Source organism: Bidens hawaiensis, unplaced genomic scaffold (genome assembly GCF_021521415.1).
Source record: "Bidens hawaiensis isolate Kalapana, Puna unplaced genomic scaffold, B.hawaiensis_p1.1 tig00000416_1, whole genome shotgun sequence".
NCBI classification, from domain to species: Eukaryota; Viridiplantae; Streptophyta; class Magnoliopsida; order Asterales; family Asteraceae; genus Bidens; species Bidens hawaiensis.
The window spans coordinates 5,732,766-5,804,854 of record NW_027491029.1 but is presented as its reverse complement, the minus strand read 5'-3'; the positions used below and the strand labels follow the sequence as shown (position 1 = coordinate 5,804,854).

The following is a 72,089-nucleotide window of genomic DNA, read 5'->3' as shown; positions in this document are numbered from 1 at the left end:
GAACCCTTTCTCAGCTTCACTTCTTAGACACTTTGAAAGCTCATTTTGCTGTCTTCCGGCCAACTTCCTGATATCATGATAGTCATACAAATTAAGTTTGGCCATCTTCTCCAGTTGCTCCCTTGAATAATCAGCAAAATCATCTCTAAATATAATGTCTCTCAGCTGTCTACTCCGCATAATTACTTTCAATGATTGAGAGACTGAGTCATAGTACAGAGTCATTGGTAGATCCACATCAGATTGTGGTCTTGTTTCTCTTTGTGTTCCTGGTCTACTTGACTCTCCTCTTCTTGTCGAGGCATGCAATTTTGAAGCAGAGGGCCTAGTTGGAATTGACTTCATTGGTTTTGTAGGCCCTGTGACTCCAAATGTTTTCTTGTACATTGCTGCAATCCTCTCAGCATGCAAATTGATCAACTCAGTAAGATTTTCATTACCCTCTCTGAACAACCTTGCAATTATTTCTATAATCCTTTCATCATGAAGTTGTCCAGCCGGTACAAATCGTCCTCCAATAAAACTCTTTGGGTTTACACCCTCCAGCAACACTTTTTCCTATTTATCCTTTTTTACAAAAAAGAGTTCTTTGAGTTATGCTCTACCCAAGTTGTCAAATACTTTTCATTCCTTTTATATTCACCATGATATTTCTCAAAATCTGTATCATCTCATCATTTTCCCATGGATCTGTGGGTTCATCCTTTGGTTCATCTTTGACTTCCACTAGGATTGGTGTATCATGAGCTGTTGACCCTTTTGATTTTTTTTTTCATTTTGGGCCCTTTGTTTCTCCCTTAGAGTCATGATATTTCTTTTCTTCACTGGGGGTTCATGTTGTTCTTCCCTTGATTGCATAGTAGAAGGCTCAGGCTGCACTCTTTTCAATTTTTCTTTCGTTTGCAACTTGTTATAGTGTGACTCAACAGCAGCCTTAGATAAGCCATCAACCATTCCAGGTTGCATTCCTTTATCCAAGAAATAACCACACTTACCTGCAAACTTCTTTCTCAATGATTCAATCTTTTCAGCCAGTTAAGCTTCCCTTGCAAATTTTTCTTTTTCATCTTTTGCAACAGCCTCTCTGGTGTTGTTGTATACTTCTCTAAGCTTCTCAAACTTGAAATGAGTCAAATCTTTTTCAGAGCAGCCATGACGTCTCAAATATTCTCTATACTTCTGACTGTCTCTGTTCTTTTTTTGAATTTGTTTCTTAACGATGTCCCTTTCTCTATCCAATTTTCTTTGCAGCTCATCATCGTTTAAAGAAACTAGATCTTCAAAACTAAATCCATGACTCATCAGCTTAATTACCAGAGGATTTTTCTTTTTGGCAACAATCAAGCTTTGTTGAATGTTTTCCCTTTGATCTTCTATCATTGTTACTTATGGGGACACAACATCAACATTTTCATCAACGTTAACCTAATCATTAACATCATCATCATCAGATGCATCATCCTCCTCTGTTGATTCATTCACAGCATCAATTTTTGGTTCATTAGGAGTTGGATTATCAGCAACTGGAATGTTTGGAACTCCTTGAACTACTTCCTCAGGCCTCAAAATTTGAAGACGAACCGGCCTAAGAGGACTTGCTTTCTCATATGGGGTCTCAACAAAGTATTGGTTCTTATCATCCCACTTTCCCTTTTTCACAGATTCAGCTTCACCAGCTTGATTATGAGCTTTCCTCTTCCTTGAATATATCTTTGGAAACCTTTTTACATTCTCATGAATTTTTGAGGCATTTTCCATCATTTCTTCAAAAGTCTCTTCAGTTTTCCTCTCAGGTTCCTTTTCAGGTTCGTTTTGAGGTTCTTTTTCAAGTTGATCCTTGGACTGACTAAACATACTCACAACAATGGCCAGTGAAGAATTCACTTCATCAACCTTTTTCAGATTAATCAAGGTCTCAATCACCTCTTGATCATCTTCCTCCTCCTGATCTAAAGTTTTTGCAACATTAGCCTGCTCAATAAATATCTCCTGCTCTGCCAGCTCTTCTGTAGTTAGCGTTCGGGCAATGTGTTCCCTCTCCCTTGTTTCATTCATTACTTGTTCTAGCCTTCTGGCAGCAGCAGCAACAACCTCATCTACTTCCTCTTCCTCATCAACATTTTCCCTTATAGGCTCATTTTCCTTCTCAGCAATGGCTTTGCCTTTGGCTAGCCTTCTTTTCTTATCACTCTCTATTTTATAAGGAAACACATAAATATCTTTCTCCAATTTATCTATTTCATCATCATGCTCTACCCTCTTGGAACTCTCTTCAAATGTTTCTGGTTCAGTTAGTATGAGTTCCTCAGTACCAGCACCTTCATCCATCAGAGCATCTGTTTGCACATCAGTTGCTGTCATCATATCTGTCATTACATCAGTTGCTATATCTGTTGCATTCAGAGGATCTATTGCAACATCAGTTGGTATATCAGTAGCAACATCAGTGGTAGCTGCATTCTCATCAATCATATTTTCAGCTTCATCTTCTACCCCCTTCTCAATTTTCATCACATCATCTTCATCTATTTCAACAATGTTTAATACTTCATTGTCTGCATCATAATTTTGCTCTTCACCCCAGACAAATCAGCTTCATAATCTTCTTCTAATATTCTTCTTTCACTGCTCTCCTCATTATCAGAAACATCATATGCATTTAAAATACAAGTTAAACCATCATTATCAGTTACCTTTACACTTGCATCTTCCATCACATCATTACTAGTACTAGCAGCATCAGTTGGCTCAATAATATTCTCCCCCTGTTTTGCGGCAGCTGAGGTCTTCTCAACCTCCTGCTCCAGGGTTTGAATTCGTGAATGGGCTAGGGCCAACTGAGCCTTTAACTCCACATTCTCTGTTCTCAACTCATCATTCTCATTCCTCAACTTTACTGCTTCAATTATCAAATCAAAGTTTCTCTTGTAAAGGTTTGAAATATGGGGAGGTGTAGTGAGTGGTGAGATGTGAAATGGCTCTGGTAAAGGATTTGAGGTTTGGGTTGTGGTTTAAGGTGGTGTTTGGTTTGTGGTTTGAGGTGGTGTTTGGGTTGGGGTTTGGTGTAAGGTTTCAGTTTGGTTTAGGGTTAAGATGGGTGTGTGAGTGGGTGGTGATTGGGTGGTTTGGTCATTTAGTGTTGGAGAGGAAGGTGGTGTTTGTGGTAGGGTTTGATATGTTTGAGCAATTGGTGATGGTCGGTAGCGTGGTGTTTGTGGTGGAGTGCCAAATGGTGTAGTTGTTGGTGTAGGTATGGGTTGAGACTCCCCCTGATCTTGTACTATATCATCAAAATTTCCTTCACCTCCTCCTTCATTACCATCATCATTATCAGCATCATCATTATCAGCATCATCACCTGAACCATCATCATCTCCTAAACCATTAGTGTCACTCTCATCATCCTCTTCATCATCATCATTCTCCTCATCCTCACTCTCCTCACCATGTCTTCCTCAAACAATATCTCATGCAAATGAGGAATTTCAATGTCATCAACCATCAGCCATGGTAAATCTTCATACACTTCATCAGGATTGAATCTGCTTGTGCTGCTTAGAGTTGCAATCCTTTTGTATGTATCTGGATCTTGTAACACATGAGTGACTCCAGTAACAGGAAATCCCTCCAACTCTTGATTGAAGATGATTTGTAAGAACCTGGGATAGGCTAAGAATTAACTTTGTTTGCCTTTTTCAAGTTGCTCACAAGTCCTTCGAAGATCAATATTGAGAAATTGAATGGATATTTAAACAGAACAGCAACTATGGTGTTTGCCAGATCCCGACTCATGAGAGTCCATGAGCCTTTTCGAGGGGCAAAACCCTGAATGATGTGGTGTATTAAATATCTGTATATGTTGGGAACATTCCCTTTTGGAATTGTCCGTCATGTACTGTCCCTTAATAACCCATCATCTGCCCGAATATCTTGAATAGTTGGACAGTTGTTAAGTGAATCGGATTTGGATTATCATCATTCAACTGCAAACATCTTCTAATAGGCCCTTCGTTTATTCGAATCTCTTGATTTGCTACTGTGGCTTCAATCCGCCTATCATTGATATCATCAAAAAGTCTCGTAGATTGCCAAAATTCAAGTGAATGAATTTTGTATATTATTGGGCACTCTGTCAAGGAGAAATATATGTTTGACCGTTGAAGCCATCTTATTATCATAGCGACTTCTTCAATATCCGGAGTGACTTGCAACAAGGCACACATGTTGTGCTTGTGCTCAACTATATATCTTGGTTGATCATCATCCGCCATATCTGAAAACATATAAGAATACATTCAAAGTAGAAATTAGTCCTAAAGTCCACAACTTTAAGCAGTTTCAAGTTAAAAGTTTGAAGAAGATTAAGAGAAATTTCATTAAGAACCTGATCTTCGACAAGTTTATAACCTACACAAGAAACAGAAATTTAGTAATCATGAATAATCAGAGCCCATTATCACCTAATAGTGGTCGGAAAACATTTAATTAAAGCATACCGAGTCGGATTGTGAGGGCTGATAAATTAGGGTTGGGATTATGATGAATACGATAAGTCGGTTTAGGTTTTTCAGAGAGCAATCAGTGGAAGGAGAGAGAGATAAGGAAAAATAATGTTGAAAAACTTCTCACATTCCCTTTTATATACCTTTTGAAAGTGGGGTTTAAATGCTTTTTGTCGTTTTGTGAATTAATAGCTGTCATACAACAAGCTTATCTATTGAAAGTTTTAACACTTAAAAACCTTGCTCGATAAAGTTCATTTACCAAACCTTGCCCAGAAATGTTCATTTTAGAATTGACAAGGCTTTCCCGGAACCTTCCACTTTTACAAAGCTTGTTCGATTTAGTCAATTAAGAATTATTAAAAGTAAATTTATGTAAAATGAAGAAAGCTTACTCAAAATACAAGATTGCATGAGAACTTTATCACAAGACAGATAATCAAGTATACAATATCAAGTAGGCAACCTTGCTAGGAATCAATTAGGATACCCAAATAAATTTCTCAAACATACTTCTAATTACTAACCATACCCGAATAACTCAACCTATCACAAACCTTACCCGAAAATAGTTCACAAACATTAAGTCATGTATACTTTGATTCAAAGTATGCCCAAAAACCTTCAAGAATACAAAGTGTGCTAGAAGTGGATTCTAAATACAAAGTGTACTCAGAAAGTCAAGTTTTGAAATTACTAAGTATATTAAGGGAACAATTGAAGATATCAAAATGTGCCCGAAATATAAAGTGTGCTCGGGAAACTAGGTTTGCTCGAAAGCACTTGTAATTTCAAAGAATCATAATCACAAATAATACATAGCTTGCTCGAAATGAGTTTAAACATTAAAACAAACACCTAAGTGTGCTATAGTCCAAAATCACCAAAGCTTGCTAGAATATCACATCTAGTCACAAAGCCTGCTAGATTGACTTAAAACAACCTATAAAACAGTTAAGTTTGCTAGAAGGTATAGAAATCAATAAAGCTTTCTAGTGAACAGTGCAATCAATCATATCAACTAGTTTGCTAGAAACAGATGTACTTTCAATCAAATCACTAAAGTATGCTCGAAAGTCCTAACTATATAAAAGCTTGCTAGTAAACATCATATACAAACATAGACAAGTATCAAGCCTGCTCGAAAAGTTAAGTTTCAAGTAAAATAGTGAACTCTACCCGAAAAATGTTAAATACTTCAAAGCATGCTCAAAGTTGACAAAGTTAGATAAAACATCTATGTATACTCGGAAAGGTTATAAAACATCAAAACTTACCCGAAAATACATATTCAACCTTTTTAAAGGTAAAATGCAACATTTTTTGACTTAAACACAATATCAGTTGTATTTATCAATAAAAATTATTGTTTAAGAGAAAATGGTGCATTTAGAGATCAAATTTCAGTCATGTTTCTTTTCAATACAATTTCTTTATTTTACTGAAAAGATCTCAGGAATGGGATCATATTGACTGAGTAACTTTCTCATTACTTCGTTCTCAGCAATACTATGACGGTATAGACAGCTTAACAGCAGGTCTAGACTTAGTATGAATTCCATCTCTTTGGTGATATGATTAAGTTTCAATTAATATGCATAATATTCAATGGATAACACATGTTGTTTTCTGATGCTCCATATCTATTCTCAAGGCTTATTTTTCTTTCTCCAGATCACCCCGAATTGACTCTGACCCCCGGATATATGGTCCAAATTTTAATGACATAACATTTTAAAATTCTTAGATATTTCTTTTCAAATTTACAAACATATGTGAGGTTGAACATTGGACTTACAAGCCACGCAAGTCGGACTTACAGGCCTTTCATTCGTAATGTTTAAAGGAATTATATGATTGCCTCCACCCCTGTAGTTCTAGAATTAATCCTCATGTTTGTATTTTCTTTATAAAAAACTGTTAACACAGATCAACTTTTGATTGATAAATAATTTAAAATAGTGTAGTTCATAGTTGTTATTTGTCCTTTTTAAATAAGATATTTCATTTTGGTGACCAAATACCAATGGGCTCGTGTATGACTGGATAATAACTTTTCTGCCTATCATTTGGAAAGATTTACCTTGGAACATGCATAGACAACAATGTAACTCCACATAAGACATAGCAGTTTCTTTATGTTTATATCACCTTAGATTATACACATCATGAGAAAGCAACCATACATGTTAATGACTGTACTAAGTGTCTTTTAGCCTATTAAATCCATATGATTGGCTAAGTAGTCAATGTACTATCATTTCCCATATTAACATAGTTTAAAATTCAGACACCCCAATATCTCTTATTTGACAGGTAAATGGCTGTCCTGTTTGACCACAAGTGGTCAACAGGACCAAACATATATATGAGAACAAGTCCTTTCAAAATAGAGTTATTAACATATATTTAAGTGAAGGAATAGAAAACAAGTTACAATTGCCCCAAATGCTTTCAGTCTTCAGGTTAATGGCTATCCTTTCAATCTATATAGATGATAGGACGAAACATACACAGGTGTATGTCCTTCTAACTGAGCAAATCACATAATTTTAAGCAAAAATAACTATTTGAGACTTCTCTTTGAAAATTCTTTTAAGATTCTTTAAAGCTTGAACTGAATAGTATTATCATATCTCAACTCCATTAACAACTTGCTCTGTGTTATCAAAAATAATTTTGTTCAAAAGTTTTTCTTTGCATTTTCAATTTAGCATAACATTTTGACATTAAAACACATTTTGACACAATAACAAGCAAAACATAATCAAATCATGATCATCAATTACATCATTAAACAAAGCAGACTTCACATCATGCATAGTCTAATTTATCCTAACAGCATCATCAGATCAGATTACTCACATATTCAAACATTTAATCATGACATCAGACAAGCATATATCAATTATGAAAATTCAAAAAATACTTATCTTGACATCCAAACAGTTAACTGATAAACAAACATAAGCATCAAATACACCTAATTTGCACAGATAGTCACTTAAGCACATATTAGTTAACATCAAAAGGTATCATAATCAAACATATTCACACAACATTCAAGATGACATTCAAAATATAGTCAACTTGTACCACAAGCACACATCATTAATCAGATTTCATCAGAGTTGATCATGCCCAGGGCTTTCAGAAGAAAGTTGAACCTGGTTCTATCAAGTGGTGTGATGAATAGGTCAGCCAAATTCTCACTTGTGTCAACCTTTTTCATCTCTATTAGACCTTTTTCATTACAATCCCTAATGAAATGATGTCTGATTTCAATGTGCTTGGTTTTAGAATGTTGTATTGGATTCTTCACAGTAAAGTATGTAGTAGTATTATCGATGAAATAGGAGTGTTCAAGAAATTCAGACCATAATCCAGCATTTGATTCTGAATCCAAAGAACCTGTGCACAGCAGGCAGATGCAGCAATGTATTCAGCTTCAACAGTTGAGATTGACACTGTTGTTTGCTTCTTGCACTGCCAAGACACTAGCCTGTCTCCCAAGAATTGACATCCACCTGAGGTTGACTTCCGGCTGTGTAGGCAATCAGATCAAATGACTGGTTCTTTGGATACTAAATACCCAAATCAGGTCTGCCCTTCAAATACCTAAAGATTCTCTTGACTGTATTCATGTGAGAAACCTTAGGACTTGACTGGAACCTTGCACAGACACACACAGCAAACATGATGTCAGGTCTTGTAGTAGTCTAGTACATCGGGGAACCAATTTTGGCTCTATATTCATGCTCATCCACAGGCTCACCCTTTTCATCAGCTATCATCTTTTCTTTTGTGCCCATTGGAGTTGAAGCTGTTTTGAATTCATGGCATTTGAACTGGTTCAAAATGTCCTGCACATATTTAGTCTGGTAGATGAAAATCCCATCAGTTTTCTGTTGAACTTGCAGTCCAAGAAAGAAGTTCATTTCTCAAATAGAGCTCATACTGTATTTAGATTTCATCACCTCTTCAAACTCCATACACATATGTTCATTGGTTGACCCAAAAATAGTGTCATCCACATAGACTTGCAGCAACAACAAATATCTTCCTTTCTTCTTGTAAAACAGGGTCTTGTCAATGGCCCCCCTTTGGAAACCATGTTCGAGCAAATGATTTGACAACTCGTCATACCAAGCTCTTCGAGCATGATGCAATCCATACAAGGCTTTGTTTAACTTATACACCCTGTTAGGATACACTAGGTCCTCAAAACCTGGTGGTTGAGTTACATACACCTCTTCTTCAATCTTTCCATTTAGGAATGCAGATTTGACATCAAGTTGGAATACCCTGATATTCTTTGAGGCAGCATAAGCTAAAAAGATTCTTATGGCTTCAAGTCTTGCAACAGGTGCAAAGACTTCCTCAAAATCAATCCCTTCTTATTGCAGGCATCCAAGTGCAAAAAATCTGGCTTTATTTTTAATCACAATACCCTCTCATCTCTCTTATTTCTGAAACCCATTTAGTTCCAATTGCATATCTGTTTCTTGGCCTGTCCACAAGCTCCCAAATATGTAGATCTCTTAACTGTGCCAAATCCTCTTGCATTGCTTCTACCCAACTGTTGTCCTTTAGAGCTTGAAAAATGTTCCTTGGTTCTATCTGGGATAGAAAGCAGGAGTACAAACAAATGTTTGTAGATTCAGAATGACTTCTTGTAACTCTTTCATATATATCTCAATGACGTTTTCAGAAGGATGATTCTTTTCAACGTAAGGGGTTTGAACTATCACATCTGCAGACACAGTAATGTCAAGATTTGATTCATTGAGATATGGTTCATCAATTATCAAATCGGTTGTTTCAATATCAGCTTCAGGTGCTTCCTCATTGTTCTGCCTTGATGTAGATGCACCATTGTTTCCCAAATTCAATCTTTCAAACAAATCTTGAAACCTTGATGTTGAAACTGTCTCTTCTTCACCAGGTTGGTTGCTTGGATCTTCCCCATTTTGAACTTGATCATTCTGCACTTCCTGATTGTTTTGATTATCATCTGCTTGATCATGTTCTTGTCTTTGATTGTTTTTCTTGATTATTATCTTGAACTTGCTCAACATTTGCACTTGAGGGATCCTTTATAAATGAATATTCAGTTTCTTTACTTGCAACCTTCTTCCACAACTTTTCCAAGTCCAATGTTTTCTTACTTTTATCTCAATCACACTGGTCTTGTAGAATGAATAATCAAAGTCTTCAGGATATATCTAGAATGACTTGATCAATTTTTCAAGGTCAAACAGCCATGCTGCACCATCAACTGTGTTGAACTGCTTTCATTAAATATAATGTCAGATAATTCGATGACACTCAAATGGTCTTTCACATATACCCTGTAGGCTTTTGAGTGTGTAGAGTAACAAACAAAGAAGCAATCCAAGGATTTAGCTTGAAACTTGTACAAATAATCCTTGGTGTTCAAGAGTGAACATTTGCATCCAAAAGGTTTGAGAAACTTGATGTAGGGTTTTCTATTAAAGAAGATTTCATAAGGAGTCTTGTTGTGCTTTTTGTTGATAAGTACCCTGTTCTGAACATAGCAGGCTGTGTTAATGGCTTCTGCCCAAAAAGTGACAGGAAGATAAGCATCAGCCAACATGGTTCTTGCAGCCTCAATGAGTGTCCTGTTTCTTCTCTCTGCAACACCATTCTGTTCAGGAATTCTAGGAGTTGAGAATTGTTGAAGTATTCCCTTTTCTGTACAAAATTCTTCTATAACTCCATTTTTGAACTTAGTACCATTATCACTTCTCGTCATTTTAACCCTTTTATCCAGTTGGTTTTCAATCCTTGTTACACAACCCTTAATCAACTCTGCAGTCTCATCCTTTGTACTCAGGAAATAAACCCAAGTATATCTTGAGAAATCGTCAATGATCACGAGACAATATCATTTCTTTCCTATGCTTGGGACACTCACAGGATAAAAGAGATCCATGTGAAGCAATTCAAGCACTTGATCAGTTGAGTTGATGAGTTTGTCTTATGAGAAGACTTGTGATGCTTGCCTTTTTGGCATGCAATACAATTATCATCAAATCTGAACTCTCTTGTAGGTAAGCCAATTACATGCTCACCCTTTACAAGTTTGTTCATGTTCTTCAGATTTACATGACACAATTTGCTATGCCACAATTTTGATTCATTTTCAGTGACTTTGGAAACAAAACATGTACCACCCCTTGAAACAGCTTCTTTCATGTTAAGCTCATATAAGTTGCCATTCCTTGAGGCCATCATCATGATCATATCAGGTGGGATCACAAATTCAGGTCTTAAAATGAAACAATGTGAGTCATCAAAACCAACTTTATAACCCTTATCACACATATGTGATATGTTCAACTGGTTATATTGTAGTCCCTCAACATAGAACACATTGTCAAATGAGACTTTCCCGTTTGTCAAAATTCCATTTCCAACTATCTTTCCTCCATTCTCATCACTGCCAAATGCCACCGGACCTTCAAACTTCTCTTCATAGTTAACAAGTGACCTCTTGTCACAAGTCATGTGCCTAGAACATCCAGTATCCATGTACCATACTTCATTCAGTGGAGTGGACTGTTCCTGCACAAATTAAAGAAGTTGATTAGTTGAGTGATGAAGTGCAAGCCATCTCAACTTGCAAATCATCATATTCATTTTCAGTAGCAGCGTTGGGTGTGAGTGTTATGGGTTCAGGATCTTCATGAGTAACTTCAGTGTTATCTGAATTGTCTGTTTCATAACCACACTCTCTTGGAGTTTTCACAAATGAAGTTATTCTCTGGCATTCTCCTAGTGCACTGTCACATTCTTGAACAACATAGTCTTTCTTTTATGAGTAATCTCTTACATCAGCAATCTTCTCTCACCTTAGCATCAACCTTAGGTTTCCAAAGAAATCCTTGAGGTTCATAACCATGTTTCAAATGAAACTTTTCATCACCAGTTAGTTCAGTTGGTTTCTTTCTAGAAATGACACCTTTGATTCTTGTATTTTCACTGCTTGGTGAACCTTGGTAATCATCTGACTTAACTGATTTTGTGTCTTGTTTGGGGATAATTCTCAAGGGTTGAAAATTCTTCTTGACAGCCTTTACAGACTTCTTAGGAGATCTGCTTCTTCTGACTGGTTTAGCCACATGTTTCTTTGTCTTCACATCATCTTTCTTTTCCTTCATAGTCTCTACTGCAGCTTTCAAAACATCTTCACTTATGGTCTCTTTTCCACACACTTTTCCTCTTCCCAAGTATTCATCATATTTCTGTTTATAAAGTACAAAGTTTTGTCCAAACTTTGTGTCATTGGGAACATGAAAAGGCTTAAAGTTGAATCTTTCATTACAAGAATCAGTGTGGTGACCATATTCATCACATTTCTTGCACCAAACTTTACCCTTGAATATTTCATGATCACTTCCTTTCTTGAACCTCTCACTTGGTCTAGGTGGTTTGACACCAAGTGTCTTCTGAGTCTTCAGACCATCAAAGTCAATTGAGTAAGGAACAAACTCCTAAATCTTGATATCTTGTCTTTCAATTTTGCTTTTAACAAAAATAATTTTCTTCATATTCAAAGGTTCTTCATCTAGGCTTCCCTTATGCCTTGACTGCCTCTTCTCATATTCTTCCATAGTTTCAACTTCCCCAATACCAAACACCTCATGACTAGAGAAGATTGGGTAAACTGGGATAAAGTTTTCAACATCAACTGTTTCAGTTACCTTTTTCTTGTTGTTGTTACTTATCCTTTCTAATACAGCCTTGCTTAGTGGCCTCACTGCATTGTAGCTCACTTTTTTCTTCTCACATATGTCAAAAGACACATGTTCTCTCTTCATTCTTTCATTTTGTTTCTTCATCTTTGGTGTTATTGGTGGTAACAATGGAAGCTTGTCTATTGATTCTGGTTTCTTCACTCTTCTGCCTCTTTCAGCAGCCTTAGTTTCTTCATCTGTGATCTGATCACTTAGGTCACTTAAGTCATCTGCATTCAGATCATCAGAATCAAAATCATCTTTAGGGACTTGCACTCCTATTGACTTGTCCTCTCTTACTTCTTCCAAATTATATGGAATTTCATTGCAAATTTTGGTCGAATCAAGTTAAAAACTCATTTTAAAGAAAATTTTGAGTTTATTTCCTTTTGCGGTTTCGGATTAACTCGTAGTTGATCATTGAAGTTAGAATCCCCGATCTTATGCCTATACAACTATATCCGAAAGAGATAAAGAGAAGATGTTTTGAAATGATAAATGGGAGACGCTTATTGTGAGAGGGAGAATTCTATGAAAGGCATCGGGTTATGAGGTGATCGTGAAAGTGATTTGATGGCATCGGTCTAAGGGGGAGATTGTTGGGTATTATATTTTAGACCGACGCATCGAATCGTTACTCGTTTATAATGAGAAATTAAAGAAAGACAACAAGATATTATAACGAGTAATTAAAGCATTTATTGGGTGAAATATTATATTATATTTTATTCCTTTGTTCTTATACAAGTGACGGTGGAGTGAAAACCATGGCACAAGACTAGTATAAATAGATGATTTAGGTAATTTGTTTAGGTCATGTGTGCATTGTGACATTTATTATTATATTAGGAGAGTTTGGCCCCGGGGAAGATCTCTCCCCGGGTAGCCGTTCCTTTGTATGTATGAATGTATGTATGAGTGTTCTTCATGACAATCATTCGGTTAATGAAATCATACTTCTACATCTATTTTTTGTGTTTTGATTACAATTGTTTATCCTATTATTGATTGTTAATCAAATTGAACTCTCCACATCCGTCCATTATTATCGTTCAAGAGTGAATACATGTTATGATTCGATCCATGAACCGAGCTCGTTTATACATGTACGTTAAAGACACACGCTTCCGCACCGGGGCTTGGTTTTGTCAATTGGTATCAGGATTAGGTTACCGAATCGTTCAGACTAACCGCTGAACTAGATTCAATTCTCTCTTGAATCCGCCATGGACGTTAAACTTGAAATTCGTTGGAGTTTTCATGTGTTTTTGCATGGATTTGGATGAACTATGATGATTAAAGGATTATTGATGTGGATTGATGTTTGGGTCGATGATTAGTTCGGAGATTCAACATCAATTTCATGTTTATGCATTCGGTTTCGTCCAGATCTATTGATTTCGGTTCGTTTAAGCTTAAATTCGTTTATATTGTTGTTCTAGATCTGAATATTTGATGAGATTGATGTTAGTTTGGTGTTATAATGTTGATTTCGAGATGATATGTACTGATCTCAGTGGTTAATTTCAAGTTTAATTTCATATATGAGAAATTAGGGTTCATATGCTCAAATTTGGGGGAAATGGTTATGTCTCGAGCAGTTAATTGGGGTTAGAGTAGTTAATCAGTTTTCCTTGTATGAGTTTGGGAGTTCATGAGATGATGCAAAACTTTATTCACAAACAGATCCTTATCCAACAGTGATAATTACATGAAAATATGATGGGCAAACTGGTAATTAATTGCTGAGTATCGAATAAGCCGCTGCTGCAAAATAGTTTTAAGGGATGGTGATGTTACAAGTTTACTTAAGGGGTCCCGGTAGTTACTGATCTGGTCTATGTCAAGAAAAATTTCAGTTGTGTTTAAGAAGTTTCTTAGTCATAAAGAGATGTGTTCGAATAGTTGGAACAACTGGAAAAATTAAATGAATTCACGAGCAAATAGTAGACGAGTAGTTGCAGCATAATCGAATATTTGTTTGCTGATGTGAACTATTCTAGAGCAGATTAAATTTACCATGAACAGATTGTTATTCAAGGTGAGTTGTAGCTGTTGTTGAATTATGTTAAGGGCATTTTTTAAGTGTTTTGCACAGCAAATTCAGTCACGGACAATTTCCGCATATATTATGATACAGCTTGTTTCGAATAGATTATTCACGAGTAAATGAAGGCGGTTGCTGCTGCTCTATTTAAAAAAAATGTTGCTGCTGATCTCGTTATTTTCAAGTGTACTGCAGGGGCTAAATGGTACTTTTCACTGTTGATATAAGTTGAATGTTGTTTTACAAACAAATTTGAAGCTACAAGGTGTAAATCAGTAAATGTGTAGCCAAAACAAAGGAAATTTGGTTGATGTTGTTGCTGGTTTATGAACTGTTGCTGCGCTATTTCATGAAGTTATCAGCTGCTGATATGGTTTGCAGCTGTGGTTATCATCCAAGTAGCTGCGGATATAATCTTACAGTCACAGGTAGTTGCTGCTGAATTTTGATGGCCACGAACAGATTGTTATCTTATAGGAACAGTTTGGTCACTTTACTAATGGTACAAGGGCAGCAGAAGGGACATTATTGTAATTTGCATCTGGTACAAGTTGATTTGTTGCTGATTTGCTGTCAAAACGGGTCAAAACGTGCTGAAAATTGCTGAAACGAACGAAAAACGCGCTGAAACTGCTGATTCGTTGCTGAAAACGCGTTGATGTGTGCTTAAACGAGTTGTTTAACGTGCTGAACAGCTGTTAAACGAGCTGAAACGCACTGTTTAAGTGCTGAAACGAACGAAAAACGTGCTGAAACGCACTGTTTAAGTGCTGAAACGAACGAAAAAACGTGTTGAAACGCACTGTTTAATTGCTGAAACGAACGAAAAATGTGCTGAAACGCACTGTTTAAGTGCTGAATATTGCTGATTCGTTGCTGTTTTTGCTGATATACGAACTGAACGTGCTGATTTTACTGCAGAAACGGTCCAAAAATGCACTGAAATGTTGCTGAAAATGCTGTTAAAAGGTGTTGTTAACGGCCTGATTATTTGCAAGGGTATTTCAGTCTTTTTATAGCTGGTGCATGTTCTAATACCGAAGATACGAGGAATATATGCTCGAAATGTTAAGTGATTCAAGCCCAAGCACAAAAAGATAACTTAAGGCTTTGAGCACATAACTTTGACCACAAGCACTTAATTTTTGTTTCGAGAACATAAGTGTTTGTTCGAGCATGTGATGTTTTAAGTCTCGAGCACATCGTGTTTTATTGAGCATATCAATATTCATCTCGAGCACAAATTATCTCGAGCACATCTTGTGTGCACGAGCATATCATGAGTTCTGATGGAAAATCTTCGAAGTATGGTGGCTCGAGCACACTTTTTTGCTTACTAGCATGCTTTGTGCTAGTAATGAAAATCATGAAATCACTGCATCTTTTTACTCTCAAGCACATTGTGTGCTAGTGAACAGAAAGTTTGTGTTTGTGAAATATTTCAAGTTTTTGGAAGAAATTTTTGGATATTGATGCAATTGACTTTCAAAGTCCAACGGGCCAAGATGAAGAAAGGAATGTATACTCGCTTATCCGTTGACTTTTTGACCATGTGTTCTTAATGAAAAATGTTTGCCCAAGTATTAGAGACTGTTTGGAAGTGACTTTTTTTGTTCAACTCAGCCATTGCCTTTGTCGGGTCAATGAGGGGTATTTTGGTCATTCTTGGAGATTTTTGAATAAAAAATGGGCAAAAATCATGAAAATTTCACAACTTCAACAAGGTGCTTTCAAGAACAAGTTGGTTGATTTATCTGGATCATTTCAAGAGTTGACCAGGTCAAATGTAAACTTTCAACCACAAAAGGTATCTTTTAATGCGTTTATTTGGAATATTTATCAACAATTCTTTATAGGGATGGTCAAGATTGTTTGAATTGAAGATGTTCACCCGCACTTGATTTGAAGACGCATTCGTTTATGACATTGCAAAAAAATTGGGGGAGAAAAATTATATGGAATTTAATTAAGAACCTAATCTTCGACAAAACAATACAAGATCAATACTTTAAATACGGTTTATTTATAATTATGGAGAGAATACATTATTGTGAAGAATAACTTATGGAGAGCATTAACTTAGATCTATATCTCTCTCTACCTAAATTATGACATGAGCTACCTATTTATAGGCCGAAGCTCATTTACAATAAATATACATTAAATACACAGACTAGACTATCTATAACTTATTCGATTGCTACGGACACCAAAACCGTGCACTAACAGACACCCCCTTTTCCGTTGCTATCGAAGACTTTAATCTTGAATACCTTAACTGCAAATCACCAGTCACAAAACCATGCACTAACAGACACCCCCTTGACTGATGATTTTTGGGCTTGTGCAAATAGACAATCTTTAAATCTTTTCAGCAAACCAACAACATGTAGCCTCTCGTATCAGATCACCCCTCAAGGTGAGCAACTCTTGGAGATCATTCCAATCATCCATTGGCGTATGATATGGTTCAATCTTTCAACAATCAGCAACAAGTCATCAACTATCTGTCAGCACCGGTAAAGAAAAACATATCTTTACGTTTAACCTCGTCACACATCTTCATGAAAATCCCGATCATTCAACATCTTTCACTTCGGTTTTCCCTCTCTTGATAACGCGTATCCCAAATATACTCTTTGAAGCTCTTCCACATCTCATTTGCCAAGATGCACTAATGTTTGGGCATAAGATTAAGAGTTCCAACCTCCATTAATCAATCCAGAACGATCAAATTCTTAAATCTAAGACTCGTATATTCTTCAATAAGATCAACCCATTCGAGAATCGCCCCTCTCAACATAAGTAATCCGCCATTTACTCGTAGCCAAAATTGTCAGGATCAAAGTCCCTCAAAAAGAAGTAAACGAACAGACACTCATATCCCACATAGTCAGGTTTCAATCTTGAACAAATCAATCACCAGTCGAAAAACAATCGCAATCTTGAACTCAGTCAAACGTAGCTATGCAAGCATGAATTACCACCCAAATTGCAGTAATTTTTCAAGAAACCTTGCAAAGGTAGGAAGATACATGCTAAATAAACTCAAATGAAAGTTTTATCTCCCCCTTTTCTTGACAAATTCAGCAAGGTCTTGAATAATCTTCAAAGTTCACAAAACAAACTCCTCCTTAATTTACTCGCGGGCTCCCCCTCGGCCAATTGAAACACGTAAAAAGTCAGCCGAAAAGTACGTCACCAAAATTTGAGAGAAGAGTACCCAATACATTAGGAACATCTCAGAAAAATTTCGATTAAGAAAATTTTTCCCGATTTTCTCGCCAAAAATTAACCGAAAATTTTCGAAAGATAAATATTATCGCCAAAATTTTCAAGAATGAAATCTCACTTACGAGGAGTATTCAGGAAAAAAATCGCGCAAGAAAATTCTTCCCGCCAAATAACTCTTTTTTTAACGAATCGCCTCTCAATTCGTTATAAATTAACAACTCCAATTCGTTAACTTAGTTCGTGCTCTCCCTTCGTTAACTTAGTTCGTTATAATAGTTACACGAATGGCCTCCCATTCGTTAAGATATCCACACTTCGTTAAACACATTAATGAATTACCTTAATTCTTTACCAATACGTTAACGAATTAACTTAAGGAATTGCGTTAACTCATTATCAATACCTTAACGAATTGCCTTAGTTCGTTATCAATACCTTAACGAATTAACTTAACGAAATACGTCAATTCGTTATCTTTAACTTACTGAATCTCCTTAACGAATTACCTTAAATCGTTATAAGTTACCATCTCAATTCGTTAAACTCCCATAACGAAATACCTACAGTAGATTCGTTAAACTTCCATAACGAATCAGCTACAGTAGCATAACGAATCAACTACAGTAACTTAACGAATCAGCTACAGTTAGATAATGAATCAGGTTGTTAGATCAGAACTGTCATCAGAAAAACGTGTTTCACCGGAAAATACTGTTACGGTGGCCGGAAAAACGTATATCTGGCCGGAATCTGCAGTTCCAAGCTTCATCCATGGTGAAATCATCAAAACACCATAAATAATCATGAAAATAACACCGAACACTCGGATTTTCATCACGATTTCAAATATATTAACCAATTAACTTAACATCTACAGAATCATCATCAATCAGATCAAACCATAGCATGCTCTTCCACGGTGAAATCTTCAATTCACCATAATTAGCCACCAAAATCCACAGAAACATGCGGATTTCAACTATAAACATGAATCCATCATCCAATTAACTTAACAAACACCAAATCATCAACAAATAAATCAAAAAAATAACATGCTCTTCCAATGTGGATTCTTCATTACACCATAATTTAACACCAAATTACACAGGAAGCTTCATCTTCCATCAATAAACACGAATTCACCAACAAATCCACCAATAACACGCTAATTTAATCCAGATCTTACCAAATCAGTCCAAAACTCGAAGAACACGAATAACATCAGATTCATACCTTAATCGATGGACCGAGAGCATCCGTCTGCTCTGATACCAATTGAGAGAACCTACCAAGGATCTAGCCGCGTCGATATATCAATTAAACAATACGAGATGAATACTTTAAATACGGTTTATTGATAATTATGGAGAGAATACATTATTGTGAAGAATAACTTATGGAGAGCATTAACTTAGATCTACATCTCTCTCTACCTAAATTATGACATGAGCTACCTATTTATAGGCCGAAGCTCATTTACAATAAATATACATTAAATACACAGACTAGACTATCTATAACTTATTCGATTGTTACGGACACCAAACCGTGCACTAACAAGTTTATAACCTACACCATAAACAGAATTTTAGTAATCATGAATAATCAGAGCCCATTATCACCTAATCATGGTCGGAAAACATTTAATTAAAGCTTACCGAGTCGGATTATGAGGGCTGCTAAATTAGGGTTAGGATCATGATGAATACGACAAGTCGGTTTAGGTTTTTCAGAGAGCAATCAGTGGAAGGAGAGAGAGAGAGAGAGAGGGAAAATAATGTTGAAAAACTTCTCTCATTCCCTCTTATATACCTTTTGAAAGTGGGTTTTAAATGCTTTTTGTAGTTTAGTGAATTAATAGCTGTCATACAACAAGTTTATTTATTAAAAGTTTTAACACTTAAAAACCTTGCTCGATAAAGTTCATTTACCAAACCTTGCCCGGAAATGTTCATTTTAGAATTGACAAGGCTTGCCTAGAACCTTCCACTTTTACAAAGCTTGCTTGATTTAGTAAATTAATAATTATTAAAAGTAAATTTAAGTAAAATGAAGAAAGCTTACTCAAAATACAAGATTGCTTGAGCATTGAATCACAAGTCAGATAATCAAGTATACAATATCAAGTAGGCAACCTTGTTAGAAATCAATCAAGATACCTAAATAAATTTCTCAAACATACTTCTAATTACTAACCTTACCCGATTAACTCAACCTATCACAAACCTTACCCGAAAATGGTTCACAAACATTCAGTCAAGTATACTTTGATTCAAAGTATGTCTAAAAACCTTCAAGAATATCAAGTGCGCTAGCTAGAAGTGGATTCTAAACACAAAGTGTACTCAGAAAGTTAATTTGAATTTACCAAGTATATTAGGGAACATTTGAAAATTCAAAGTTTGCCCGAAATATAAAGTGTGCCCAGGAAACAAGGTCTACCCGAAAACACTTGTAAATTCAAAGAATCATAATTACAAATAACACATGGCTTGCTCGAAATGAGTTTAAACATTAAAACAAACACCTAGGTGTGCTATTGTCCAAAATCACCAAAGCTTACTGGAATATCACGTACAGTCACAAAGCTTGCTAAATTAACTTAAAACAACCTATAAAACAGTTAAGTTTGCTAGAATGTATAGAAATCAACAAAGCTTGCTAGTGAACAGTGCAATCAATCATATCAACTAGTTTGCTAGAAACAGATGTACTTTCAAACACATCACTAAAGTATGCTTGAAAGTCCTAACTATATAAAAGCTTGCTAGTAAACATCATTCAAACATAGACAAATATTAAGCCTACTCAGAAAGTTAAATTTCAAGTAAAATAGTGAACTCTACCCAAAAAATGTTAAATACTTCAAAGCATGCTCGATATTGACAAAACTTAGATAAAACATCTAAGTATACTCGGAAAGGTTATAAAACATCAAACTTTGCCCGAAAATACATATTCAACCTTTTTGAAGGTAAAATGCAACATTTTTTTACTTAAACACAATATCGGTTGTATTTATCAATAAAAATCATTGTTTATGAGCAAATGTGTGCATTGTGAGATTTATTATTGTATTAGGAGAGTTTGCCCCCGGGGAATTCACTATTTTACTTGAAACTTAACTTTCCGAGCAGGCTTAATATTTGTCTATGTTTGAATGATGTTTACTAGCAAGCTTTTATATAGTTACGACTTTCGAGCATACTTTAGTGATTTATTTGAAAGTACATCTGTTTCTCACAAACTAGTTGATATGATTGATTGCACTGTTCACTAGCGAGCGTTGTTGATTTCTATACCTTCTAACAAACTTAACTGTTTTATAGGTTGTTTTAAGTCAATCTAGCAAGCGTTGTGACTAGATGTGATATTCCAGCAAGCTTTGGTGATTTTGGACTATTGCACGCTTAGGTGTTTGTTTTAATGTTTAAACTCATTTCGAGCAAGCTATGTGTTACAAGTGTTTTCGGGCAGACCTTGTTTCTCGGGCACACTTTATATTTCGGGCACACTTTGAATTTTCAAATGTTCCCTTAATATACTTGGTAAATTCAAATTAACTTTCCGAGTACACTTTGTGTTTAGAATCCACTTCTAGCACACTTTGTATTCTTGAAGGTTTTCGGGCGTACTTTGATTCAAAGTATACTTGACTGATTGTTTGTGAACCATTTTATGGTAAGGTTTGTGTTAGGTTGACTTATTCGGGTAAGGTAAGTAATTAGAAGTATGTTTGAGATATTTATTTTGGTATCTTAATTGATTCCTTGCAAGGTTGCCTACTTGATATTGTATACTTGATTATCTGACTTGTGATTCAGTTCTCAAGCAATCTTGTATTTTGAGTAAGCTTTCTTTGTTTTACTTAAATTTACTTTTAATAATTCTTAATTGATTAAATCGAGCAAGCTTTGTAAAAGTGGAAGGTTCCGGGCAAGCCTTGTCAATTCTAAAATGAACATTTCCGGGAAAGGTTTGGCAAATGAACTTTATCGAGCAAGGTTTTTATGTGTTAAAACTTTTAATAGATAAGCTTGTTGTATGACAACTATTAATTCACTAAACGACAAAAAGCATTTAAACCCCACTTTCAAAAGGTATATAAGAGAGAATGAGAGAAGTTTTTCAACATTATTTTTCCCCTCTCTCTCTTTCCACTAATTGCTCTCTGAAAAACCTAACCGACTTATCGTATTCATCATAATCCTAATCCTAATTTATCATCCCTCACAATCCGACTCGGCAAGCTTTAATTAAATGTTTACCGACCATGATTTGGTGATAATGGGCTCTGATTATTCATGATTACTAAATTTCTGTTTCTTGTGTAGGTTATAAACTTGTCGAAGATCAGGTTTTAATGAAATTTCTCTTAATCTTCTTCAAACTTATAACTTGAAATTGCTTAAAGTTGTGGACTTTAGGACTAATTTCTTCTTTGAATGTGTTTGTTTATGTTTTCAGGTATGGCGGATGATGATCAACCAAGATACATCTTTGAGCACAAGCACAACATGTGTGCCTTGTTGCAAGTCACTCCGGATAATGAAGAAGTCGCTGTGATAATAAGATGGCTTCAACTATCAAACATAAATTTTGCCTTGACAGAGTGCCCAATAATATACAGAAATCATTCACTTGATTTTTGGCAATCTGCCAGACTGTTTGAAGATATCAACGGTAGGCGGATTGAAGCCACAGTAGAAAATCAAGAGATTCGAATAAACGAAGGGCTTATTAGAAGATGTTTGAAGTTGAATGATGATAATCCAAATCCGATTCACTTAAAAACTGTCCAATTATTCAAGATATTCGGACAGATGATGGGTTATCAGGGGACGGTATTGTGAGAGCCGAGCCCCGGTGCGGAAGCGTGAATAATCGGTATTAAAGGTGGAGCTTGGATCCGGGTTAGGATCGAATCGCACTCGTATTCACTCTTGAATGATAATAATGGACGGATGTGGAGAGTTCATTTCAATTAACAATAATCAATAAAGTAGGATGAACAATTGTATGTAATCGAAACAAAATAGATAGATGTAGTAGTATGATTTCATTAACCGAATGATTGTCATGAAGAACACACATACATACATTCATACATAAAAAGAAAAGGCCACCCGGGGAGAGCTCTTCCCCGGGGGAAAACTCTCCTAATACAATAATAAATCTCACAATTCACACATGACCTAAACAAATGACCTAAATCATATATTTATACTAGTCTGGTGCCTTGGTCTTCACTCCACCGCCACTTGGATAAGACCAAAGGTATAAAATATAATATAATATTTCACCCGACAAATGCTTCAATTACTAGTTATAATATCTTGTTGTCTTTCTTTAATTTCTCATTATAAACGAGTAACGATTCGGTGTGACGGTCTAAAATATAATACCCAACACTATGAGTTCTAAAAGCATGACAAACGCGACCAACACGTTGGAATTGCATAGCTAGCTCATTGTCTTTGTTGTGAACCCATCTAAATTGATTGTTTAGTAACACATTGTTGTCTGATTCAGACTTGTTGTCCAGCCACATTGGATCTAGAATCCGAATAAACTCAATCTGATCACCATAACCCAAGAAATCACCGGTTCACATGTTCGGTTATCATAATACCACATGTTGAATATCTTATAAAAACTTTGAGGTAATGTATTCAAAGGGACTTTCTTTAAAGTGCAAGGCGGTTTCACATTCAGCACCAATTTTCTCCGCCTAGTGCATGAATCAATCTCATCTACATACTTCCTTGTTGGCACCTGAGGGTTGAAGAAATTAAATCCATGATTGACTTCATAGATAAGATGACGATAGAACCAACCCACTAATTGCAAATTCCCACGATTCATTAATGGCCTATACGCCAGTGTACGGCCATCCCATCGAGGCATGGAAAGAATATCAGTAATATCTTTAAAATGCTGAATACTGTTCTCCCACTTAAAGATACAAACCTTAAGCTTTGGCTCGTATATCCATGATACAATATCCCCATTTCACAGTCTTCACAGCAACAAACTTTTTCATTTGATATGTAAACATTCGGACATTGGACTGCAAGAAGACTTCCTTTTGAGCGTATTGTAATGTCGGGATCCAGTTATTCATCTTCTTTGCTTTGTATTGGAACATACCATCTGAAGTTTGTCTTGTCTCTGTAATCACTTTCTCTTTACACCTATCCTTTTCTTTCTCCTTCCTTAAACACTCCTCGGTTGCTTCATAATGCACAGTCGTGAAAAACAGAATCCCTTCATCAGCCTTAAATTGTGTATACATGTTAGGGTATTCCTTAGCCGTCACATCCTCCATCTCCACATCATCATAGCATGTATTCCTGTATGGAACACTCAAATCAACAGGTACTTTCTCAGCATCCTCAATCTCCACATCCACATGTTTCTCTAATTCTTCAACATCTTCTTTATTCAAATTCAGTAGAATGGCGATTTGTTCTTTAGATAGACTATGATCAACAAATTCACCCTCCTCTATCCCATCACCATCCACCATGTTCAGAACAACCCCTTTCTCATCAACAAACTGTACCATCTTTACTTTCAAAGTGTTGATCGGTTGAACTTATGTCGAGTCATGGTATACAACAATCTCTTTGCCACTCGACTCCCCTTACCATGAGGCACATGACTAGATGATGAAGCACCTAGTTGCTGATCAAACCCTCCCGCTTTAGGATCATGTACGTGATGCCGATCCTCAACCTTCCTCAACATGTCATCTTTACACTGAAGTTGTAGGATCACTTCATCTTACTTGACTATCTTCTCCCCCTGATAAGCCGCCAGGGCTCTCAGTTCGTCATTCTCTTTCATTAAATACTGCATATCCTTCATCATCTACCTCTAATCAATACGCATAGTCTCTTAAATTTGTCGATTAGCTAACATATGGTTCTCTTTCAAATGTATCAGGTTCATCAAATAATACATTTGTTGCTCCAAGGTTAATTGATAGGACGTAGGATGTACCGACAGCATAGGACCCTGTGGTCGACTAAAAGATATGAATGATACCAGTAGTCTAGGCCTCACCATTGTTCCACTCGACACAGTGGGACTCATTGTAGCCAAACTCTGTTGTGGAAAAGACATAGACATTGGAGATTGAACAAATTGCAATACGGGTCTTGGAATACAAGGATAGTAGTAACAAATGTAACCAACAGAGTACTTGGAGAAGTAGTAACAACCAGAGTTAGATGAGTAGATACTACAGTAGAAGACACAGTAGGCATAAGATCAATCACCACAACTCTTGGAATCTCCTATTGAGTATCCTAAATAAATACACCAGAACCCCGCCTGGTTCTCTTTGGTTTAGGCTTCTCAATAACAACCATCACCACCTTGACCACCATGTCCACCATCATCACCATCACCACCTGGACCTTCACGTTCTGAATTTGAATCGTCATGAATCCAACGATCGTGAGGTGGTGCTTGATATATATCATTGGCCAAATGTCCAGACAATTTTTGATATCTCGACCTCGCATGCTCAGTCTGACCCGTATATGCTTGAATTATTTTCAAAGTCTTCATTAATGTGCTCGAGAAGAATAATGTTTGTGCATGGTTTGTGACTGGTGATTTTCTGTTAAAGTATTCGAGGTTAAAGTATTCGAGAGCTACAGAAAAGGGAGAGTTTCTTAGTGCACGGTTTTGGTATTCATAACAATCGAATAAGTTATAGTTAGTCTAGATTGTATATTTATTGTAAAATGGCCATTCGCTATAGTTTGTATAGCGAATGGGTCCATTCGTTAGTTAACTAGGCTATTCGTTAAGTTATTATCATTCGTTATGAAGGCATAACGAATGGTGTCTCATTCGTTATAAAGATATAACGAATGAGGCTAACTTAACGAATAGGGCTTTGGCCTATAAATAGGTAGATGATATTCATAATTAAGTTAGAGAGCTAGAGAGATGTAGATCTAAGTTATCCTCTCCATAAGTTATTCTCTCTACAATGTATTCTTCCATATTTATCAATAAATTATATATTTAAAGTAATTGTATAGTAATTGATGCTTCGGAATAGCGGCTAGATCCTGGATCGTATGACGTTCTCTCAATTGGTATCAGAGCAGAAGGTTGCTCTCGTTGCATCGATTAAGGTATGAACCTGATGTTCTTCGTGTTCTTCATGTTCTTCGAGTTTTGGATTGATACATAATTGGGGTTAAGTTATGGATGAATGGTAAAATTGCGGGTAGATTCGGATTCTCGTGGATGTGTTCATTGAAAGAAAAGGGACAAGATGGGGGGCAGATTCTGATTCGTCAAGTTTATCAAAGTCAAGGACTCTAATTTGCTGTTGAAGGCATTGTGTAACCTAAGATTTGGGTGATTAAAAGTTCTTGCCAATCTCGCAAGATTTGATAGGGAAGGGTAGAAGGTGGACTCCGCTCCAACCTCAACCACCCTCCAGGGAGCCTCTGTTCCTAAGGAGGTCTCGAGTAAAACGTGGACCCGGTAGAGGTTGGTAACACCAATAGTTCGTATAGAGATGTGGTTAAGGGGGTCGGGAGAAATTCCATGAATAAGAGAATGAGGGTTGTATTTAATAACAACCCTTTAGATCTCTCGGGGTGCTCTTGGAGAAAAGTGTCATTGGTAGGGGAAGTTTCAAGTTTGGAGACATTATGTAGTTTGAATGATCGAATTAAGGATGTAGGAGTTCCTGGCACTTTGGAACTCCATTATCTTTGGGGCTTGAAGGTTCTCTTGTCCTTCGAAACCTCATGCAAAGCGGAATGGTTCTTGGTTGAGAGGAGAAAGGATTGGGAAGATGTCTTCTCATCCTTGGTTTTGTGGGTTGATCAAGAAGTGGAGATCGAAAGAGTTGCTTGGGTGCGTATTCAAGGGGTCCCTTTACAGTTGTGGGACAAGGATGTGTTTGACAAGATCGCACAGAGGTACGGGAAAATTTTACACGGCTCAGAGGCAGGATTAGGAGACGGGATACTTTCTTTTGATACGGTTGCTATTAAAGTAAAGACTGGTGAGAAGATATGTGATTCCTTCATGTTGGAATGGAATTCTCTCTCTGCTAGAATTTGGGGTTGGAAGACGATGGAATGTGGGTGCCAACTTTTTAGATACTAAACCCCCCCCCCCCTAATCCCCAACCCTAAATTTTCAAAGGTGGTAGGAGGGGTGGTCAAGTTTGCGTCACCGGCGACGGTTCTCGGCGAAAGGTCGAGGGGTGATGGGAACTCCAATCAAAAAAGTGTTTTTGAAATGTCACCATCATTACTTCCTAGGGAACATATTATTTCCTCAAACTTCTCATTACAAGAACAATTTACGAAGGCGGCGGACGTCAGTGTGGGTCATGTTAGCGAGGGGGGCCAGTCGGTATTGGGAGTTGGAAACTTACAATCTGAATCGGGCCATAAAGAAACGGGAGTGCCTTCCAAGTCTGATTATCGGATCTGAACTTGGTGTCTTCCGACGAAATTCTCATGAAGCCTAGTAGGAGAATTTTCTCTTTCAACAGCAAGAATAGAAGAAAACGAAGGTCCAAAAGGTGCTCTCCTGAACCTTATTTTTTGTCGGTGGCGGAAGATGATGATTCTAGTGAAGAATCGGGTGGTGAGAACTCTGATGGAACTGCGGATTCTCTTGAATCTGGCCATGGTTGCGGTCCTCTTGAGGGGTGTCATGGGATCGATAATCCTAAGGATGCAACTACAGTCGATTCCCAGGTCATCGAGGAGACTCTCATTGAGGAGGAGACTGAAAAAACGATCAAGTTGTTGACCTCGGGGTCAACCTGGCTGAATTTGAAGATCATGTCAGGAAGGTTGTTCGCGAAGAAATGGAGGTAAATTGTCCCAAAAGAATTTCTTAACTCTCAATATTAGGGGTGTTAGTGTGGCGGGTAAACCGGCTTGGGTGAAACAGATTATTCAGGAAAATGGGGTGAATTTTGTCGGGATCCAAGAAACTCAAAAATCTGGCTTGTCTAAAAATCGAGGGGAATCTCGATTTTGAGTGGTCGGTTGTCGATGCCATGGGAAAATTCTGGCGGTCTTGTGTTGATGTGGGATCCTAATCATTTCGTTGTCTTCCATGTTGTGTCTGATAGAAACTCTATCCTAACGGTGGGAAGGATAAAGGGTTTGGAAGCGGAGTGTTGTATCGTAAACGTCTACGCCCCGAATGATCAGGTTGCGAGGCATAGACTTTAGGGCACTTTAGTGGAGATTTCTGGCACTTATGAAGGATGTTGGGTGTTCCTTGGGGACTTTAACGATGTAAGATCTCCAAACGAACGGTTTCATTCCACTTTCGATTCCAATAGTGCCTTTGCTTTTAATAATTTTATTAGCTATGCGGGTTTGGAAGAGTACTCCATGGGGGCGAGAAGGTTTACGTATATGTTGGACAACAGGCAAAAACTAAGTAAACTTGATAGTTTCTTGTGAACAAAGTTTTTTTGAATAAGTGGCCGGAAGCTTCTCTTAAAGTGCTTCCAAGGCTCATTTCCGATCATTGTCCAGTTGTTTTGACCACGACAAGAAACTGCTTTGGTGCTGCCCCTTTTCGTTTTTTTAATTCCTCGCTTGGAGACAAATCATTGGATGAGGTTGTTGAGTCGGTTTTCTTGGAAGGAACAGAAGGTATTAAGTCAGAACTAGTTCTACATGTTATCCTTATAAAATTAAAAGAAAGGATAAAGATTTGGAGTCATCGGGTCAAGGAGGCTGAAGAGATTGATCTTAAGAAGGCCATCTCAACTCTTTCGTCTCTGGAGGATATTGCAGAGAACCGAAGTTTGTCTAACGAGGAGAAATTGAGCAGGGTAGAATGTAAAAGAATTATTGCTAGTTTTGAAGCAAAAATATGTAAAGATCTTTTCCAAAAAGCTAAAGTAAACTGGATATCAAAAGGTGATGATAATATGACCTTCTTCCTCGGGGGCGTTAACTGTCGAAAAGCTAAAAACAGGATTAATGGGTTATATGTGGATGGACAATGGGTATCGGATCCGACAACTCTTAAGTCAATAGCGGCCAGGTACTTTGGTTCCAAATTCAACGAGCCGATGTCAGTTAGGCCGCGTGTCGATAACGTTGGCTTTAGTAGGTTACCAGTGGAAGCTAGTTCTTCTCTTTCAAACCCCTTTGATGAGAACGAAATAAAGAGAGCGGTGTGGGATTGTGGTGGAGATAAATCCCCTGGGCCTGATGGATTTACTTTCGAGTTCATAAGGTACTTCTGGTAGTATTTTAGTCCAGTGTTTCAAGAGTTCTTCCGACACTTCTACAAGCATGGGTCAATTCCGAAATGTGGTGGCTCATCCATTTTGGCTCTCATCCCTAAGAAGCATGATCCAGAGACTTGGGGAGATTTCAGGCCGATTTCCCTAATAGGGGTCATCCACAAAGTTTTAAGTAAGGTCCCCCTAAATCATTTAAAACCATTTATGGGAGTCTTGGTTTCCCCTGTTCAAACTGCTTTTGTGGAGGGTAGATATATTCTCGATGGGCCGCTCCTCCTTAACGAATTGGTGTCGTGAGGTAGTAAAAGCCGGAAGCGAATTCTCATTTTTAAAGTTGACTTTCAGAAAACATACGATACTTTAAATTGGAAATGCCTCTTGTCGGTTATGACTCATATGGGTTTCCCACCTACATGGAGAAATTGGATTATGGGAATTCTTTTTTCGTGCAAGGGCTCGGTTCTGCTTAACGGGTCGCCATCGTCTGAATTTAACATTTCAAGGGGGCTTAGACAAGGAGATCCTCTTTCCCTGTGTCTATTTCTTCTAGGGATGGAAATTCTCAATAAACTGATGGAAAGGGCGTTGTTATTAGAAGCTTTTGAAGGAGTGAGCTTGCCTTGCAATGGCCCGGTTTAGTCTTATTTTTTCTTTGCTGATGATGCCATATTTATGGGGACATGGTCTGAACAGAACTTACTAGTATTAAAGCGAATCCTTCGGATCTTCTCTCTGATTTCGGGCCTGAAGGTGAATCTGGCGAAAAGTCGTGTTTTCAGTATTGGGGTAGCCGACCAGGAGGTGACCCAATTGGCATCGATTCTTAGATGCAAGCCCGGGTCCTTCCTATTCACTTATTTGGGGTTGCCTGTTAGAGCTAACATGAACCGGATCAGTAACTGGAAACCGGTTTTGGACAAATTCCAGTCTAGACTGTCATCGTGGAAATCTAAGGCGCTCTCATTTGCGGGGAGACTAATCCTGTTAAAATATGTCCTTGGAAGTCTTCCTACCTACTTTCTTTCCCTCTTTAAAGCACCAGAAAAGATTATCAAAACTCTCGAAGGGTTGAGAAGACGGTTTCTGTGGGGTGGAGCGGGTCTTCTGAATAAAATCTGGTGGGTGGCTTGGGACAAGATCCTAGAGGCAAAATGTAGGGGTGGTTTAGTGATTGGAGCTATAAAAGATATGAATGTGGCGTTACTAAGTAAATGGTGGTGGAGGATTAAAAGTCAAGGGGACCATATATGGGCTTCTGTAATTAAGGCGCTTCATGGTAATGCCTGGTGGTATAGAACCGTTCCAGTTAAGATATCGTTGAATGGTGTTTGGAAAAATATAGCTTCCCTCGACAAGGAACTTGTTAAACATGGGCTGAATATTCATTCCTATCTTAGGTGTGTGGTGGGGTCGGGAGATAAGGCCCTCTTCTAGTTAGATAATTGGACGGGGACGGGTTTAGTTTGTGATCTCTTCCCAGTTGTTTTCAGTTTGGTTGGATCGAAAAAGGTGAAAGTAACGGAGTGTTATGGGCGAATGGGCCCGGATATTTCATGGAGGTGGAGTTGGAAAATATGCCCTTCTTCTGTTGAGGAAACATATGAGTTGCATCAATTGATGACACTCCTTGAATCCCAAGCAATTTCTGATGGGGAAGACAAGTGGCAATGGAGAAACAGGCCTGGAAATAGTTTAGTTGTTAAGATGGTTCGTCTTGAGTTGGAGGCTGCTAAGGGCATTACTTTTCCTAGCTATTCGTTCCTTTGGTTGAAGCATGTCCCAAGCAAGGTCCTTTTCTTTATTTGGAGAGCGATTGAAGGGAGGATTGCTTCCAAAGAGGCCTTATCGTTAAGAGGGTGTCTTATGGTAATCTGTCATGCCAAGTGTGTAGTGCGGTGGAAGATGCCAACCATATTCTGGTTAACTGCGCGTTTGCGAGGTTGGTTTGGTCCCAATTCTGCCTTTGGGTTAAGGTTTCGGTGGATAGTCATCCGGTAGGCGTGTTAGCGATGCTGCAATTCTTTCTTAATTGGAATTGTTCGGCGAAGAGGAAAGAGGCTATTTTGGTGTCGGCTTTCGCGGTGATGTGGAGAACCTGGATCCATCGAAATGATTTAATTTTCTCCGGGAGGAATGCTTCTCCTCTAAAGATCATCGAGGATGTCAAAGAGTTAACTTTCTTGTGGCTAACTAATCGCTCGAAATTTTCTAAGGAGGAGTGGAGATCTTGGTCGAATTTCTATCTAGAGGACTATACTATGACTGATTTGTTGGTGTTGTTGGTACTGTATTGTTTTTTTGGGTTCTGTGTCTGGCTCAGCCCCTTGCTGGGTTTTTTCATTCTGTTTCTTTGTATGTTCCTTTCTATATGGTGATTGAATGAAAGTTTAGTTTTTCACAAAAAAAAAAAATGTTGTATTAAAGAAGTAAATAGGGTGTATTTTGCCTATTAATTAAAGGATGCTTTCATCCGATACTCGTTTATGTTTATAACTCGTTAATTTAAAGTATTAACAAACCAACATAAACAAACAACACAATCATTTTCTTAACGAACAAACACAAACTACAAAATCATATACGTTTAAATGTTTTTGTCCGATTGTTTGTTCGGATAAAGTTAAACGATCGAACATGAACAACGCACGATGAATTAAAGTAATATGAAAATTTATACATTCGGAATAATATTAACATAAACTTTGAATAAACCCGTGTAGGACGCAGAATATATATGTATAATAAACTTTTCACCCGTATGAGTTATAATCGTACGTATATTCCATTCCCTCTACGGCCATTTACAATTGCTTTTTTCCCAAACAAACAAACAAACATTCTTCATTCCTATCGTCGTCTTGTTCATCTTTCTCACATTCCAAGAAAACTAGTTTTAGGGTTTCTTCCAAATGGGTATCTGGGAATCCTTTCTCAACTGGCTTCGAAGGTACTAATTTCTTCACTTTCCTCGATTATTATACTTATACAACTTGCTCTGTTCAATTTCAAATTCAACTAGTTGGTTTCACTTTCGAACTCAAAACTTGTGCAAGAATTACAGAAACCCAATTTATAGTGCCCGTTGGATGCTATAAAATATAGGATTCTTGTTCGTTAATAATATGGCCCAACGCTATACGGATGTAAACAAACGAATGGACATAGGTGAGGTAACACCAATTCAAAGAAGCCGTCGGAAAAATTTATAAAACTAGACTAAATTGTAATGGCCCAAAAATTTAAATTAATATATTAACGGACTCAAACTAATGAACGTACACGTAACGAATTTAAATGAATGAACTAACGAGACACATGTTCACGTTCGATTAATTTATTGAACAAATGGTTATCGTTCATGTTGGTTTTGCTACAATGCTCATCCCTACTCATAACGCATACTTTAAACATTTATCGAGTTGAGGATTTGATTCTTATAAGTCACAAGAACGACCAGTTTAGACCTTAATTACCAGTTGACCTCAAAAGTCAACTGTGGACTTTTTCTTTAAAACATAAAACATTATTCAGATACTCACCAATTTAGATGTCAGTTTGTTTTTTAAACAGGAAATGGAACTTTCCCTTGTTGGCCTTCAAGATGCCGGAAAGACGTCGTTAGTAAATTCCATTGCTGTAAGCATTTGTCATATCTTCGATTTCATATTAAATCATCTTGTTATTTTTTATTAAATAGTTGAACTTTTATGCTGTGAATCACTAGACGGGTGGTTATAGTGAGGACATGATTCCAACGGTAGGATTTAATATGCGAAAAGTCACCAAAGGAAACGTGACGATAAAGCTGTGGGATCTTGGAGGGCAGCGCAGGTTTCGCAGCATGTGGGAAAGATACTGCCGAGGGGTCAACGCCATTTTGTAATTCTCTTACCTTAATCTTTTCGTTTGTAATAACTAATAAAACAGTATATAATATGATAAAACAGGGGTGTTCATGTTGGCGGTTGAAACCTGACACTAACCCAAAACTTTGAAACAAACCCAAACACAAGACGAATTCGTTAATGGCTGCAGACACATAAACCGAACATAACCTGTTTTACACAATAGTTACGTTATTATATTTTTAAAGATTAATGCTCTAAAAAATTACAAATTTACAATAAAAAAATACGATGTATAAAAACTAGGCCCGACGAACAGGTCAGGTCGGGCGGGTTCGAGTTACGGGTCAGAAAAGGTTCGGATCAAAATGGATAGATTCAGAAGTAGCTTATTTTGGCTTGGGTCAAAACGGGTTGGTTTGAAAAAATGGCATTATAATCATGACTTGAGAAAAATTAAAATAATTTGACTAAAGCTCTTTCATATAGGATTTTTAATTTTTTTAAAATGTGATGGATTTCACCTAGAGTACTCGCGTAGGACACGTGGGACGCGCATTACGTGCCGCCGGTACGCCCTTTTAACCCAACGTTTGACGTGCAACCGGATATGCAGGAGTAACCTGTTGACCTATTTTCTCCTAATTTTGCTAACACTGTCACCAAAAATAAACCTAAAATGAAACAAGGACACAATTGAAATTGTTGAAAATGGGTCAACAGGAATTTATGTGTGCCGGGTTCAGGTCCGGTGTTGGCCCAGATCTTGATTGATAAACAACACAAACGAAACGCAGTTGGTGATCAAACCAAAATCACAACTCTTTCTCGTTGTTGAATAAACTTGCACACCAATTACATGGACACTAAGCGTCTGTTTATATTAAATAACTTCCTAAATATATTATAGATACAACTCGTAATACCAAGACTTTTAACAACTAGATAAACATCCAACTAAATGAATCACTTTAACTGATTAACATAACAAATAAACTAAACCTATCTTGCAAACTTCTTACGATTCAGACCTTCAACTTTAAATAGGATCAACTTCCAAATTAAGTCAAACTCGTGTATTTTAAAAATATTGGATTTTCTGGATTCGAACCACATTCAAATATGGTTTTATTCGATTTGGGCCTTTATCCGAACCGGATTTGAATAAACTAATTCAAATAACCCGAACTTGCACCGCATTTGAATAAGCTAATTCAAATCAATAGTTGCAAATCTTATTTGAATTCAGTTTAAAATATTTTTTAAATATGAATAACCCAAAAAACCTAAAAGCTGAATTGATGAAATGCAGGTATGTGGTTGATGCTGCTGACTGGGATAGCATTCCCGTAGCAAAAACGGAGCTACACGAACTCTTGATGAAGCCATCTTTAAATGGGATTCCTCTGCTTGTTTTAGGAAACAAGATTGACAAGTCACAAGCTCTAACCAAACAAGCATTGATAGATCAACTGTACGTCATTCAGAAATTAAAACTCAAAAGTCAAAAGTCAAACCTTGATGTTTTTGCTTTTGTGCAGGGGTCTTGACACGATCACCGATAGAGAGGTAAGCTGCTACATGATTTCTTGCAAGGAATCGATAAACATAGATATGGTTATCGATTGGCTTATCAAACACTCAAAAACCACAACATAGTTTGTTGTTTGTTGACTTTCTTAAAATGTGATCTAATTTAATCTTCATCTTTTAATTTTTAGCATTTCTTTGAATAGTGTATATGGTTTATGATATGTATATTGATGATCATAAATTTGTTTGACGCGTTCGGTTCGGTTCTGGTTTGTTTCAAGTATTCTTTTGTTCATTTGTCAGAAGACACAAATGAATATAGTTGATAAATCCATTTGATGTATGTGTTTTCTTTCTAAACAATTGATTTTAACTAAAATAGTCCGAATCTGTTTTTGGAAGAAGCAGCTCACATGTGGGAGATCCGGGTTAAAAACAATGATAAACCCACTAACCGAAATTTTCTTTCATGATGCTCATAACGACCTTCTATTGTCAACACGTTGCCAGGTGTTCGGTTCGTGGCAACATTGGGCAATGTGAAAGGACACACGGGTATAGCATGAGATCCTCGTGAGAGTTTGAAAACTCATTATGTTTCTCATTTTTCTTTTCTGTACTTTTTGAAGAGGGATGGTGGGATGCCTTACGGGTTAGGTGTTTCTTATGTCTCGTGATGATCTAGGGAACGAGAGGGAATGTGTTGGTTTACATTCAATCCATTCGTTTGTTGAACATCGTGTGTAGCTATGAAGTACGACTACGCCTGCTAAGGTTGAGTACCCGTCCCGAGGACGGTTTGGGGACGGAAACGTGACCGAAACACGACGGAAACGTTTCCTAAACGAATCTGAAAAGTAGGAATGGGCCAAAAACATCTCCAGGCCTTTGGGGACAGATGTAACACAGTGTCAAGGACGTTTCTTAATATTATTAGGGTTTTAATTTTTAACTTTTCAAATTCCTAATATATTAATAAATATGTTGGTGTTTGAATCTACGGCCTTTCTATTATGCTTTCACGAGTTCACCAGTTCATCATCTTCTCAATTCTCAATTTATCAATTCATAATCTCTTTTCAATTCTCAATTCGTCATCGATTATGGCTTCTCAAGAAACACAAGGATCATCTACTACATACATTAATAGAAGTACCTCCATTGTGGAACTATGTGACAAAAATCAAAATGCAAGGTGCATCAGGAGAAACGTGAAAATTTAAGTGCAACATTTGCGGTGAAACAAGACAAGGATCATATTCAAGGGTGAGAGCACATTTGCTTGGTATGATAGGTAATCTTTATAGTGTTTATGTGCTCTAGAATTTTTGTAGATTTGCTTATTGTAGTTTAGAATTATTGTGCTCCAGATTTATATTATCTATTTTGTTTAATATATTTTTTATTTTTTTTATATTATTTTGTCGACCTTTGTTGTACTCGTATCTTGGATTTTTTAGTTTTTTCGTTCCCCATACCCGTATCGTCCCCATACCTTGTTGTCGTACCCGGTCCCGTGCTACATAGGTGTGTAGTCTTGGTACGATAGGATGGGTGATGGTCGGGTATAAATCATGTAACATTCTGAAAACTTCCATACCAAATTTGACAATTTAAAAAGTTGAGAGACCAATTAGTCATTTAGTTAAAATAAATATATAAAACTCTCATGAAGCAACACATGTCCGATGACTAATCGCATGAAATCGACACGTGTCTAATGGGATGAAATCGACATGTGTCCAATGACTAATTATATGGAATGACATGTGTCGCCACATGTCAACATGAAAGGACACGTGCCATCACAAGAATGAATGGTGGCGAGCGACGGTCCGACCGAGGGTGTGAGTTTCAACTATAAATAGTGGCCATGGGTTGCAAATTTGTGACATTCCGAACACCATACCACTCTCACTTTCTTGAGTTTGTGCCACCGAGTTGGAGTCCCGACGCCACTATAGAGTTTCGACGTTTCATACTCCAACACCCTACGCATAGTCGAAGTACTCCTCATTCGTCCTTAAGGGTTATACTCATTTTAAGGTAAGAGTTATGTTTAAGATATTTCAATTCATAGCTTAGATCCTAGTCAAGAGTATAGCCTAAACCTTGTAAAGTTTATAGAGATATTTAAGATTTTTATATATAAAGGCGTACAAAAATAGACGTTTTCTTATTATTAAGAAATAAAGAGTTTACATACAAAGGTTAGTGTTACTTGACTTTCTTCAAATTAAGAAACATAATTTTTTTACATAAAAGATATTATAATATGTATGTTTCTTCATAAAAAAAAAGCATAACATAAATAATAAAGTATAAAGGTGTGATGGGCATGTAGTAACTGGAAGGGTGACAATACCAGTAGTCGAGTTTCTTGTTAAATGAAAGTAATTCGTATATATCTCAATCAATCGTGGGACGCGTTTACTTTCCTGGAGAGTTTGATGAGAGTGTTCGAACCTATTAGGCCAAAGCATGTCATACCAAACATCATACGAACTAAAGTAATCATTTTGAATAAAAGTGACTTTTATATCAAAAGAAATGTTTTATCAAGGTTTAAAGCTATAAACTGGACTAAAGGTCAAAACTAGATCATTCGATCTAGATAAATTATTAAACTATTATTCTTGAACTATAGGTCCGAGGTAATCATTCATTAAACACAGAGAAATTGTTAGTTGAACAACTTATCAAAAGGTGAATACGCTCAACCTTTTTATAACATAAATACGCTTAAACTTTCTTTACGATGTGAATACGCTCAATACTTATACCTTTTTCCAAAGTATATAATCTTTTAAAGTTAAGGATATTTATCCATACGTAAAGAGTCAGAAAAGATTTTATACAAGGGTTGGTACGAATCCTCTATATTTATGAAATATCTACTCTTTAAGATTATGGAGGGTTATCTATATATAAAGAGTTAGAAAAGTTTTACAAGAGGGTTATCCAAACCCTCAAAAACGTTTGATGCAAGGTAGTAATTATAAACGCAGATTAAAATACACATGCGTCTGAATCCTTACATATATGAACTGTAGTGGGCACACTACATACATACTGACCATGAGGCAAGTTATTGTCTATAAGGCGCACAATTGTCCACTAAATGGTTTATGCGTATATTTAGTTCCAATGAGATGGTATTGAGACCCACTGAGTCGTTGAATGCTATTGGTGATTGTGTCATAACTAATTATGAAAACATTTTATCGAGTCAGCTTTATTCACCAACATATAGCTGGCGTATTTTTATAAGTGTTTTCAAGTACTCAGGAGTAAGGTATAGAAGTGAATATGCCCAGTGGAGATAGAAGATCACTGGCATAGAATACGGCTGATGACTCAGCTAAATTTTGTAAACGAATCATATGTAAAACTTATTTTAAAGCAAGTAATTTTGTAAAACAAAAAAGAGTATTTAATTCCCTATGTTATGAAAGTAAATATTTTAGTAAATATTTTTCAATGCGTAATCAAACTTTGACAAATTAACATAATCGGTATCAACTATTGGTCACACGGCTAGGCCCGTGAGGTCGGGTGTGACAAATGATGTATATATATACATATATATATATATATGTGTGTGTGTGTGTTATTTCATATATTTTAACATTTTAGATATGGTTAACACGATTACTTGGAGTTCTTTTTATGATTATAGGTGTTCAATGCTTAAATGAACAAATCCATGGCTATTATTTGGACGATGATTAAACAAGATCCGAGATATAGGAAGCATAAGAAAGTGAAGATGGATGTTATAGAATGATTTGGGAAGAGTTTGGGTGAGAAACCTAAAGTCGATACTAAAATTGAACAAGATGGGTTGACAAAAAACGTCCAAGAAGTAAAACGAGCAATCATGGGCTACAAAATGAGTTATGGGACCCATAATATACGAATTTTGGGTTTCTCGATGAGATGAATCTAAAAATGAAGTTTTCTTTGGTCACGCTATGCGACAACATGAGGCTATGCCTATCGTGATACGGATGGACGAAAAAAACGTGAAAAAACATTGGGTTGACCTATATCTTATATTTTACGAACCTTAAACCATTATCACGAATTCCAGTTGTTAGGAGATTTTGGATGAATTCCAGGGTTATCAATCATCTCTTGATTAATCCAGATGGATTTCGTCATCATAATTGAAGATCTAATGAAGACGATGAGCGACTAATATTTTCGAGTAATACTCGGGATTTTGAGTATTGTAATTTTTACAGTGTTCTCATGTTTAAGAACGAACTAATTATAACTGTTAATTATCGATCTATGAACATTGATGTTTGGTATTATTGTGCGCTCAATCGGTTTAGGTTTATTTCAATCAGAGCGATTATTTTGTCAGTTGTTGTGGTACGTGTTTTATATGGTTGTATTGATTAGTTTGAATATAATGAAGCATACAATTTCCCTTAGTCGAGTCACGCTAGAAAGGAACCCTTGATAACTATCGTTGCGTGTTAACGATTGTTGATGCCCCAGGTTTGACTAGTTGGCTAACCAAATTCGATTGTTAATAATAAATCTATTAAATGACATAAGATTGTTGTTTGTTACATGCTTGAACCTCGGGTGTGATTTTCTTTTGTTAATTGTTTTAAACTTGATTAATTGCTTGCTTAATTCTAAACTCAAATTAGTGCTAGTGTGATCAGCACTCATATCTGCTTACTTCATAATGTTATGAATTAATTACACATTGCACTGACCACATACTCCTCACTGTTCGACACCCTAATTTCCCTAACTAGTTTATAATGATTAGAAAACTTGTTTATTACTGTCTTTCAGTAGATCACGACGGTCTAGCATCAATGGGGTTTGGGGATGCCGGGTTGGGTTGGTGATATAAGGAGAAGTCTGTTGATTAGGAAACTTGTTTATAATTAAATTCTGAATATAATGTTTATTATATATTATATATAAAATAACTATTTTTAATGTATTAAAATATAGAATATATGCAAATTAAGTAAAAAGACTTAATCGCCCCTTGTTTAGCTGAAAAAAATGGATTACATTAGATGCTTAGACTGAAATGAGAAAAATATGAAACCACGAGGACCGAAATGAAAAAAACATATCTTTTTTGGATGGAAATAGCAATATGACCAAACCATAGAGATTAAACTGACAATTCACTCTCATATTTATTTTGCTTTGACGTAGCGGTTTTCCAACGATTGGTTGTAAAAAAAATTCTTTATCTAAATTAATGGTGTTACAGCTGCGTGGAGAAGGCCCCGAGCAACATGGATTCCATGGAAAATAGGGAGAAGGAGTGGTGTTCACTACAACCACTGATGCCACATCCATCCATTCAAGTGAGCTATCGAGCCTGGTGAAGCACCATTGCAATTAGGTAAATCCGGAGACTATAGTTAATAACTTGTTTAAATAAACGTCATTTTTTAATAGGAATCAGGGCTATCTTGGGCATGGGGCAAACCGGACGACCGGTTAGGGTACTTAGTTTCTCCAGGCCAAAATTAATATATATATATATATATGTGTGTGTGTGTTTGTGTGTGTTTTTTTATTTTTTTTTATATAAAATAGGTATATCTTGATCTCATTATTTTGTATTGTGCCCATACTTTTTTTTCCCTTAATCCATTTATATATATATATATATATATATATATATATATATAGAGAGAGAGAGAGGGGGGGGGGGGAGGGAGCAAGGTTATAATAAGAAGTAGATTTTTCTTAAGAAGTGTAGGAAGTGCGTTTTCACCATTCGATTTAATAAAACACACCGCACAATAAACACACTTTCATATCCACCGTCTGATCAATATATCTAACGCATCAGATTACTTCTTATACTTCTTAGACACACTTCACTTCTTTTTATAACCCCACCCTATATGTGTGTGTGTGTGTCAATATATATATATATATATATATATATATATATATATATATATATATATATATATATATATATATATATATAGGGTAGGGTTAATGTAAAAAACAATAGTTTTGTGAGAAACATAAGAATAAATCTAAGCCCTTGGATCTAGGATCTAGTGGTTGAGATTGATAGTTTTTAAAAACCGTATAGTTTCCTATTTACATGGTATGGTGTTATATTTAGGCGGTGTGCTTTATTTTAAAGGCTTCTCACACTTCTTACAAAACAATTGTTTTTTAATTGAACTGTTATATATATATATATATATATATATATATTGTGCTTTATTTTTTTTTATATAAAATAGGTATAATCTAAACTGTTCCCTCCTCCAACTTTGAAGCTTCTACTTTTTAAAGCATCCTACACAACCCACCCTTCTTTCCTCAAACTTTGCAGTTTCGACGTTTTAAACCATCTTACACAACCCACCCTTCTTCTACGTTCAGTTCATTTATGAAAAGAAAAGCAAGGAAAAGAAAGTTTTCTCTTCTTATCTTTTATTTTGTTGCCTCATCTTTCTCTTTAATTTTTTTCCTTTTAAATCTTTTCATTTTGGAAAGATACAAATTTTCTTATTTTACTCGTCATTTTCTCTCCCCTCTCCTCATTTTCTTTCTTTTATGTAACATCCCGAAATTTCCAAGAAAAATATTTTATATATTATTTATCTATAATGGAAAAGTTACTTAATTTAGTAGAAAGTTAATAAAATAATAGAGATGAAAGAATAAGTAGGCTTTAGATGGAATTAATTATGGACCAAAAAGGAAATATGGGCCTTAGGTCCAAAAAGGAATTAATTATGGACCAAAAGGAATAAGTAGGATTTAGATGGGATTAAGGGAATATAAATACCCCTTAAACCCTAATCCTTTCCATTTATATCTTTACACCATAGCCTACACCTTGATAAACACACACAAACACTATTCTCTAACCCGAGTCAAGATCCGAAGGCGAAAACCCGAGATTTATTGGTGCTAGAACGTTGAGTCGAACCAAGACAACATCAAGGCTTAACCGTGTTCGTAAGCCGACTCGTTTAAGGTACGTTTATAACGGGGTCTTGTTCATTTCGGATTCATTTTATAATCCTAGATCTGAGTTTATGAGGTAAATACGAATCCAACGAAACAAACCTCACTGAAACTGATTAACATTTGATGGTTAATTATGTATAAAGAACCCGTATGTATGTATGTATGAACAAACCGCACCCTATAAACACGAATATATGGACGAATGAAGGGTTAGGGTTTGTAGGCGCTGCATAGACGATTCCAATGATACCTAAATCATGATATTTCGTTAAGAAACGAAGGTTTAATTACAGATCTGGTATGAGTTGACTGTTCTGTGTCCATATCGATTTTGACTTTGACCGCAAGGTCAAAGTCTGGATAATACTGGTGTGATTCGTTAAGGTAAAGTAATGAATTAATTAGCCAATTCGTTCTGGCAAGAAAACAAATCAGTTCACCAATTCGTTATGGCATGATAACGAATTAGTTCACCCATTCGTTATGCCCAGATAACGAATCAGCTCACCTAATTCGTTATGTTTAGATAACGAAGCAAGTCAGGATCAGATAACGAATCGGAATGATGAACCAGAATAATGAATCAGCTAGCGAATTAGAAAGATAGCGAATTAAGCTAACGAATCAGGACATCAAAGCGGATAACGAATTATAGTGTGATCTGATAACGAACTAGACTTAATTCGTCAAATGCGATGGAGAATTAGATAATAATTTAAAATCCTAATGGAAAATGTGTGAAGACAATTAATAGAAATAAAATTTTTCCAAGCTGACCTGGCAGCTCGACCCCAGCCAGGGGCTTTGCCCCTTTGGACCCTGCTAGGGGCTGCCGCCCCTAGAACCCCACTGCAAGGGACGCTACCCCCAGACCCCGTTCGTTGAGGGTAATAATTAAACTAGAAACGTGATGTGGAAAGTGATAGTAATCATTGCGCGTAATTGTTATACAGTTAGCTGTGCACAACCAAGAAAGGAGTAACCATTAACGGAAGAAGTAACCGAGTTCAGATGAGTTTCTAGCCCCTTTCCTTGTTATGTTATCGGGGCTGTGTGCATACTCGATGTGATAGTTAATACACTTACCTTAAATGGTAAGTGTACGCCATGTATGATATATGTGATAGTTAATACACTTACCTTAAGTGGTAAGTGTATGCTTTGTATAATTCATGTATGATGGTAGCTTGATGGTGCGTGAACGATCTTCGGATATTTCATGTACCGCTAGGTGGTTGTTAAAGATATGATAGATATATATGATGTATGAATTATGTACGTATGTTATGTTGGTAGTACGTGAACGATCTTCGGATATTGCACGTACTGCTAGGTTATAAATAAAGATGAATATTGAAAGTAATATAAGAATGATTGCTTGTCATTACGTGAACGATATTCGGATATTGGATGTATTGCCAAGAATAGTGATTGTCTCCTTATATGGATATTAAATAATAAATTATGTATAGAGTTCCCTCCACGGATAATATATATAGTGTTCCTTGAATGGAAAGCGTAGTGTTCCTTTAATGGAAAGCGTAGTGTTCCTTTAATGGAAAGCACATGGTTTCTTCTATGGAAATATATAGGATGTTCTTTCTATGGAAGTATATAGAGTGTCCTTCTATGGAGGATATATACAGAGTGTCCTTCTATGTAGAATATATACAGAGTGTCCTTCTATGAAGAATATATAGCATGGGCAATAGTAATAGTTCTTTTAATAGATATTATGTGACGTTCCTCGTATGGATAATTGTACAAGGTTAAGATATTAATATGTATCTTCGGATATGTATGTATATGATTATAAATGTACGTATGGTATGATGTATGATTAACTAGAACTCACTCAGCGTAGCTGACTTTTAGTATGCACGCAGGTAAATATGTTTAATGAGCTAACATGAGGAGGGCACATGGCATGGACTGAACGGCTGACATTTGAAGATGGAAGAAATGATGCTTTATATATGATATTTTATGTTTTGGTTTCAAAGAAAATATTTAATGTTTTGTAATGAATGATTTAAGTTAACGTTTTCGCGAAAGTTTTAATTAACTCTGATTAGTAAGAACTGTGTTTATGAGTAAATCCAACGTCAAAAGTGAGACACCGGCGGGGCATTACATTTTAATGAAACTCGGGAACACCACTCTTATATTTTTTCCTTCATTTTCCTTTCTTAAATGAAACTCAGGAACACACAATATTTTTTTCATCCCTCATCTTCCTTCCCTTTCCTCCTTTAAATGAAACTCGGGAACACAAAAATTCGCTGATTTTGAATATGCCCCTACCTGGCAGCATTTCTGAATTACAATTTCTCTTCATCGTATATTATTTGTTTGATCGAGTTGCAATCCGCCAACACCATTGATGTAACACAAGGTGTACATATTTTAGCATCAAATTATCCTCGTATTTACTTAAAACTCCATGCAAATTCGTTGTATTTGGTAATATTTGAGCTATTTGTGAATTTGCAGGTCCGGGTGCCCGACGAAGAAATGACGAACAGATGGTGCTTTTAGGACAAATATCAAAAATCTCCCATGAGTGCATGACCATGCCAGTCAAGTACATGGCCATGTCGAGCCAAGATAACCCTGCACACATGGCCCAAGATAACCCTGCACTGGCAGTGCCAAGATAACCCTGCACTAGCAGTGCCAAGACAAAAGTGACATTGCACGACCATGTACTTTATGTGCATGACCGTGCACTTCCGAGAACATGAACCACTGCACTAGCTGGTGCCAAGACAAGACCATGCACGACCATGACCGTGCACTTCCGAGAAGATGAGCCAGTGCACTAGTTAGTACCGAGACGAGACCGTGCATGACCATGCACTTCCCGAGCTTGACCACGCACCTCTTCGAGAACAAGACAAATCAAGCATGATGGTGCACCACATAGTGTCAGCCATGCACGACCATGCACTTTTTGTGGGTGACCGTGCACTATTTATGGAAACTGCAAATCTGGTCGGCAAAAAGTGTAACATTGATTTACTAAATTGGTTCATGACCATGCACTTTATGTGCATGATCGTGCACTTTGTCTAGGCAGCTTATAAACATTCATTTCTCCTCATTTGTTGGTGTGGAGTCTTGGGGATTCTCTCTCAACCAAGTGTAACATTTTTAGAGGATTCTTGGAGGCTTCCACCAACACAAGATTCATCATTCCATCATTCAATCCTTTCTTGATTTTGGTTTGCATTTATATGTTAAGAACATGTTTTGTATGATTATTTCAAGAATGTTTTTATGTGTATCAATCCTTATGGGCTAAATACTTTTACTATCTAGACATTGTTGAAACTTTTACTAATGTGATATATTATCTATGCATGATTTTGGTAAATTGGTTTTCTTTCAAGAATATGGTTAAAATTATGAGTTGATATTGGTGGTTTTCATGCTTGTTAGAATCGCATAATCTTGTTAGTTTTACAAATTTTTAGGCATTCATGTTGGAAAACTATGTTTTAGATGTTTGTTTGTAAACTTTGAATATTAGTGTTTTCTTTGTTTACACTACTAAGGTAGGAATGACTAGTAAATATTAACTTGGTTGTAATATTATTGATGAGAATGGAACTCTACACTTGATATTGGAAAATTGATGAGTGTTGTTATGATTCTTGACTTGGTGATGACTTTTTAGTTAAAGTTTCATAAGTTGATATTGATTTCATGAGTTTGTCTACTTTAGTGTAATTTTAGGTGGTTATAATGTTGTTCATGCTAGCTTTCCTTTGATTATGAGACTTTGTTGTTTTGCAAACAAGTTAATCTATGTTTATCTCTTGATTGAAAACCCATCATGATGATTATTTGCTAGTATTAGGTTGCTAGATTGTATTCTAGTATTTATGTTTAGAATCATGATGCTTTACCATATCATTGCTATCTTATCATGTTAGTTGGGTGGATTCATGCCTAGGTAGTTTGGGTGGATTGATTGTTTCTTGTATTTTTACTTGCTTTACTTTCATTGTATGCTAGTTTAATTAGTTAAAAGTTAAAATAAAGATTTCATTGTTTAGTTAGTCATATGCAAAGATTTAGTACTAGAAAATCACTGTATCTATGGATTAACACTCGGTTCTTGCCGACACTTTATTACATACGATATGTACACTTGCCTTTCATGTGTGGTTTAGTTGTAGGTGAAAACCTATTTTAAAACCTGATTTGTGTGGAACTTTTATTAACATATATATATATATGTGTCTGTGTGTGTGTGTGTGTGTGTGTGTGTCCACTCACGTCAAGTTTTTGGCGCTGTTCCGGGGATATGGTGATTTTTCGAGAACGATTCGAGTCTTTTATTTAGCCTTTTTTATATTTTCGATCTATTTTATATTACTTTATTTCATTTTTATTCATCTTATTTTTATTTTTATTTGATATTTATTTCTTTTACTTGTTTAGTTACTTTTTTTCGTAGCCACTTTGTGTATATGTGTTATTATTATTTTATTTTTATTTATATTTTTTGCTATTCATTATTTAGTTTATTTTTCTTTCATGTATATGTGGTGCCCGTGATCCTTTTTGTTTGAGTGTTTCTTGCAGTGATTCGTATGCAGCAGCACTGCTGTGGAGATTATTGTGAAGGGTATCATTAAGATAACGGGAATTATCACATGGAGGTTTGGTGGGAGATATGTGGGGAACCCCATCAAACATATGATTGTCATAATACACCGAGGTGTCCCACCAATTTTAATGAAGAACATTACTCTTATTCTCAACCATTTGAGGGTCCCAATATACCACCTTCCTAACTCAATCTTAGCCCGGGATTTATACAGTGGGTACAAAGAATGAAATGTATGGACGCGATGTTCGAAATAGACATGCAAGATATTGGGATGCCAATACTCGATACTCTTGAATCCGAGAAACAACTTCGTAGAATAGAGGCCCAAAGTATTGTGATCAATGAAATTTGTGCAAATTATCGACGAGATGGTTTGCCTTGCTACATGAATCACAACATATATGATGACAAGGATGAAATTTTGTGTTGGTGCAAACTCAAGAACCGGAGACCATAGTGGACAAAGTGCAATTCTCAAGCCCACAAAGTACCGCAAAAGTCCACCTCTGTTCATATTATTCAATCATGGGAAAACGAGTTTGGGAATGAGTTGTCAGGTATACCACTTATGGAAGTGAATAAAGAAAATTTTGACCCGGTTGGTGATCTTAATGAATTGGAAGCATTATTATTTGGAAAACCAACGGTGGAAGTCAACAAAGAACCACACCAAGAATGAAAGTTGCAAGTGAATGGGTTCACCAACAAACCAATAACTATAGTGACATCCTATTCACTACCTTGTACCAAAGAATGTCCGCCCATGGATGGGCATGATGGTGGATCGCCATCAAAATAAAAAACACCATGGGAGAGAGCACGGAGAAAGCTAGACCAACCATAGTTCAAGGCGTGTCAATGGTCATATGAACAAATCAAAAGTTAACAAAACGTCGAGATGATCGCCTTTTTCACTACATAAACTGCAACAGGTTTGGTCCGGGTAAATATAAGTGTTGGTGGCATGACCCGTTTATTTTTTTTTCTAAAACACTTTTTTATCTAAATGGGCCGTATAATAATTTTCAATATCATAGAGCCACATGTTTATAAAAGGGTTACAATTTCTACTCCAAGAATAATTAAATTGAGAGGTTGTGAGTCTAGCTATCGACCTTTTCGAAAAGTAGCATGTTTAGGTCTTTCAAGTGTGTTCGGCTACGGTAGTATGTAGGGTCGGACCGTTTTCCCTAGCTGGTGCAACCCATTTGTGTGTGTTTTTTAGTACTTTGTTTTGTTTCAAACTCTATTTTCATGTCTTGGATTATGTTGGTTTTGGGATTATGTTTGTTGAATGCTTTTATTATATATGATGATACGTTTGTTAGTATGTCAGTGGCATGTTATGGTTTCTTTAGTTTTGGATGCTTTCATGAATTGTTGGGTTTTTGGAGGCACACATTTGGCAGCTCTCTGGACACGATCAGGGGAAGTTTTCTAGTTCTCTCTCTCATGCATTTTACATTTATAGTTTCTTGTATAACGAGGGCGTTGTACAATTCAAGTGAGGGGAGGGGATTTGAAATTTGTGTGTCAATTTTTTTTATTTTTATTTATTTATTTATTTATTTATTTTTTGCGAAACTCCAAATAATTTTTGTATCAATCAACAACAACCATTTTGCAATTTTTAATTCAAACTTTAATTGAATTATCTTGAAGCATAAATATTTAAAATAATCAAGCCGGAAATGTTTAAACTAACTATTATATATTATAAGATTAATTAAATTATGAATATAATGTTTATTATATATTATATATAAGTTAACTATTTTTAATGTATTAAAATATAGAAATATATGCAAATAAAGTAAAAAAGACTTAATTGCCCCTTGTTTAGTTGGAAAAAATGGATGACGTTAGGTGCTTGGACTGAAATGAAAAAAATATGAAACCACCAGGACGAAAATGAAAAACAAAATGATCAAGGCTTAGTGGTAGGAGGCTTGGCCAGAAGGCTTGGGTTCTCATAGTAGGAGAGCAATTTTGCTTATATATAATATATAATAAACATTATATTAAAAGTTTAATTAGTCTTATTAATATCCATCAATTTCGCTTGAATAGTTGTAAGGCCCCGTTACCGGTGCCCTACTTTGGACGTTGGATTTACTCATAAACACAGTTCTAAATATCAGAGTTAATTAAAACTTTCGCGGAGTAACATAAAACATCAACAGTCATTACAAACATTCATAATTTGTCTTTAAATCATAAATTAAAAACATGTCTTTTAGTTCAACATTAACAAGAAAATCTTCAGATGCCAGATTCTTTATTCATCTGCCATGTGTCGCCCTTCAAGCCAGCTGTCTCATCCTACTCACCTGCGTGCATACTAAAAGTCAGCTACGCTGAGTGAGTTCTAGTTAATCACATAATTTACTTTTCATACACATATACGTGCCCGAAGGTACGCATTACATACATAACCTGTACTTCGTTCATCCATACACATGCTTTCATTCTTTCGTACTTTTTTTCTTTAACATACACATTACACACGTAACTAACCTTACATTATAAAGAGCATTTCGCCCTACATACCTCGGATATTATTAGGGTCCGGTACCCTTCATTCTCGGATATTATTAGGGTCCGGTCACCCTCCATCCTCAGATATTATTAGGGTCCGGTCACCCTCCGTCCTCGGATATTATTAGGGTCCGGTCGCCCTCCATCCTCGGTTATTATTAGGGTCCGGTCACCCTCCTTCCTCGGATATTATTAGGGTTCGGTCACCCTTCCTTCCATACCTTCATACCATACCTGTTCTTACATACTTTTCTTGACAATACGTGCAATCTCTCAAGAGCGTTCACGTACCATTATCATATCATACGTACATTATGCATACATCATATATATTCATACATGCATCTTATCTTACATCATACATGGCAATCACATCTTTAGCTACCACCTGACGGTACATGCAATATCCGAAGATCGTTCACGCACCGTCAAGCAATCATCATACATAAATCATACAAGGCATACACTTACCACTCAAGGTAAGTGTATTAACTATCACATTGAGTATGCACACAGCCCCGAAAACATAACAAGGAAGTGGGGCTAGAAACTCACCTGAATGCAGTTACGTTCACCGTTTATGGTAATCCCTTTCTTGAGTTATGCACGACTAACTGTATAACAATTACATGCATTAATTTAACTATCACTACCCATATCGTCTTTCTAGTTCAATTATTACCCACAACTAACGGGGGTCCGGGGGCAGCGCCCCTGGCAGCGGGGTTCTAGGGGCGGCAGCCCCTAGCGGGGTCCAAGAGGCAGAGCCCCTGGCTGGGGTTAAGTTGCCAGGTCAGTTTGGAAAAATTTTATTTTTATTAACAACGCATTTTCCATTAGGATTTTAAGTTTTTATTTTAAGTCTCCTGTATTCACAAGCAGTCATAAATGTAAGCGAACATACGTGTAAGCGAACTTAACTTAAGCGAACCTAACTTAAGGGAACTTAACTTAAGCGAACCTAACTTAAACGAACTTAACATCTGGCGAACTTAACTATCAGGCGAAGTTCATAGTTGACAAACTTGCTCCGCGAACTTATCCAGAGGCGAAGTTAAACGTTAGCGAACATATACAGCAGCGAACTTATACATGACGCGAACTTATTTGTGGGCGAAGTTAACTGCAGCGAACTTAGCTGCAGGCAAAGTTGCCCAGCTGCAACCACTGTCCGTTCTTGAACCCCCCATAATCATCTTCGTTTCAACGTATAATTCTTGGATATGATGTTTAACCAAACCCAAGAGCATTCCCATCATCTTTTTCGAGCAAAACTCGGCCCGAAAAAGCATAAAGTTTAGACCTTTAGGCTTAAAACGTTTAATACTAGGTCTAAGGTTTATTTTAAACGAGCCGCACCTATTTACAGGTCCTTTAAGTTCGTTTTAGCATCAAGTTTACAACTTTACATTTCATTTACACCCGATCTATTCTCGTTCTAAGTTTCAAGGTTAAACGTTAAAAAAAATGTAAACTTTAAGATCAAAACATACCTTTTCGTGTTTGTTTTGCTTAGTTATGGACTTTTGATCTTGTATTTATCTTGTGCACAGAAGGATCTATCAAGAATCACGTTTGCTTTGCCTTGGATCTCACTCTCTTTCTCGGCCGTGTATATGTGTAGGTGTATGTGTGTGTAGGTAAATATAGAAAGATGGAATGAGGATTAGGGTTTTAGGATGGTTTAAGGGGGTATTTATATCCCTTAAAGCCCATGGACCTAAAGCCCATTACCCCTTTAATCCATTTTATTTAATCCAAGTCCATGATCCTTTCTTGTTTAATATTAATTAACCATTAACTCACGATAACTAAACGCGACTTTCTTTATTTACTACTAAAATATTTTAGGATGTTACAATAGTTAAATTGATCATTGTCCCTCGCTTCCGGTCTTTTGGTAGGAAGCATGGGTTCTCCAGTTGAGACCCAAGTTCAAATCTCACTTGTGTCACTTTTGGGTGGATATTGGCAATGAAAATTTTGAGCTAGGCCTTGTTCCAAGATTATCAGTTCGAACCTAGAGTCCACCCGGGTTTTCGTCCCACCGTGTGTTACGCTAAAGAGTTATGCTCTTGTGGTGGCACAACTGTCAAGTGGCAGTAGGCGGTATGGTTTCCCCGGGGAACGCCTAAGCCAAACTCTGAAGTCAGCATGGGCCCGGTGAAGACAGCATAGTCTAATCAAAGTGGAGCATCGCCGCTCTTCAAATTTGGAGAGTGCGGTAGCCAAAATACAAGAAAGTCGTCGTTTAAAAAATAAGTTAAAATGATCATTGAAAACTATCCAGAAATAGATACTTGAATTTATTGCTATTTTTATTTTTTTAAGGAGGTTTCACGAGGCATTGGTGGATAACTTGTTATAGATTAGAGAGGGTTTCAAGTCGACGCCGTTAAGCTATGAGGTTGGCAAGATGTTTACATCATTTTATAGTGATAATTATATACTATATATTAAAGGAAACGTTACTGCTACAGTAAATTTCTACACTTTACACTTTTAGTCCCTCCATTTTTAATTTATATTAAGTTAGCCCCCTTAAACTCTTAAACTGTTTTAATTTGATCTCAAACATTCTTTTTTGCTAAACTTTGTTTAATTTTTCCCTCTAAAGTATTAATGGTTTTAATATGTTCACTGATTGTTATATATATATATATATATATATATATTGTATATTTAAGTTATTGATCTTTTTTAATGACCACCATACAAAGTGTTTTTTATATTTCTTAGTATGTCGTTACGACATGTTTATTTAATCTATATCACGCCATTAAAACGAAGGTGTTTTCACAATAATGTATATAAGTTTCGTTGAAATCGAAATTGTGTTTGCAATATAATATAATTTTTTATTGTAAGCTATATACTTATATAGTAAGTGCAGTACCACGTTGATTCTATAATGAGCCGACTGATACAAACCATTTTTTTTATCCTTAGATAAATATTTTTTTTCCGAATTGATAGTTATTATGATATGTTTGTATATTTGCGTTTAAAAATTCGATCCAATTACCGAGTTCCTCGTGCAACGTGCAAAGGGAACAAACTAGTAATAATAATAGGTTTTGTTAATATTATTTATGATTTAATTAATGAAATTGGTAGGAGCTATTTGCATTTGGGGAACGGACTGAAAGTGTTGGTCCTGCCTGTCAAATAATATCATCTCAAAATGCTTAGACAGTTCACAAGTAAAATGTACTCATATGATTTTTGGTGACAGAACTAAGATATGATTTATTGAAGTATAGTAAACCTATTTGCTTGTGGATATCATATTCGCACAAATCTTTAGGCTGAAAAGAATTCATCAATAAAATGTGATCATATTCGAACAAATTTCGTTGTATCAATATGCCCACAATTCTTCTTGTTAAATTGAGCTATTTATATACCTCTAAAGATTTAGTTTTCATAATATACTTTAATTATTTTAGTATGAGGAGAAACTAAACAAGGATTCTCAGGATTTTTTTTTTTTTGGCTATGTTAATCTGCCATATTATTGCTTTCAGTTTTTTTTTGGAACTTTTTATAACTTTCTTTATTGTAAACATTAAGTGAGTATATATTGTTATATATTGTGAAACTAGCCTAATAGCAAATGAATAAGAGGGATAAAAAGAGAGATTTCATTAATTAGATGTATTACAATGAGATGTATATATAAGATAGGAAAACTTAGGAAAAAGCCTAATCTATATTAGGTATTTATAACCACAATATATATATATATATATATATATATATATATTTATAACACTCCCCCTTGATTATTAACTCAATACGCTTGGAGATGCTGCCTCATTAAAAACCTTGTTAGGAAAACTCAGTGGGACAATACCATAGCTAAGGGAAAAAGAGTGCAACGCGTATTGTCTTCCCCTGATTTATATATCCGTCAAAATGGTAAATATCGATCTTCTATAAAAGTTGCCCAAAACTTTTGTAGTCAATCATTTGCGTCTTCGTTCGTTGACATTTGAATCCTTAAGTTGAATGATGTTGTATGATCTTCACGTTAAAACTTCTATTGCTTCATCTAGTAAACACTATGATTCTATTGTGTTTCTCTGCATCAACAAGACTAACCAAACTCTTTTTGATGGGTTAGTAAAATATAAACACATATTTTCATACATAAAATATATGTTTTAACCCGTTGTGGTGTCTCCTAGGAGAACACATGCCAGTAAATATAAATAAAGAGAATAATAATCATATATAGCTAACAATACAACATAATGAACATATGCATTTGATTATGGTATTTTTGAACCAATAATATTTCATATTCAGATAGAAAATAATAAAGAGCCATTGTTTGACATCCTTTAACATGCTAAAAGGATTAAAATTGTCCACGGTAAAATGTCTCAACATTTTCTAGATACACTTTGATGGATTTATAAACATATAACTACACATATACTCAAACTATAAGTCGAGCATTAATCACACCGTGTCATGATCTTTCAAAAAGAATTTTCTCTTTAAAAGCTCATAAGTTTCTCTTGGTGATATGTGCATCGTCATTGTAAACTGTGATTATAATGACACTTTAAGAGTGAAATTTTGATAAAAAATATAGCTAATTATATCCAACATATCTCCATCTTTATCAAAATATCTCTTGATTTGTGCCAAGTTCAATTCGAATAGTTTAGTCCATACGTAATAAGCATAAATCCATGCATTTACCAATCCATCATGGACTTCTTTTCAATTTGACAAATTATGCATACGCGTTCACTTTTCCAGGATTTTTGTTACATAAACTTGCTCATTAACACATCATTTTGTGTCACATATCAAAAATTCATATTGTACAATTTCTTTGTTTATTGAGATATTGTACTCATCATGTACATTTTATTCTATGTGTATGCTTATTGATGCACATAATTACATCATTAAGATTTATCAATGAATCTTTCGAGTGTTCAATTACCTTAGGAAACTCTTCAAGAGTTCCATTTATGCTCAACATATTCAATAATTGTAAATTATTAAAATATGACTCTATACACAACAACCATTGTGTTCTCGAGAACTTACTTTACATGATTTGATAATTCAAATCCTTTAGAGACTTTCTTGTAAACTTCCAGTATCAATTGAATCACAAAATTTATTAGATGCACATTAATTATCTCTTTGTATTACCAGACTGTTTAGTTATCGGAAAGTCATTGCTTCCACCATTGGAGAATGTGTCTATCATGGGTCTTTGCAAACTACATGTGCCATCAATTTTACCTTATATCACTTGATGAATTTTCATAACTCATATACAAGACCTGTTTGTATCTAACACATTTTACAACTTTTAGTTGTACGGACTATTGGTCCAACAAACTTTCTGTTATTTCGAGAATTTTAACTCTGCCCTGTTTGCGTCTTTCCACTTTGGCCAATCATTTTTCATAGGCAGATTTAGAATCTTGATCCTCACATCATTTCAAGCGCTAATTATATGTATAAATAAAAGTATAATGACGTCGACTTTATTTTGATTCCATATATCTTTATAGACATGATACAATATAATTTGTTAAGAGCTCTTTGTTTTCAAGTACCTAAAGTTCTTTAAAAACCATCAAGTCTAATCTATTTCAAGAGACCTTTTACTGCACCTCGACTTGACCATCTTCGTTATTTGCTCTAATTTTCAAGAAAATTTTACCCTTGGAACCGATCAGTCTACCACGCTACACGCGTGCGTTAGACTTATAATCAATATGCGTTTGTCCTCGGGGACATTTATTAATTGGAGCATTAGCAGTTTGTATAGGTGTCTTAGTTAGACACTCTCTTTTGGTCAGTGAATCGTCTAGTAATTTTTTCGCTAATCTTTATACATGAATTATCCTTTGAACTTTTAGTTCGTATACTTTAGTTTGAGGACCAATGATAATTCATTCCAACTACATTCGTTTTCCAACTGCTTTATTTCTTCCACTAATGTTGGGAATGCTTATTCACTGAAGTGAAAACTAATGAGCTATAAACAAATATCACATTATCGGCTCTAAGTATATAATCATAGATATCGACATAAATTCCCAACTTCCTTTGTGGTCTCATCTTTGTGTCTTGTGGTGGATTAATTTCAGTATATAACACACATTAGATGAGAATATACTTGGTTACTGACCAAAAACCAAATACAACAGGAAGGAAGTATCATAACTTGTTGGCTTGATATGGATTAGTTTTTAAGACATGTAAAATCATATGTACTCAAATACAAACATGAACATTTGCTCTTGTGATAATTGCCTTTGCAAACAATTATAGACATTGAGTAATCATCTTTAACAAAACAATTTTTGTAAGAACATAATCTGTTATGAAGTTCAACACTTATTCCAATGATATTAACTTGAAAATCAAATTCATTATTATAACCGAATGTATACCAGTATGGAATAATATGCTTGCTATCTTATTAGCTAAGCCATAGATCATGCAAACATGAAGTTGCAATCTTGATAACCATTTAGACGATGCATCGATTTTCAAAATACTAAATGGTAACATGTTAGGATATTTGTATCCTTTTCTCAATTCCATAACATTTAGGGATTCACACCCTCATTCAGTTGGTAAATAAGTAATTCCCCTTGAGAGCAATATTACATGTGTAATTATTAGAAAGAATCTTTTGGTTCTTTAATAAATTTCACATCATTAACTCGGTATGGTCTAACCGGTCATGCCAACATAATCATGATCATAAACTTCAGGTTTATGATCGTCTATGTATTATGCTTATTTAACATAAGACACAAAGTAATGTATTATCGTGTCAAACGGTAATGATATATTACTTTTACTTTCATATTTTGATATTTTGTTCTCAAATATGATCATTCTCATTGCCACTTGTGGTGGTCGGATCTCATTATTATAAAAATCATTATAACAATTTTCTCAATTATGTCCATAATCACAATGATGAACTTTTTGTTACATTCACTTCAAGGGATATAGTAGAATCAAACAACTTATATAGTTTCTCAGTACTTTCTTGGACATATGAATATAAAATCACTTCCAACCTTTCATACTCTTTTATAGATATCGCAACTTTAGGAGCATGTTTAAGATATGCGTGGCAAATTGTTTTATTCATAATTTCTTTATAATTTTCTCTCCACACAATGTTAAAAGAAAAGAAATACGTGCCCAAGTCTAATATCTTATGATACCTCGCACGTCATATCTAAATATATGTATACCACCATACTTTTTCATAGGAGTGACAATAAAGCAATCAACTTCGATAATTTATTTGCTTTATACAATAATCTCTATATATATAAAGATTTATTAACATCTCATAACAACGTATCTCATAAAGTTTATATGAAATAGTTTTCCTCCGATTTTAATTTTTTTATAACAGTCTATTGATAGATGAAGGGGAAAATAAAAGAACCTTAGCAAGAAACTTACATATTAATTAAAAAATACCTAAGTCCCATGAATATTCATACCAATCATACGTGCTACATCCTTTAAAAACTAAAAAAAAAAAATCTTTATTGGTTTCTTTCTTGGAAGGGATTTTATTTGGTTTCAATCATAGAATCACTGCCATAAAATGGATCGCAAACAATTGAACAAAGTTGAGGTTTTAGTTTCTTAAAACTAAAGGCATTCTAAAATAATTAATTAGATACCATATCGGAATTTTAATCAGATCTTCACAATTTTTATCTAAATAAAATTATATTTTTTTTTTTTGAAAATTGACTTTCATTAAAAACAAACACAACCAACGACTATCACCAAGACGGAGAAAGACGCTGAAATCCAAAAACCAAAACCAACAATCACGTTACATCAAATAAACACCAACTTTTCCAATCCACTACCCCTATCTTAGATCTATTTTTGTACCAAAGAAAACCCAAAGATTTTATATCCGCAACCATTTCTGCCACCTTAGTGTTCTTGCCCGAAAAAATCTTTTCATTCCTAGCCCGCCAAATCCTCCAACAAGTAATGATGACAATTCCATGAATAATCAATCTCTTATTCCCCGTCGCACCACAAACCTTATGCACTTCCACCAAATCATTGACATGAAAAACAAAAGATCTAGGGATGTTGCACCATGAACCAATCGCATTCCAAACGGCCATAGAAATGAAACACCCGGTTAACAAGTGCTCGAGCGATTCCTCATTACTCTCACATAAAGCGCAACTATGATCATCACAATGCAAATGACGTCTAGCTAAAGCCTGCTTGGTTGGAAGACTATCCAGAACGGCCCTCCACATAAAAATATTACATTTTTTCGGGACCCAATCGCTCCATTGGAAACTGGAACTCCCAGCATCCACAACGGACCGCACCATCCATCTTTTAATCGCCGAAACCTCGAACTCTTTGCAGCTACCAACCGCCCAAGACCATGAATCTTCACGGTCAACCATCACCACCCCTTGAAGGAGATCTTCCAACTCCTGCTTCTCGATCACCTCCTGTTGGGAGCAAGGAGCTCTAAGCCAATCCCACACAATGCGACGAGAAGATCCAGTGACCACCAACCGATCTGCTAACAAGACATTTTTATGTTTTTCTACCGCATATAAGGACGGATACTTGTCCATAATCGGCGCCGAACCCAACCACAAATCCGTCCAAAACCGAACTTGGCGACCATTCCCAACTGTGGCCCGGATCACTCTATTAAAACCCACACCATCAACCTTAAATTTGTTCCAAAACATAACACAATTCTTCCAAACCCCGGGAACTCCATTATTAACCGGAGCAAGCCCCCAACAGCGCGAGGACCCGTGAATAGACAACACTACTCTTCTCCACATCGCGTGATGATCATTTAGAAATCTCCCAAGCCATTTAGTAATCAGCGCTTGATTATTAACCTCTAAACGAGCGATACCTAAACCCCCTTCTTTTATAGGTTTGGTGACTACCTCCCAAGCCACCCATGACATCTTCCTCACTTCATCCGAACCACCCCATAAGAACCTTCTCATCAAAGCTTCTAAATCATTGGTAACCTTCTTGGGTGCCTTAAAAAGCGAAAAATAATAAGTGGGAAGACTATCCAGCACCGATTTAATAAGGGTTAACCGACCGGCAATAGATAACGAATTAACTTTCCATTTAGATAGCCTCTTCTTGAACTTGGACACAACCGGTTCCCAATTAACCACCCTATTCATGTTAGCGCCAACCATAATCCCTAGATAAGAAAACGGGATTCTACCCGGCTTACAACCCATGAAACCAGCTTGGATATCGATCTCACCATCTTCTACACCTACTCCAAATAACACTGATTTATGGAGATTAATCTTTAGCCCCGAACACAAGTAAAATATGCGAAGAATACGTTTCAAGTTATCAAAATTAAAAGAAGACCACTCTCCCATCTAAATAAAATTATATAAATTTAAGATTCAAAATTTTCAAGTCACCAAATCATCGTTCAAAATATCAAGTAATTAAATCGATTATTTTGTAGATCTTTTATCAATTTACAAAATTTTCCACAAATAATTCATCTTCAGGAGTCTTCCTATGAACATATATATGCTTTACTAAAACCATATTTATATAATACAAAGAAAACTTTTGTTTTTAAATCAGCCATAATAATCAGTTAATGGGTTTTTGGTGTACTACAAAACTATTTGACTGACTTGTAAACACACGTAGAAAAAACCGGTTGACAAAAAGGCTATATATGGTCATCACATATCAATATTTTTTTCATGATTTTTTTTTAGTCATAATCATGAACATTAGTTAATACACCTTTACTTGGCTCAATTCTTTTCTATGTAAAACCACACTCAAAACAGTCAATACAAAAGAACTAAAAACACTATTCGATGGATATATGTATATATATATTATGTTTTAAAGTAAGAATCAACTTCAATATAATGAAATCACAGTAAGAGAACTAAATCAATAATTTTCCCTTGTTAAAATATTATAGGTAACTTTTAATATATATGGTGTTGAAACCTTATTAAATAGTCTGTTTTGTTTCCCATAACCCACCGACAATTCGCACAGATTTGCATCGGTTGATTAATTCGTTTAACACACAAATCATATCAGTCTTCCCCAATTATTCTCTAGGCGATTATTCTAAGAACCAATATCAGTTTCACATAAATACAATTATGCTTCATGAAATAAAATCGAAGTTACCTTAAAAGATAACAACAAGCGTCGACATTGGGCATTGCCGGATTTTGATAACAGTCCGTGGATCACACATCCTTATTTGATCTTTATGGGTCTTCATAGTTGTAAGTAGCGTCACGGGTTTATACCCAACAGAACATGTAAACTCATAAGAACCAATGTTTCAAATTAGTAAAATACTTAACTTTAATTGGAATAAAATAAGAAAGAAAGAATAACTAAATAAATTTGAGATTAGATAATAAACTTCCTGATCACGCATGAACGTGAGGAAAATTGGTTTCCTCACAAATCATTGATATCGCCGGGGTGTATTGGGACCGTGCAACGGCGTCATGTGTTCTTTGTTTGCTTGCTGGTTTTTCGGGAGGCGAAGTGAAACCGGATCAAAGGATCAAAGAATAACGAGCGAACTCGTGTTGATAACGTGTTGTGAAACTAGCCTAATAGCAAAGGAATAAGAGGGAGAAAAGGGGAGATGTCATTAATTAGATGTGTATTACAATGAGATGTATATATAAGATAAGAAAATTTGAGGAAAAAGCCTAATCTATATTAGGTATTGATAACCACAATAATATATATTTATAACATTATAATATTTATACAACTGGATAAAGAGGAAAGGTTGTTGGTGAGTATCTATTGCATAAATTGGTTATGATGTTGATTTTGTAGGTATGAAGATGGTTAGCCAACAGATAATGCTGCAAGATTCTATAAATGGCTTCCGAGGTAAACGTTATGCAATTAGTAGATTTATTACTGTATCTGATCAGAATTCACATGTTGACTTAAAAATTATTGCTGCATGCCTGCATCTGTAGGGATCAAGTTTATATTTCATGTTGGATTGCTAAAAGTAGAGTGCAATGGTCAATTTTGACTTTTGGTCAGAGTCAGCGGTGACTTTGATTTTGACCATGGATGTCGGATATGCATGTTAGAAGGTGTGTGGGCCTAATCAATATGAAAATATCATGGTTTTCGGGAATGTTTATAGTTTCTCTTTTTTTATTTTGTTACTAGGATAGTACCCGTGTTACAAACGGGTTGAAAATAGATAAATAACAAAATCAATATAGACAATCATAAATTTTCATAAATAGACAACCATATATTAACATTAAGATGGCCTAAACAAAATATTAGAGAGTAACATTGTTTACATAAAAAGTTAATAGTTATAAAAACTTGTCTATATTAGCAAAGTTATGAAAATATTTAAACCGTATTATCCTAGTATGAACTTCAAAATTTTCTGTCAAATCGAGTACCCGATTAGTTTTTAAACTATATTATCTAATTTCAACCAGTGTTTAACATAACAACCTGATTAAGTATTAAACTAAAATGTTAATGTATGTTATAATGAGTTTACGTTAACATTAATATCTAGAAGATTATGTAAAACTAAAAACAAAATATGTGAAAATAATTATTACCATAAAAGTATAGACAATCATAAAATTTTACAAGAAAACATTTAGAAAATCATAAAATTTAACATAACTTTTTAACCACAATCTTAGAAATTCAGATGTTTTTTTTTTTAAAATGCAATAAACTGGTCATCAAAATCATAATATTTTTTCATTTTCATATTAAACAAACACACATAATAAACGTAACTTAGTAACCAAACTATTGATTATTCAGATTGTCTTAATACAAGCTTAATACTAATACAAACTAAATACACACATATTTTAAAGACCAAAAGAAGATCTAAACATGTCGGAGTCAAATTTACCAACCATCGACTTCTTCAAAATTTCACAAAAAAAAAACAAATTACCTTCACAACCTGACAAACAAAATAAACGATTATGGAAGTTTATTGTACGTTTTTGGAAGTTTCTAGTTATGAACTTGCAACACCCCGGCTAAAGCGGAATACGCCCGAGTGTGATGTAAAGTTTGCCCAAAACACATGTGACACTATTAAGTAACAATATTATCGTTAATTAATTTAAACATCATGTACACAAGTTTGTAACAAGAAATACAAGGAAATACAAGAACAATTAACATCTTGACCATTTATTAATATAACCTAAATGTCTTTGTTACGGCAACATCTTCTAAATAAGGTACCTGTAGCATATATATAAAATAAAGGTCAACTATATGAATAGTTGGTGAGTTCACACAAGTTTTGATATAAGCACATAAAAATCTACAATTCCATGAACAAGTGTAAATGAGCAAGTAATGTCCTTTCCAACTGGGATTGTGCACTAGCGTACCCAGATAAGCGCAAGTAAGGTCTTTTCCAGTTGGGATTGTGCACCAACGTACTCGGATAATGAGGCCCTTTTCCACTCATAACAACAAATGTATTGAGCGCAAAGGGGGGGGGGGCGTATGATCATAATATATTGAAATAATTGAAGTAATCCATGAGCCAGAGCAAGTAATTTGTAGCAAGTAACAAGTAAACACACAAGTCCATGTAGCGAATTGTAGTTTGTAAATAATGAATAAACGAAATTGTAATTTGGATAGGATATATATGCTACCCCCAAAAGTAGTAAAAGAGTAAAAAGGGGGTGTGAGAAACTCACCTTGATGTTGAAGACAAACTTGAAATAAAACCAAAAGTACGTAAATGAAATCGAAGCAATTGAACGTCACGAACTAGAATTAAAAGCATAAAAATTAATATTAACTAACGACTTATAAAAATAGATATTCATACAAGCACTATAAGTATTTTTTAAGAGATGCCAAGAATCCCTAGTATCCAAACAATCCCAAGGATTATTAAAAGTTTGACCAAAGTTTGACTTTCCGTTAACTTTGACAAAAGTTTGACTTTTCGTTAACTTTTGAGGTCCAAGTTGTTGACCGTTGACTATAAATATTGAACATTGACCCTAAATGTTGACAGACGACCCGTTGGTGACTTTTGACCAATTATCTAGACTTAAAATAGTCATAAGATATTCATAGTCGCAACCTAACAATTGATCATGTAATTTGCACTTAATCAATTTTCATGCAACCCTATGACTAAGTCACACATTTACCAATTTCAATTCTCATAAGTAAGACCAAGCATTTTATTAAATAATTTCAAGTTGACCAATAAAGTCAAATTCCAAAATACCACAACAATCTTTGTACAAACTACAACTATTTTTACCAAACAGCATGCTGGACAAATTTGGGCAGATTTTAAGTCACCAAAACCTATTTTTCTAAGAAGCCAAAACGTGAAAATAATTTACCAATTAATTCTCACAGATACTTTCAAGTATTAGGAACATCACAAAATTTTCTTGTAATTTTTCAATGCTGACAAACATTATGAAAATTCATACACTACAACAACCTATTTTTAGCTACCTTATCAACACAACAGAATGTAAATATTTTCTAAAAATTCCATATATGTGCAATTGATGCAAGACCAATTGGATTAGATTCATAATTCAATTTATAACATAACAAAAGCGGAATCACACAATTTTCCATTTTCAATTACAAGTTACACAATTTACAAAATGAATCCGAAAATAACTTTTTTCAATCAGAATTGCAACCCGATTTTGTAAATTTATAAAAACTAATCAAACAGAGTCCAAAAATTATGATTTTTAACTTTTTGAACACTAGACTCAAAGTACTTGACCTTAGAATCCAAAATAAACCAAAAACACTAACATATCAACAGGTTATACAATTAACAACCTAGATTACAGAATCTGTCAGCAAGCATATCTAAATCTATGTGAACAACAATCATGATTTTCATATCTATATGATCCTAAATCACCAATAAATCATTTTATGAAATCAAAAATCATGTTTTTCCATTATTAATCTAAATCCATAAAGAAAAAATATATATATTTATATATATATATATATATATATATATATATATATATATATAAAAGATTCAAACTTTTATACCAAGACACAACAAACACTTTTAACCAAATCAACCTTTGATCATTCTTTATTTATCTCTATAATCCAAATCATTTGGATACCAATATCATGTTTCTAAGATAAAAACATAAACAAAAACAATAAGCAAATATATGTTAAATATGATTACCTAGTTGCTTAATCCAAAGATTCAATCCTCTTGCTTTCAAGAATCACCAAAACAATACTTGTGTATGAGGATAATTTGAGAGAGTTTTTGCAAAAGTGTTTTGTGTGTGTATGAGTGATAAATTTCGGCCAAGAGGTACAAAAAGGAAAGGGAAGAGTTTGATTACCAAGAGTTTTTAACTCCTTGTTGAATTAATAACAAACTTTTAATCTTACTTTAATAAAATTCAACCTTAAGTAACTTTTATATTAAAATAGGTGACATGATACAACTTTTTAAACCATTTCTAAGTATTATATTGTCTAAGGTTTATTGGTCTAGCTAGACAATATAACATGTGACATATCATATAATGTAACAAGTTTAATCATCCATCTTTCTTATAAATCACATAAGTATATATCAATTAGTCATGTAACATATTGATCATATAATACATTATACCTATCGTATAAGGTACATGTAACATATTATTATTATAACATGTGTAACAAGTTACTTTTGTTTAGGTCACCAACGATACGACTAACTCAAATGTATGCATACATGACACTTACTGCATGAGAGTTCATTAACATAGTTAACAAAACTAATTAGGTTTACTGACATAGTCAACAGGACTTAACTGGGTTTGTTAACGGGAGTGAACCTGAAAATGTCAGGTGTCACATTGGGGATTAGAAATGCTGAACGTATATATTATTATGGAGTTGGATATTATAATATGTTTTTATACATATATTTATAAATAAAAACCGAAAATTTAAAACGGGTCGAATTTTCGGGTTTGAAAAGTCACGAATGTTACAGGACTTACAACTTTTAGAAATTTCGTCCCGAAATTAAAATAAAAATAAAATTTAAAAGCGAACAACTAATATACGGAGTTGTTAGAAGTTTTAACAAATTTTATATATTACAATAAAATAACGTCGCTATTTGGATGACCCGAAAAAACGCCACAAATACGAAATATGACAAGGACACTTATATATAGGATGTACCAGTGGCGTATCCACCATGCCCTTATCATATAGTATTTGCCCCGTTCCATAAAATCATTCCAAATTCCGAGTTATTTCACACAACCGGACTTGTTATATTTTCCATGCGAGGACTTTGATAATTACGTGTCGACCCATAATTACCTCTATCGTCGGATGGTCCATATAACTTGCTCTATTGTGTGGTTTTAAGACATAGACCTTACATAAATAAATAAAATTCTCTTATATAACGTTGAAAATAAAAAAAATAATGGAATTAAAAGGTAAAACATTACAAAACACATTGATAGACCATCCAGGCCAAGGACAACGCGAAAACAATAAGTCAAGTAAATAAAATCATCGTGTCTAAACCAAGTAAACGACGTTAAAAATGAAATAAATAATGTAATGAAATTAAAGAATGAAACATTTTGAATTATGAACATCGTAACATGTAATTGAAGTAATGGGGTCGAGAATAACGTGGTAAGTAAACGTAGCATTTAACCAACGAAAAATGAACATGTAACTTGATAACGCATTAGGTTCGAGAATAGCTTAAATGAACGAAGCTTTTAAGTATCAAAATATCATGATGTTTAAAAAAATGAAAATATCCAATGGAACATCGACGTGACCAATGGCAACGTTGAGATGAATAAACAATTATATCTTACAAACATGTAAATTGACAATAACTTGAAATGAAATGGTTAAACTAAAATTTTAATATTACAATATTGAAATCGATTAAGTTCGTGAAAAGAAAAATTGACAATAGTAACTTTGTGCTTATCAAGTATATATAGTTAGGACTTCGAAATTAAAATAAAGTATTTGTCTTAGATTGATGAAATCAAGAACAATAAAATGGTTCAATAAAACATTGAGTGGAACAGAAGTACAATAATAAATAAAACAATTTGTGTAAAAATATAACATCAGATAAACTCGGCATGTACATGTGACACAGTCCCGGTTCTAAGTAAACAAATTCGTTTGGAGAGAACCGGTCACCGATAGTAAAATGTAGAAATAAAATGAAAATACGGTTTCTATTAGATAACTATGTTCACATACATGTTCATAGTCCCAATTTCCACTTAACGGTTACGTTGATGGGAAATTGGTCATAGATCACAGAATTCGAAATAACAAACGTAAACCGATTTAATAAAGCGAATAAGAATAATGTACGAATTTACGTTTCGTAAAATAAAAATGAATATGGATCAAAGATCAATGAACAATCAAAATAAACTTCGTAAACAATATTCTAAAGACGTGGATGTAAAATCACTTTGGGGTATGTCCGGAAAAATACGTGAAAGGGAAGTTAAAGAAACGAAAATGGTGCTTGTGACACTTGTCTTCTCGAATGTTGGTTTATTTGGGGTAGGAGAGGTTGACATGGGTAAACAATGAGTAAAAATTTAGAGTAATCAACTAAGTAACTAAGTTATTGAATAAATGTTACCTTAAATTTAATCATCAGATTCCAAAAAGTTTAGAAGATCATCAAAATTTGACTCATAGTTCTCATACTCTAACAACCATTTTACCTTCTCACTAACTTTATTTTCCAAATCCAAATGTGCCATTTCTTTTCTAACATTAGAAAGTTTCAAGTGATTCATGTTTTGGTTAAAAATCGGCTAAGGATAATGTATCCAAATCTGTCAAGTGAAGTATAGTGCTAACACGATAATAATGATTGTATAAATGAAATCTTGATGAACATAAGGATTTGATCACGAGGGAAAAAACCCTTAATTACGATAATCTTTACTTCGGTTAAAAACTAACAAGGTAATCTTTGGTCGAATTGCTTCGGTCAAGGATTAACAAGGTAATCTTTGGTCAGATGGTACGTGATTATAGTAATCTCTGGCACAAAAAACCCCCGGATGGTGAAAACTATCACTGTCAAGTTTATTAATAGTAAAAGGTGATTACAAGTGTTTTGGAGTTTATGATCGACGTTACAATGCGAGCTAGTGAATAGAGAGAATATTTGGTTCTGCTCTAGTGTGTGTAATAGTACATGTGTCCCTTTAGTCGTTCATAACTCGATAATATATAAAAAATACAAATAACAAGAACTCCTACTAATCCGCAAGTCTTCCACTAGCCACTCCTATGACTTTGACCACGTGGCACAGAAGTCCAGTAGCGACATAAGCGGAAGAATAAGTCTAAGAGCCGTTGTTGGTAATTTAAACATCAATCTTCACACGAGATCATCCATTATTAGCTACGTTTAATAAGGATCCTGGATCCATATTCCAGCTAGAGAATACTCCATAAGATTAATTGATGTCAGCTCATCTTAAAGTCGTCATACCTGTCTAACACAACACTATACTAAACGCAATCATTAGTAAAAGTATAATACCGAGGATCGTCGATCCTTTATAACCTGAAACATATCTCAAGGATAATCTATCCATAATATAGTTAAGGATTAAGGATCCTCAGCATAAAATTCATGCCCTAACAATTGCCCCCAAAATGGCGGGTGACAGTGGAATACAACTGTCATTTTGAAATTCAAAATTACTGCGAAAACAGATAGATGGGACGGTTTTTCTTTGTTAAACGTGACTCGATACCAGGAGGAATCAAACTTCCTTCAAAGTGGGTTAGAAAGGGTAGGATCCTGGATCCTTAAGAAATAGCAGGATCCTTGATGCTTTAACTTGAATTATGATCTTTCCTTTTTGTTTGCAGTTGACAACTTTGCTTCTTTGGGCAAGTTACCTGGCACAGAAGAAAAGACAAAACGGTTCCTAGCACTGGATACCGAGGTTAGGACCTTTCAAGCTCGTGTTGTTGAAGGTTTTTGTGATATCTCCTCGGGTTAAAGCATGTTAAGTAAGTTAATAATTTTAATATAAATAAGATTAAAATAAGAAAACTTATCTGTTAACCTTTTTCATTTTCAGGCGCCAAGAAATCCCAGAAGTCAGCCGGCAAGTTCTCCTTAGAAGACAATGACTGTATGGTCACCTCCCCTATTGTCAAGAAGGAGGCTTCGAAGGCAGGCACTAGTTCCGAGCCCAAGACTGCAACGACCAGGGCTAAATCTGCGGCTTCCAAGAGGAAGAGGTCCTCTGATCCTGAGACCCATTATGACATTGTCCTCTCTGTAAGTATCCTGTATCCTGACACTTTGATTTGTAGGATCCAATATCCTTTTGACTTTGATTACTTTGTTGTGTGTAGGCCATGAGTGCTTTCAAAGAGCATTATGAAAAGATCATTGGCCACATGAGCGACAAGTTGTCGGGATTAGGGAAAGCCGTGGTTGCCAAGGATAAAGCCATGATCCAGCTCTCCAAAGAGAAAAAACAGTTGGAGGATCAGCTATCCTTAGCCGAAGCCCAACATCAAGAGGCAGTGGAGCAGGCTACAGATGAAGCCAAGGTGTGGGCTGCCAGGTCGTTATTCCAGGCGCGGATCAAGATGGCGAAGGAGGCCGGTGATCCTGCTTTTGACAAGTCGACCTGGGATGTGGCGAAGTGGAGGGCTGCCCTTGATGATCTTGGTGATGAGGACGACGTGAAAATGGCTGAAGACACTGTGGCTGGGATTAGTGGAATCAAGGAGGCGTTTGAAGCCGGTAAAGAAGATGGTGCTGCTGAGGGTGAAGATGCAGCTTAGGTGGGCGATGAAGGATACAGAAGACAAGGCCCGAGCCCACCTTTTTAATTTGTGTTGATGTTTTTCTGAACAATTATTTTGGTTTGTAATAAACAATAGTAACTAGGATGAAGGATCCATGATCCTTAAGACAATTTGCGGGGGTGACAGGTGGAGGGATCCTCTGTTTGTGGGGATGAAGCATTTGTTGCCCCTGTCTTTTAATTTTTTTGCACTTATGAACTGTTAGTAGTACTCAATTAACCCGGATGGATGGTCCATCTTTTGCATGGTGAAGTCCGGGTTTAGAATTTTGGATAAATCCTAGTTGCTTATTTTAATTAATATAAATCTTTTAACTATTTTCCTGTTGTTTATTTTAAAAGTTTGTTTGATATAACTTTAGCCTTATTGATAGTTTTGATAAATAATCTTGAGTAAGAGATTTTAGGATAAAAGATCTTTATGAAAATTACATAGGATAGAATATTCTTAAAAGACAAGCTTTAGGATAAAGTATCCTTACGATTTAACAAAAGCTTTTACCGAATACCTTTAAGGAGATAAGCCATTTAGATTAAAACGTTTAGAATTATTGAAACTAAGACAAAATAAGTTTATCAACAGATATCATACTAGAGGGTCTAGATAGACCTAAATTTTTATAAGTATTGAACCTTCAATGATCATTGAAGAAGTAACCTTAGGACATTGAATCCATAGAACTTTGTCTTCATGATAAACATAGAAAATCTGTTGCATACAATTTATAATGTTAACTTGGATCAAACCCATTAAGCTGGGGATTAGTCCAAATAATAAAATGGAGACAAGCCCGTGCAACTGGGGACAAGCCCGTTCAACTGGGGACAAGCCCGTGTACTGGGGACAAGCCCGTGAACTGGGGACAAGCCCAAATACGAATGTTAACTGGGGACTCGCCCAAACGAAGATAACGTGAAAACGTTATAAACCTTAGCTAAGATGAAAATGTTAGAAACCTTTGTCTTGAGATAACGTGAAAACGTTATAAACCGGTGGTATTGTACGTCTACCATAATTCGTAGAATCCTCCATATAGCCGAAAACAACGAAATTGTCAGCCACTAAGCGTGTACTGGTCCCGCTGCCCCGGACTATACGTTGGATAGCGTGCGCTCCAGGCGAGAGTGTAGAAACTCTATTTATAAGAAAGGTGAAAACCTTTAATCCTTAGAGGATATGACCATCGGGGGTCATACACAAACGTGGGCTAGGCCAAGGGAAATAGGATAGTACCTTGAATGTAAATGAGAGGTGGTCAACCTCTTGATCATCAAACATATTATTATAACCCTGCATTAATACTTAAAACTTGGAAAAGATAAAATGTTAAGAATATATTATCCTTAAATTCATAATAATAAAATAAAAAGGATAAGGAATCGGATAGATATTACCAATTTCGGGAATCCTTGATCCATTTAGGATAATATATCCTCTCAGGATACCGGATCCTTATTAGAAAAAATACTTCTTGAGGTGGATAGCATTCCATGCTCTTGGTAGTCTATTGCCTTCCATTCTGAGCAAATGATATGCCCCCTTTCCTGCTTCCGACTCGATTTGATAAGGTCCTTCCCATTTGGGTGCTAACTTTCCATCAGCCGGATTGGTAGTATTTTGGAAGGCTTTCCTCAAGACTAGATCTCCTTCTTGAAATCTTCTGATTCTTATATTCTTGTTGTATGCCCCAGCTACCCTCTGTTGATAATCTCCCATTCTGATCTTGGCTAGGTCTCTGAGTTCTTCAATAGTATCCAAGTCTTCAAGAAGGATTTCTACATTGGCTTCAGGATCACGGATGCTCGTTCTTGCTGTGGGAACCACCATCTCTCTTGGGATTACTGCTTCTGATCCAAATACCAACAAAAAAGGTGTTTGGCCTGTTGCATTCTTGGGTGTTGTCCTGTCGGCCCAAAGAACATATGGTAGTTCCTCGGCCCATTTTCCTTTCTTGGATCCTAGCTTCTTCTTTAATTTGTTGATGATAATATTGTTGCTAGACTCCGCTTGACCATTAGCTTGAGGATGCACTGGTGTTGAAGTAATCATCTTTATGCCCCAGCTGTCACAAAAGTTAGTTGTTCTTTTCCCAATAAATTGGGAACCATTATCACAAATAATCACAGAGGGAATGCCAAATCTAGTTATAATATTTCGTTTAATAAAGGATATAACTTCCCTTTCTCGGACTTCTACGAATGCCTCTGCTTCGATCCATTTAGAGAAGTAGTTCGTCATGGAAAGCAAAAAGACCTTTCCACCTGGTGCCTTTGGTAGTTTACCAACAATGTCCATTCCCCACTTCATGAAAGGCCATGAAGAGGATATAGGATACATTGGTTCTGCTTGTTGATGAAGGATATTTGCATGCCTTTGGCAGGCATCACACTTCTTCGAATACTCTACTGCATCCTTCTTCATTTTCGGCCAGAAGTACCCAGTTCTGAGTATCCTGGAGAATAATGCTCTTACTCCTGTGTGGTTGCCGCAATCTCCTTCGTGAAAGTCTTTAAGTACTTCTTGGATTTCAGGATCCTCGATGCATCTCAAGTATGGACCTGTAAGAGATTTCCTATATAGCACATCATCTAATAAAATGTATTGTGATACCTTGAGTTTGAAGGATTTCAGATTCTCCGTAGCTGGGATTTCTCCAGTTTGAATGTACTTTTTGATTGGAAGGATCCAGAATCCTTGATTGTCTGAGGATAATGGATCCCAAAGTACAATCTGCTTATCATTTGTTATTTCCCCAACTTCTTGCTCTCCTATTGCTGGTGAGAGTATGTGAATAATTGGGATCTTCGTATCTTCTGGGATTTTTAGGGATGAGGCTAAATTTGCTAAGGTGTTGGCCCCAACATTTTCCTCTCTTGGCACCTGTACTATACTAAACATTTCGAAGGATTTTGCTAATTCCTTCAAAATTTCTAAATATTTGATCATATTTTCACCTTTTACAGTATAAGAACCATTAAAGTGGTTAGTAATGAGTAAAGAATCCATATAAACTTGAAGATACCTGATCCTCATACTTTTGGCTAAAAGTAAACCTGCTATGAGTGCTTCGTATTCTGCCTCATTGTTGGTGGCTTGAAATACACATGCAATGGACTGGGGTAATATGTCCCCCTGTGGCGATTCAATAGGATCCCCAATCCTGTTCCTCTTACGTTGGATGCTCCATCTGTGAAGAGGATTCAAGGATCCTTAGTCTTCTCTAGTTGTTGGACCTCCAAGTCAGCTTCTTTTTGTAGGTCACTAGTGAAATCAGCCACAAAGTCCGCTAGTGCTTGAGACTTGATTGCTGTTCTTGGCTCGTATTGGATATCATATACACTTAATTTCACAGCCCACTTGGCCATTCTACCTAATAACTCTGGTTTTTTAAGTACATTCTTCACAGGATAATTAGTTCTCAAACTAATAGGATGAGTTTCAAAATAATGTCTCAATTTAGTAGAAGCCATAATGAGTGCAAGAATTAACTTTTCTAAATGAGAATACCTGGCTTTTGCATCTAGAAGACTTTTACTTACATAGTAAATGGGATGTTGTTCACCTTCATAATCCTTTACTAAGACAACACTCACTGCATTTCCTGAGACAGCTAAATACAGATATAAGGATTCTCCATCCACAGGCTTCATTAGAGCTGGAGCCGAGGATAAGTAATCCTTCAAGGCCTTAAGCACAACCTCATGCTTTTCCGTCCACTCAAACTTCTTATTCTTCCTAAGGATATCATATAAGTCCTTGCACTTTTCGGAGGATCTTGAGATGAACCTGTTGAGAGCGGTTATTCTTCCTGTGAGCCTTTGGACATCTTTTGCATTTGCAGGAGACTTTAAATTGAGGATGACTTCAATCTGCTCGGGGCTTGCTTCAATTCCTCTTTTAGTCACCATATATCCCAGAAATTTTCCAGCCTTAACACCAAAGTAGCATTTTTCCGGATTCAATTTCATGTTATTCTGGTCGAGGATATTGAATGCTTCTTCAAGATCTCTGAGGTGATCCTCAGCTCTCTTTGACTTCACCACCATATCATCTATGTAGACCTCCATAGTCTTACCTAACTGATCCTTGAACATCATGTTGACTAGTGTTTGGTATGTTGCCCCTGCATTTCTTTGTCCAAACGGCATAACGGTATAACAGTATATGCCGGTAGGAGTCATGAATGGTGTATAGTCTTGATCAGATGGTTCCATCTGAATTTGTTGGAATCCAGATGAAGCATCCATAAAGGAAAGCATTTAATGTCCTGCCGTTGCATCCACCATGGAATCTATATGTGGTAATGGGAAAGGATCCTTGGGGCATGCCTTGTTTAAATCGGTAAAATCGACCCACAGCCTCCACTTTCCATTCTCTTTTGAAACAACGACCACATTAGCTAGCCATCGAGGATATTGAACCTCTCTAATCATACCGGCCTTAAGAAGTTTTTCAACTTCTTCTTGTATGATCTTGTTCATCTCAGGAGCGAATTTTCTTCGCTTCTGATGGACGGGTTTAACAGATAAATCAAGGCCTAGTTTGTGAGTGATTACCTCTTTTGAATTACCTGTCATGTCTGAGTGCTTGAAGGTGAAGGTAGATTTTCTTTGTCCCAAGAAGGATACTAAATCCTCCTCGATTTTGCTGCGGATACTGGATCCTAGGAACACCTTTATCTCTAGATCCTCAGGGTCCAATGATACTTCTTAAAGGTCTTTCTCCCGAGCTTCCAGCACGTCCCTAGGATGTTGCTGTAGTTGCTATGCTATAGTTTGTTTGGC

General features: G+C 35.7%; 1 protein-coding gene across 1 annotated transcript; it reads left to right on the top strand.

Annotated features, from left to right (window-relative positions):
* The first annotated feature begins 31,646 nt into the window (after nucleotides 1-31,646).
* Nucleotides 31,647-34,457, top strand: LOC143624841 (ADP-ribosylation factor-like protein 8c). Its single transcript, XM_077095348.1, has 5 exons — nucleotides 31,647-31,759; nucleotides 32,367-32,448; nucleotides 32,537-32,691; nucleotides 33,970-34,131; nucleotides 34,199-34,457. Exons 1-5 carry the CDS (start codon nucleotides 31,722-31,724, stop codon nucleotides 34,314-34,316), a joined length of 555 nt encoding a protein of 184 aa, XP_076951463.1. The 5' UTR covers nucleotides 31,647-31,721; the 3' UTR covers nucleotides 34,317-34,457.
* Nucleotides 34,458-72,089: the final 37,632 nt, after the last annotated feature.

Excerpts from the sequence above, each read along its gene's own strand:
- LOC143624841 (XM_077095348.1), top strand. The coding sequence starts at position 31,722 with ATGGGTATCTGGGAATCCTTTCTCAACTGGCTTCGAAG. Across the intron at positions 32,449-32,536 it reads CGTTAGTAAATTCCATTGCT|ACGGGTGGTTATAGTGAGGA; the intron begins GTAAGCATTTGT and ends GTGAATCACTAG. Across the intron at positions 34,132-34,198 it reads CAAGCATTGATAGATCAACT|GGGTCTTGACACGATCACCG; the intron begins GTACGTCATTCA and ends GCTTTTGTGCAG.